We start from the raw sequence: 56,675 nt of genomic DNA, 5'->3' as shown, positions 1-56,675 counted from the left end.
ACATCGAAAGTAAAAATCGAGATTCCAAATTAAATGGATGAGAAGTGACTAACCTGGGATTCTTAATCATTCTAAAAAACTTTAAACTTCAATGAAGAAAAAACATAAAATAAACTAAAATTCTAAAAATTTAGTAAACAATGAAAGTCAAATACTTAAAAGTTCAAGGACTCAAAAAACTTTAAAGTTTAAAGACTCAAAATACTTCAAAGTTCAAAGACTCAAAGTCTTTCAATCCAAATCAGTAATTAAATTAAAATCTTCTTCTTCATCTGCATTCTTTTGTTGGCTTGCATCATTTGGAGCTATGCCATAATCGTCCTCAATGTTTTCATCATCACGAATATCCTCTTCACCCATCTCATCCACTTCTTCATCTGAAGAATCCTCAAGCTCAACCCTCCTACGACGCTGGGTATAGCAAAGATTGGTTCCACTGGTAGATGCTGGAGCCCTCCTTGGTCTATTGTGGCCTTGATATGATGAAGATGCCCCAATTGCGCTATCAACATCTCTCCAAGTGAGATCATTCTCAAGATGAACTAATTCATCCTCTGATTCACCAATCATCCACTCACTACTCCAATTAAGCTCATCGAGCAACAATGGATTGTAGTTTCTGCATTGTTCTTTTCTTTCTTGGAACCTTGCTTGAAGTCGACGATTATATTGAATGTAGACAAGATCATTTAACCGTTGATGCTCTAACCTATTCTTCTTCTTGGCGTGAATATGAAAAACATTAATAATATGAGGTTATCTACTTATCTTCAATAAAACCATATTAAGTGAAGTACAAGTACTCAGAACTTAATAGTCAATACTCACAAATTCAAATGTGATCCAATTGCGCTCACAACCAGAAGATGAACAACAAAGACCAAGTATGCGTAATGCAAGCTTTGAAAGGTCAGGAGCAGTACTTCCATGTCGAGACCACCAAGAGACTATAAATATATAATATAAAAAAAATAGGTTAAGTAAAAAATCAACATACAAAGTTCTAAACTAATTAGAACTTTAAAAAGAAATATACTTACTAGGATTCAACTTGTCCCTTTGTCTAATTGCCGTGTCCTTTGCAAAAATTCCTTGAACAGTGGTATACTTGTCAACCTGGACAATGATCTTATCTTGCAAGGTCTCATCAGGCACTAACCTTGCAAGAACATCATTGAAGGCATCACTTGCTTTTTGAGCTAAGTCCAACTCATTATCTGGATTATCTGCTATTGCCTTAAAGAACTTGTTTGGATTGAGGAAAAAGACAGCTAAATATATTGATCCATTCATCATAGTCTCACAATGGTGATCAACAATCGCTATGATTTTCTTCCATTTCCTTTCATCATCTCCAAAATTTTTTTTGATGTTCTTCTTTGCCACTTGTATTGCCATATGTACTTCAGGCATAGCAGGAAACTCATCACCATCTACAATCCTCAAGAGTTGAAGAAGAGGCTGTGATGCTCTTATACAATCCATCACACCATTCCAGAATGTTGTAGCAAACACAGTCTCAGAAGCTTTCTTCCCTGCCTCTGTAGATGCAAGCTTAGAACGGGACCATTCATCATCAACAAATAATTTTTTCAAAGATTCTTTGTGCTTGTATAAGCTCTGGAGTGTTAAAATGGAAGAGGCAAATCTAATCACTCCAGCCCTCATTAAGTCTCCCCCTGTTTTTTGCCTTATAGCTTCAATAAGGCGAGTGTGCATGTAGATGAATGCAGTTAATTTCCTGCCCTTCGATATAACAGACATATAAGAGCGTAATTTGCCTATTTCCTCCATCTATGCAATGAGCTACACATGGACTCCAAAATAACCTCTTCCTTTTCTCCATTAGTAGTCGACCCGCTGCAATATATAGTTGGCAGCATTATCAGAGACTACTTGAACCACATAATCTTCACCAATCTCTTAAATCTTACTATCAAGTAGCTTAAATAACCATTCAGCTGTTTGTGATTGGTTAGACGCATCCACAGACTCCAAAAAAAAAAGTCCCCTCCGGACAGTTGACATGAAAATTAATTAGGTGCCTTCCTCTCGTCTGTCCACCCATCAAACATAAGTGTGCACCCATATTTCCTCCAATATCCTTGATACCTCACCTTTAACTCATCAATTTTATCCTTTTTAGACTTCAATTGAGGCCCCCTATAGTCATGAATTGAAGGGGGCTTGAAACCTGGTCCATATTGACCAATAGGCTCTACCAATTCCTTAAAACTCCTTAACTTCAAAGCATTAAATGGAACACCACTCTCATAAGCCCACCTTGCAATGTAAGAACGAAGTTTATCTCTTTCTTCTCCTCTTACACGGTTCTCCATTGTTGTCTGATATGGACCTTTATCTCGTCTATCTGCAACCACTTCTTCAGGAGTCCTCCTCACATGCTTATCCATGGGACCCTTTACTTGCTGTTTGGATTGTGCTTGAATGATAACTTTATTTCTTCTTGAAGTTGTCCCATAGCTAAGGATAGGAAATGAGACCCCCAAATCGGATACTATATTCTGTTGTGGTCCCGTTACTTCTATAGGTCCATCACTAACATCCAAATCATTCAAACAATCAAGGTTCCTCTTCCTCTGGTTCTTCAAGATTGTATCTCTCATCTCTTTAGCAATTGCTTCTGTTGTTTTCGCACACTTGGCTACATCTCCATAGCCACCAATAAGATGTTGCTTCAATCGTTTTATTCCTCCCTTGACATCCTTCCCACAAAGGGTACACTTAAGCCAATTTCTGTCTGATACTTCAGGCCAATACCCATATTTCCATCCAGGATCATTTGATTTAGCTCTCCGTTTTGGATCCTTGCTTGGATCAATCGTTGATTGTGCAGTAGCAACAGTTCTTGTATTTTCACCCCCATTGCTATCACCAATTGTTTCCATAGATGAGTAGATTCAACTTGTCTCTTTGTCTAACATTGTAATGTAAAAAGGTAATCAAAATAAGAAAAAGGTAATAAAAGGGAATATTACTACTATAAGGGAATATTAGCCTATTAGGTAATAAGGTAATAAAAGCAAATGCCTCCATTAAAGAGATATGGGAAAATCAGAATAAGAAAAAGAAAAAATACTCCAGGAAAAATAATACAGATGTATACTTATGTATCCAGAGATATGAGAAATTGAGAAGATGGAATAATAAAAAAAAAAAAAAAAAAAAACATTACTCAACAATCAACATAGAAGACAAATTAGACAAGTTCCTAGTTTTCAGTTTAAAAATTAGAACATGCATTTTTCAGTTCCTAGTTTTCAGTTTAAAAACAATACAAGTTCCTAGTTTTCAGTTTAAAAATTAGAAGACAGATTAGAGAAGAATGGAAGAAAAAATTAGAAAATACTACTGTGATTATTTTAATTAACTAATTGTCAGTCTATTTGTTTGCAGAGCTGTGGGAGCTGCTGCTCAATATTCATAAATGAGCTTTCATTTACCGAACTGAAGGATAAACTTATTGCACTTGATCCACTCAATAAAGAACATGTCATAAAGGTCAATCATGCAGAAGCTGAATTCTGGAAAAAGTCCGAGGGTTACAGAGTCGGTTGGAGTGATGAAATTCTGGGTTTTGATTGTGGTGGCCAACAATGGGTCTCAGAGAACTGTTTCCCTGCTGGAACCTTGCCTAAGCCAAGCATGAAAGTGATGAGAGTTGTACGACTGTAACGAATCTCAAAGTCTCACCGTAGGAAGAAAAAAAAACTGTTATGTATGATGAAGTCTCAAGTCTCACCGAGTCACCATATGGTGTATGATGAAGATGAAAGAAGAAGGAAGAAGGGAGAAGAAAGAAGAAGAGAGAAAAAAAACCGTATGGTGTATGATGATGATGAAAGAAGAAGGAAGAAGAAGGGAGAAGAAAGAAGAGGAGAAAAAAAAGCGCACAAATCAGAAATTAGAAAAATAAACGATAACATACTTGGAGATGTGGAAGGAAACTTTGCTGGAGGTCGCCGAAGGCTGTCGGAGGAGAAGGAGAAGTCGTCGGAGAAGATTTGAAGGAGGAGGTACCTCACCGTTGGATTGGGGTTTTGCGATTTGGAGTGGAGATAGAGAGATGCGATTTGGGGTTTTGTTTTCTAAGTTGTAAGGTTTTTGATCCAATGCATCACATGTGCATCAAAACTTATACACCTGCCAATGAGAAAATGTAATTTGGAATCTTCATCAAGCAATTTTAAAATGTGTTTAAAATTTTTTTTTTTTTTTAATCCAATGCATCACATGTGCATCAAAACTTATACACTTGCTAATGAGAAAATGTAATTTGGAATCTTCATCAAGCAATTTTAAAATGTGTTTTAAAAAAAACAAAAACACATAAGGCGACCGCCTTAGTCGTAAGTCATCTTAAGGCGTCGCCTTTCACGCCTTATAGCGCCTTATAGTATAAGGTGGCCGCCATAGTCACTTCCCGTAAGGCAGAGCACTACCTTATCATCCATGGACCGCATCAGCGCCGCCTTATCAGCGCCTTAAAAACTATGAATTGTATACCTCACTAGGGCAGCCTGACTGGATATTTGTGTCTGGCTCCAACTTGGCCAACACATCCTCCACTGCATCTATCAACTTTTGATTCATTTCAAGTTTGTGCTTGTATTGTTAGTTGGGATCTTGATGGTGTTATGGAAATAACATAAAAACACTTGTAGATGCTTATGAAGTTATTAGTGGAAAGTAATTTGATTTTGGTAGTAAAAAATATGAACTATATATTTAAAACTTACCTGCCACATGCAGTGGAGGCATAAGTTGCCTCTCGCACTGATCTTGGATTATCTAGACATAGCTTCTACCACCATATGGTATATCCACCGCCATATGGTCCTTCATCATCTCCACTGTAGCATACAAGTGTGGAAGGGTAGGCTTCTTCCCGAGGTTAACCATCCTCAACACTGTTAAGTTTGTCTCGAATTCTTGTTTTGAAGATTTCCGACATATTTTTGTGGCGACCCGAATGGGAAGTTTTTTGAGATTAGTGCTGGTCTTCGGGGTTCGACCTGATTGACTACGACCCGATGGATCAACCTGCGATTTGGAGTATATAATGTACTGCGTCTTCTTGAGTAAGTCATTGTATTTTGGGGGTTTTTCGAGCTAGGGTTTCAGCGCAAGTTTTCTCACCGCTAATTGGGTGTAATCTCTCTTCTGTATAATGAAACATCTTCTTCGCCGAGGATGTAGCAGACCACATCGGTGTGTGAACCTTGTTAAATCTCTGTGTGTTGTGCGGATCTGTTTTGGTTTATTTTCGTTTTAGCGAACTCCTTCACTGCTGGATCTAGTAATGTGACAACCTTCTTTAGGTTGAACCTGATGCAGATTAATCACCAAAATATGTTTGTTTTATTAGGAATAAGCCTAGGGTTGGGTTCCATACATGTTGGGCCTTTGATCCCATGTGTTTTGAGTGTAATAAGCCACTTTTATGAGTCAAAGAGGGGCTCTAAGGATGCATATAGGATTACTAGTTAGTTTCCTTTTTTAGTTGGGCTTTGATGAGGTTAATTAGTTTCCAATTTCAGTACCTAGTTAGTTTCTAATTTCAGTATTTCTTATTTCCTAATTTCTATCTCCAGTTTTAGTAACTAAAGGACTTTCTATTTTGTAAGTTTTCTATTTCACTTTTAGTAACTACAATTTAGTTTCTAAATTGTAACCCCCATCATTATTATAAATAAAGGAGATGACTCCCATTAAGCCCCACGATTTTTATGAATGAAAAAAGCTATGTTGCTGTTTGCTCTTATGAGTGTGCTTTCTGTGTGATCAAAGTGATGGATGGTGTTTGATCCGGTGAGTCTTTGCGGCGTGAACTCCAAGAGGTTTCTTCTATCTAGTTCTCTCATCTTTTCTAAGGTATTCAAGGAGTTATATTGCTGATCTTCTGCTCCAGGTATTTAGATCTATTTTGCATCTATTCTGTCCAGCGATAGGGTCCTTGTGGAGGGATTTCTGAATTCTGTTCGGGCCTATTTCTTCATCAGCTTTGGTTGATATTTTGACCTGAGATTCCTCACACTCAAGGAGAAACTCAATCCTGGTCTGAGCCTTTTCTGATCACTGATTGTTATTCTGGTTGGGCTGTGTTTGGGACTTATTATTGTGTCTGAATTAGTCCTAGTTGCTGGTCTATTTTCTGATTTGATAAAGGATCAGTTTTGGAGATCAATTTGACTGCTGAGAAATCCTTCTTCATTATTTCTGGTTTGTGGAAATTATTGTCTTATATTGGATGTTATTGGTTGTTCTTTGATTAAAAGTTCCTGCAGTTGAGACTTGGTTAGACTCCCTATCCTAGTCTACGTTACTCGGCCAATCACCACCACCGCCGAACACCACTCTCCCTCATGTTGTCCTCCCTTGTGCTTCCCTCTCTCGTGACGCCCTCCCTCGTGACACCCTCCTTTGCGCTACCTCTCCCTTTCTCGCTACCCGCCATCACCATTGCCCTTTTCCATAGCTGCTGCCACTGCCCTTCCGCCATCACCGCTACCCTAAACCCTAGCCTCACCCATATTCCTAGCCGCTAACCCTAACCCTAAACTGCAGCCCCATACCTAAACCCTAACGCTAACCCTATCCGCCTTGCCTCCACTTTCTCTTCTAGCGCCTCTCTCTCCTTTCACACTCCTTTTGCGGGTTCCTTTTCCTTCCTTTAGGGAGGTCTACTTATTACTTCTGTTTTCCAAAGGTTCTTTCCTTGGTGGTGAGTTTCTTCCACTCCGGGGGTTTCTCTGCATCTGAACTTCTTTTTGGATCTATATGATTGGTTAGATCTGGACGGTTTCTTTATCGTGTGATTGCAATCGGGATCAGAACCTATGGCGACTGAGGATTCTGAGACATAAGTTCCTCAGGAGGGAGGGAGTGTCCCAATAATAATTACTACCCTACCTTCCCTACTAGCTCCATCAAGATGGATGGGAGCAACTATTTGATTTGGTCTCGCTCTTACTACCTGTCTATTACTGGCCGTGGTTATGCCGAACTTCTCATAGGTGCTTCAGTGCACCCCACTACTGCTAGTTCATCTCAGGACAAATGGGCCGCCGCCAATTGTATGGTAATGCCCCAACTCTATGTCCCCTTCTATTGCTAGGACATGTTTGTTGCTTGATTCTGCTGCCAAGATCTAGAAGGCTACGAAGAGCACTTATTCTTAGGTGGGCAAGAATGCCCAATGTTTTGAACTGAGAAAGAAAGTGCATAGGGCCACTCAAAAGGAGCTTGTCTAATATTACTCTGATCTGTAGTATGTGGAATGAGATTGATTATTCTGAGACCTATCAACCTGTCTATGAGACTGATGTTGTAGGTTTTATGAAGCGTGAGGAGGAGCTTTACGTGTATGATTTTCTTGCAGGTCTCAAAGTGGAATTCGATAAGATTAGGGCCAATGTGCTTAATCGTGATCCATCACCCACTCTTGAGGAGGCCTATTCCTTGATTCATACTGAGAATTAGCGTCGTTCTGAGATGTTGCGGCCTACCTCTCAGGATCGTTCTGCACTTGTCTCTACTAAGTGCTCTATTGGTCACACTACTGGTATTGGTTCCAGGATTAGTGCTTCCTCCTCTATAGAGACAGACCCGTGTTTATATGTGACTACTGTGATAAGGAGTGTCACACTAGGGTGACTTCTTCGAAACTCTATGGGGACCCAACCAATTCTCGTGGGTGTAATCAGGGTTGTGGGAAGAACACTCAGGCTTATCAATTTAAGACTACGGAAGATTTTGCATGCCCTAATACTACAAGATCCTCCTCTAACGACCAGATAACTATGCTACGTCATCTATTGACTCAGATGGGATCCTCGTCTGTTGCTGTCATGTCTTCTCTTGCAGCCATCACTGCCTCTCACTTAGTCTAGTCAGGTATTATCTTTTGTGGTCATAGTGCATCTGTTGCTTCCCAGGCTTGGATAATTGACTCTGGGGTTACTGATCACATGACTGGATTGCATATGTTTTTTTCCTACCTATTGCCCTTCCTCATGTAACACCAAACTTCGGGTAGCTGATGGTTCCCTTTCCCCGATTGTTTGATTGGGTTCCATTTGGTGGTCCCCTCCATCTGTCTCTGTCCTCTGTTTTACATGTTACCTAGTTTTCCACTAATTTATTGTCAATTGGTAGTATCATTAAAGATTTGAATTATAAAGTCACTTTCTTTCCTACTCACTGTGTGTTTCAAGACTTGGTGATGGGGGCAACGATTGGTAATGGTAGAATGAGTGGTGGTGGTCACTACTAACTGGACACTGGACCTTTAAGGGATCTTTATACATCTTCAGATTTGGTACACTTAGAGTTTCTGAGTTGGCATTGTTGTCTGGGTCATCTCCCATGGGGCACTTTATCTAGATTATTTCTTGCTTTAGTTAAACATTGTACTCATGGCCAGTTTACTTGAGATGCCTGTGTTTTTGTCAAACAAACTTAGAATGTTTATCCTATTTTTGACAATAGGGGTATTGTTACCTTTGCTTTGATTCATTCTGATGTTTGGGGCCTTGCCCACCATGACTCTGTATCTGGATATAGATGGCTTGTTGGATTTATTTATTGTATCATAATAGTGAGGTGTTCAAGTGCTTCAGGGAAGTCCATTGCATAATTAGGACTCGGGGAATATATGGATATTCATTTCAATTCTATATAGTTGATTATGAGATCATCCATTAGACTAGTTGTGTGGTTACTCCATAGCGGAATGGGGTGGTGGAATTTAAAAATCGACATCTACTTAAGGTTGCTTGTTCCTTGATGTTTGGGATGTAGGTGCCTGCCCCTTATTGGAGTGAGGCCATTCTTATTGCTGACTATCTCATTAATAGGATGCCCTCACGGATAATAGGGTTCAGGTGCCCCATTGAGTTATCTGGTTCACATACATTTTTTGTCTCGCGTAAGGTGTTTGGATCTATTTGCTTTGTTAGAAATCGCTTGACCTTGGAGGTCTCAGGTTGCATTTTGGCTACTCTCCTACTCAGAAAGGGTACAAGTATTAACATCCTCCTCTCGACGACTCTTTGTTTCCATGGATGTGATCTTTCATGAGACAGAGACCTACTACTCACCTCTTAAGGGGGAGACTTCTCGTAGTGAAGAGGTTCTACAGATCCTTACTTTTGATAATCCTTTAGTTCACCCTACGGATGAGAGGGATGAAACTTAGAGGGATACCGGAGAGATGGCTATTGGTCAAGATGTTCTCGTTCAGGGGGGAGCCGCTAATTCAGGATCAAGAGATTCCCATTCAGGGGGAGCTACAGGTTCAACAGAATCACCGGATGATCCAGTGATACATGTGTTCTCTCGCAAGAAAAGGAGAACTGACACCATTACTCACTCTACCACTGCTTCCTGATCCTGAGTCTACTCTCCCCGGTATACCTTTTCCCCTCACTTTTGATCAGTCTCTTGATGTTCCTATTGCTCATAGAAAAGGTAATAGGACTTGTACTCAACACCCTATTTCCAATATTGTGTCATATAATTCCGTCTTCAGCATATCGTGTTTTTATGTTGTCTTTGTCATTTATTTCCATTCCTGAAACCTGTAGGTGGCAAATGTAGAACCTAGATGGAAGGAGGCAATTAATGAGGAGATGAGAGATCTTCACAAAAATAGCACATGGGACTCTGTTGCTCCTCCACTATAAAAGTGACCAGTTGGCTGCAAATGGGTTTTCATGTTCAAGCACAATGTTGATGGGACTGCGGATAAGTATAAAGCAAGGCTATTTGGCAAGGGCCTTACTTAGAAATATGGGATCAACTACCTAGAGACATTTGCTCCTATTGCGAAGATGAACACAATTTGAGTTATTATCTCCTGTGTAGTGAACCGAGGTTGGGAGCTATAGCATTTGGATGTCAAAAATGCACTTCTTCATAGGGAGTTGACGGAGGAAGTGAAAATGGGTATTCCACAAGGTTACTCTAGTTCAGAAACCTAAGACTAAGTGTGTAGACTAAAGAAGTCCCTGTATGGATTGAAGCAATATCATAGGGCATGGTTTGGTCGGTTCCACATGGCCATTATAGGAGTTGGCTTTAGTCAGAGTAATGCTGATCACACATTGTTCATTAAAAGGGTGGGTGATCAAGTTGCTGAGCTAATTGTATATGTGGATGATATTATAGTTACTGGCAATGATGAATAGAAATCTCAAAGCTCAAGACCTACCTTGGTAAGGAGTATGAGATCAAGGACCTTGGAAGGTTGAAATACTTTTTTGGCATTGAGGTGGCACAATCTATCAAAGCTATTGTTCTCTTAGAGAAATATACCTTGGATCTCCTCTCAAAGACTGGTATGTTAGGGTGTAAGCCCTCATGTACTCTTATTTAGGCTAACTCTTACCTGGGAGCAAGGAAGGTGAACATGTTGATAAATGTCAATATTAAAGGCTGGTTGGAAAACTCATCTATCTATCTCACACCAGACAAGACATAGCTCATGCAGTTTGTTTGGTGAGTCAGTACATGCATGATCCCCTTTCCTCTCATATGGAAGTTGTATACCGTATTCTTTGGTACTCAAAGACTGCCTCAGGAAATGACTTTATATTTTCTCCGTCAGATCGTGAGGGTTGAGGTATTTACTGATGTTAATTGGGCATGTTCTCTGGGTGATCATCGTTCCACTATTGGCTATTGTACATTTGTTGGTGGTAACTTGGTCATATGGTGCAGTAAAAAGCAGTTAGTTGTGGTTCGATCTAGTGCAGAAGCCGAGTTCCGGTCGATGGTGTCATGACCCAAACCCAGATACAGGTAAGGGTACAGCCCTCGCGGGCAATGATCAAATGATCCAAAACATTTATAAAAAATCAGGCATATAAGAACTCATAAACATTCAAGTGTCAAACAAATAGGACTACTCAAAGATAAATATCCCAAAATCATTCTTACTGGTGGCAATCTAAGGGGTGATCCAAAAAAAAAAAAAAAACACTTTGTTAGAGTTTATATAAAACAGCAGCCTACTACAATCATCTACTAAAGAAAATAAACTAATAGAAAGGTTCAGGTCGCCCTCAAAATCTGCTCCAAGCATATCTCCATCTCAATTATCTGTGATGTTAAAATAATGGATTAAACTCAACAGCTCAGTAAGGGAAAAGAGTAAGAACACATCACAGGGCAAACAATCAACCAAAAAACAACGGTTAAAACAAACAGTTTTAGCTTTTCAAACGACACTTTTAATAAAACATGATTATTATTTAAAAAAAATATCCCTTTTTTTTTTTTTCACACTTCAGCCGGCATTGAGGGAACTAAGCTACCACCGCCCATAATACGAGAGGGAAATACAACCCCACAATCACACGATCACACTGTCGTCACCCCCTCTGTTACTAAATATACACCATTGTGCACAGTGAGAAGTCCCACGGCTCAATGGGACACCCCTCTCTGGTCTGGTACGGAGTAGTCTATTTACCCTCACACACTTTCTCTTTTCACACTTTCACAAAATCACTGTTCATAAAATCACTTTCTTTAAAAACACGAACATAGGTAAAATCTCCACGTAAGAATCAACATCAATATACATCACACTAGTAGTCACATATTAGTCACTCCCATAAACTCATGTCGCATATAAACACAATTCAAAAGGTATAAGTCAATACATATCAACGATACAAGCACACCAAACATCTCATCGTACAATTAACCCACACACTTGTGGTGTAATCCCACTATAATCCACGTACTTCCATTTGCAAAAGTTTTACTTCCCCTTTGAGTCCTAAGTGTCTAGGAGGTCCAAATCTGAAATTAGTAATAGCCTATGTTAATTACAATCTCGCCCAAGATTTGGTCCCATAAAGAATATTATAAGTGGTCCGTATGAATTGAATACTAAGCATTGATACGAAATAATATTAGATTTGGGTCACACGGTTTGGGTCCTAAGAAAAACCTTAATGGTTTCCAAGAAAATCCTAACCATAAAACAAAACCCTAAAAACAATTAGGGACACAAAAACCCTAAATATTGGGTCCAAAAAAGAATATTAGATTTGATCTAGGTAAAGGAAACAAAACCTTAAAAACAATTAGGGTCCCAAAACCCAAAAACAAATGATTTGGATCCCATATTGGGTCTCTAAAAGGATATTCATATGAAGAAACCAACATTTGCAACTTAGGAATGACCCCTATTAGGTCACAAGAGAAGAACCAGCAGAACCAGCAGAACCAACAATTTAAACAAAGGATTAGGGGAAGCTTCATTACTTGGAGTGAGCAAAGCAGAAAAATAGAGAACTAGGCACCAAAATCCCCTTCCACTCCCTTTCTTTCTTTCTTTCTTTCATTCTCGTGATTCTGCTTTCTTCCCTCATTTCTTTATTTTTCTTTCTTTTTATAGCCCACCCCCTTTCTCTATGTCTCTCTCTCTTTTCCCCCTTTCTTTGCGTCTCTTTTTTCTCCCCCTTTCACGTCTCTCTCTCTTCCTTATCTCTCCTTACGTCTCTCTCTCTCTCTCCCACACTCCTATAGTTCTCTCTCTCTCCACTCCCACAGTTCTACTCCCACGGTTCTCTCTAAATAGGGTGGGGTCCACAAAGTATGATTTAAACATACAAGGAAAGAAATCAGTTAAATAAAACCCCTCTCTTACTTATTACTAACAAGACTCAAACCTAGGACCTTTAGATAGTCAAGGTACTAACCGCTAGGCTAACTCATTAAGTTATTAAAAAAATCCTAACTTTAAATATTTAAGTAAGCTTAGAAAATAACATAAAAAGATATATGTTTTAAGGTTCCAAAATTTGGGGCATTACATCCTCCCCCACTTTATTTAAAAGAAAAATTACGTCCTCGAAATTTCACTCATTTGTCACCGCCTCAGGTGATGTCTCGGTATCCTGCTCTGTCAGTGCGTAGACTCTCGCATGTGCCTTGGTCTTCTGTCCATCTTGATACCTTGGTTCCCTTTCTTGGACCTTTCAGGACACTTTCTGATCATGTGTCCCGACTTCTTGCACTTGAAGTAGACTTTTCCCTCTTGTTGACAATCATAGGCATAATGCCCCTTCCTCCCACTCTTGTAACACATCACTAGTTCTTGTTGGCACTCCCCAGAATGGGCCTTCCCACACTTGGGGCAATCTTCGGCAGGTTTCTTACTGAGACAAAAATCCCCTTCTCCCCTCATCAGCATCAACTTGATAGTTATTTGGTTTGAATTTCTTCCTTTGTTCATTTGCCCCAGAGCGGCTGTCCACCTTGCAACACTTCTCTACAATCAAGGCTCGCTTTAGCACATCACTGTAATTGGTTGATTGGTGGGTAGCGACCACAATCTTTATCTCCGGTTTCAGTCCATCCTCAAATTGCCTAGTTTTCTTCTCCTCCGTGTTTACCAGTCATGTTGCAAATCCTCAAACTTTCTCTCATACTCAACCGTCGATCTCGTCCCTTGTTCCAGCTGTAGAAATTCCTTCTCTTTCTCCTGACGAACTAGAGCTGGGTAATATTTATTATTAAACACTTCAACAAATTCATCCCAAGTCACTAGTTGAGTATCCCCCCCAAGTACAGGCCTCGTTGTCTCCCACCAGTAATTAGGATCACCCTGCAACATGAAAGTGGCTCACTCCACCTTCAATGCATCAGTAGTCCTCATCAACCTAAAGATCTTATTCATCTCCCGCAGCCATGATTCAGCAGATAAAGGATCAGTGGTTCCCCTAAACACAGGTGGTCGGAACTTCCTAAACTACTCAATCGCCTTCGCTACATCATCATGTCTCCTCTGATAAACAACATTCCCTAATAATCCAAGTTATCACAATATTTTTAGTTTAGTTAGTTAATCACCCTATAGTGTCAATATAATATGTTTCAGCACAAATCTTTTACTAATGTCCCTATGCCACCAGGTTCTAGTCTTAAACCTATCGCTCTGATATCATTATGTCATGACCCAAATTCAGATACAGGTAAGGGTACAACCCTCGAGGGCAATGATCAAATGATCCAAAACATTCACAGAAAATCAGGCATATAAGAACTCATAAAAATTCAAGTGTCAAACAAATAGAACTACTCAAAGATAAAATATCCCAAAATTATACCTCCTGGTGGCAATCTAAGGTGTGATCCCAAAGTAAAAATAAAAAACACTTTGTCAGAGTTTAACAACAACTTACTACAATCATCTACTAAAGAAAATAAACTAATAGAAAGGTTCAGGTCGCCCTTGAAATCTGCTCCAAGCTTATCTTCATCTCAGTTATCTGTGATGTTAAAATAATGAATTAAGCTCAACAACTCAGTAAGGGAAAATAGTATGAACACATCACAAGGCAAACAATCAACCAAAAACAACGGTTAAAACAAATAGTTTTAGTTTTTCAAACCACACTTTTAATAAAACACCATTATTATTTAAAAAAAATATCCTTTTTTTTTTCACACTTTAGCCGGCACTGAGGGAAATAAGCTACCACCGCTTATAATACGAGAGGGAAACACGGCCCCCACAATCATACAATCACATTGTCGTCACCCTCTCTGTGACTAAATATACATCATTGTGCATAGTGAGTATAAGTCCCGCGGTTCAATGGGACACTCTTCTCTGGTCTGGTACAGAGTAGTTTATTTACCCTCACACACTTTTCTTTTCACACTTTCAAAAAATCACTGTTCATAAAATCACTTTCTTTAAAAACCTGAACATAGATAAAATCTCCACGTAAGAATCAACATCAATATACATCACACTAATAGTCACATATTAATCACTCCCATAAACTCATGTCGCATATAAACACAATTTTCCAAAAGGTATAAGTCAGCACACATCAACGATACAAGCACACCAAACATCTCATCATATAATCAACCTACACAGTTGTGGTGTAATCCCACTATAATCCACTTACTTCCGTTTGCAAAAGTGTTACCTCCCGTTTGAGTCCTAAGTGTCCAGGAGGTCCAAATCTGAAATTAGTAATAGCCTATGTTAATTACTATCTACTATCTCGCCCAAGATTTGGGTCCCATAAAGAATATTATAAGTGGTCCGTATGAATTGAATCCTAAGCATTGATACAAAATAATATTAGATTTGGGTCACTTGATTTGGGTACTAAGAAAAATCTTAATGGTTTCCAAGAAGACCCTAACCATAAAACAAAACCCTAAAAACAATTAGGGACACAAAAACCCTAAATATTGGGTCACAAGTAATTTGGGTCCTATATTGGGTCCAAAAAAGAATATTAGATTCGATCCAGTAAAGAAAACAAAATCCTAAGAACAATTAGGGTCCCAAAACCCTAAAAACAAATGATTTGGATCCCATATTGGGTCCCAAAAAGGATATTTATATGAGGAAAACAACATCTGCAACTTAGGAATGACCCATATTGGGTCACAAGAGAAGAACTAACAGAACCAACAGAACCAACAATTTAAACTAAACAGAACCAACAATTTAAACTAAGGATAAGAGGAAGCTTCATTACCTGGAGTGAGCAGAGCAGAAAAATAGAGAACTAGGCACCAAAATCCCCTTCCTCTCCCTTTCTTTCTTCCCACCTTTTTTTTTTTCTTTCTTTTTGTAGCCCACCCCCTTTCACCATGTCTCTCTCTCTCTTTCTTTTCCCCCTTTCTCTACGTCTCTCTCCTCTTTTCCCTATCACGTCTCTCTCTCTCCACACTCCCACAATTCTACACCCATGATTCTCTCTCTCCACACTCCCATGGTTCTAATCCCATGGTTCTCTCTCTCTCCACACTCCCACAGTTCTCTAAATATGGTGGGGTCCACAAAGTGTTATTTAAAAATAAAAGAAAAGAAATCAATTAAATAAAACCCCCCTTTACTTACTACTAGCAAGACTCGAACCTAGGACCTCTAGATAGTCAAGGTACTAACCACTAAGCTAACTCATTAAGTCACTAAATAAATCCTAACTTTAAATATTTAAGTAAGCTTAGAAAATGGCATAAAAAGATATATGTTCTAAGATTCCTAAATTTGGGGCATTACAGATGGCACATGGTATATGTGAATTACTTTGGTTGTAGGGTCTTCCTCATGATCTAGATATGTCCATTCAGGTGCCAATGTTGTTATACTTTGACAACAAGTCAGTTATCAACATTGCACACCATCCAGTTCAACATGACCGTACCAAACACGTGGAAATTGACAAACATTTAAGGGGAAGTTGGACCAAGGCCTTATTTGCATTCCTTTTTTGCGAAGTGAAGATTAGTTGGCAGATTTTCTTACGTATGCACTTGGTAGTAAATCTTTTTATTATATTTTGTTCAAGTTGGGTATATGCGATATCCTTGCACCAACTTGAGGGGGAATGTTAAATAATAAGTTACTGTAATAACAGGGTTTAGGGGTTATATCCAACAGACTCTTAAGCCCACTTAGGGTTTTATTTCATTATAAATAACAGAGGTTTTAATGAGCACAAGTCATAATTCCTAAAACCTTCACCTATATAAAATTGAGCTCCAACCACTATATATATACATTTTTTTAAATTGTTACAAGAAAAGAAAAATTTAAATCAGAAAGAAAAATTAATTCCAACTATGTGAAGTCGTAGATCGGCTAATACTGCCTAACAAAAAAAGAAGAAGCCTAATCACTAGATATTTACCCTATGTTTGCAAAAAATTGTTTTAGGGGAGAAAGGTAATCTATCAAATGTTAGCTGTAGATGACTTGTACAAGCTTCTAACGACTAATTCCACCAAGAGTAGGCAGTGGAATGGCAAAAAACATGGTAAAAATGAAATTTTTAGGCTAATAGCAGGTTTCGGTTGATACCTATAAAACCGCAAGTCAAAATGGGTCAAAACAGTGTCCATATTTTGTCAACTTTCTGTTTATATACTAAATGGTTGTACCATTTCGGCATGAAGAAAACCTACCATAATTTCCAAAACTTGGAATACCTAGTGATCTGCACTAGGTTTTGTGCCAGTTCAGGGCGAAATTGAAAAATTTCGGTAATTTTTTACTGAATTACCGACTTCTTGAACCATGCGTTAAACCTAGGTTCCAACTAATCTCATCCTAAGAACACTTCACTGTTTAATATATTAGTTATGTTTCACTAAGGGTAGTTTAGTGATTTGTTATGTTATGTTTTATATTCCTTTTCCTCCTTAGGGAGGTATGTGTAATATCTTGTAAATATATTAGTGAAGGTAATATATTGGTGTTAGTGAGATTTTACTCATAGCACATTATTCCACCGTACAATCGATTCTCTTCTTCTCCCTCATCTACTTCTCCATCTTCTTCCTCATCCCTCATCTCATTGTTCTTCCCTCATTCTCATATTCTAACTTGGTATTAGAGGACAACATCTTGGTTTGAGAGTCGGATTACAAGTTCCTCCTATTTTTCTCTTTTGGAACCCTAGGTTACAAAGGGATTCCAAGGAAGAGATCATTATGTGAAACATAACTAATATCTCTAACAATCACCCCCTATAGGAATACCAAAGCAGTCTTGTGTATGGAGAATGAAGCAGTAATAGAAGAGTAGAAGAAAGATTGAGAGACCTAGAGAAGGCCTAGCTCACAGTTGTGTGCATTAGTCTACCATGAGCCTAGGCAAGTAATATATATTATTAGTGACTCAAAAGAGTCATTGTTTAATACAAACTAAAACAAGTAAAGGATATTTAAGAACCCTTTACGGTAAACCTATTGCAACAACACATATAATAAACATCACCATGAATAGTAAACTGTTATCACAGTTACTAAAAAGCACCGTTACTGCAACTTTAACAACCCTCTCATAAACCAAGTAACCATTAAGGGAAGAATATCCCTGATGTACTTCCAATGAGCTGTAAGTGTGACTTTGGAAGGTGATTGGGAGTTCCAACTCTCAGTATAAGAACCATAATTGTCAAGGCATCACCGCTTCTAGGCGACTGTCGCCTTATTGCACTGCATGTCGCCTTATATTTTGACACCTTATTTATTTACGGTATTATTAATTAAAAACAAATACCCCCAATTTTAATCTAATAAAAATAGTTTAAAAATCAAATTCCAAGAGGAAAAATGTCAACCCCCCAGTTCAAGAATAAAGACTAGATTTTTAGTTGTAAAGGCGATTTTCAACTTTCAAATGCTAGGGTTTTTCTCAATTCTGAAAACTTTTTAAATTTTATCATGGTAAATCATTGCTAAAAACCAAAAGTCCGGTAAAATAATCTTTTATTTTGAATTCCATAAAATTATTTTCATTTAGGCAATTTTAACAGTGTTTGCGCACTTTAAAATAAGTTTGACCGGAACATAACTTTGTCATTACAACTCAAATTTAAGTAATCTTAGACTTGTTGGAAAGTTGGTTTTGTGATGTACCTAATACAAAAGTCTCATGCAAAATAAAATCATTTGACCAGTCAATCTTGTTATAGAACAAGAAATTTTCTCTAAATGTTGATTTTTTTATGACTCAATGCTGATTTTTGATGGTTTGATGTGGCTTAATGTTGATTTTGATGACTTGATGTGATTTAATGTTGATTTTTTATGATACGAGGTATATGTAACATACTAAATAAAGTTAGAAAAGTGGGAAAATAAAATATAACACTTGGTCTCCTTGTTCGCCTTAAAGCGGTCGCCTTGTCGCCTAAGCACTTAGGCAGCCATCAAACACCTTGGTTTGCCTTGGCGCCGTAACAACCTTGAGAAGGGCCATACTTGGATCTCTCAAGATGGGTTGAGGACTTTAGGAACCTATTTACATTGACTGTTTGATTTATAAAGACACTGTTCTTATCATCTTCTTGTTTGCCTAATGTTTTGGATTTCTTTTGTTTCATTGTTTGTTTATGTTTTCATGACCTGATCCTTGTAATAATAAAAGAAGAGAAAGAATATATGAGCCATGTAAACCTAATTCTGCTCGTAATGGGCCCAGTAAGGATACACTTAACCCAGAGAAAAGCTGAATCAAAATGAATGATTCACACATTTTTTTTAAATAAAAAAACCTACAAAAACCCTCTTGCCCCTTGGCGCAGCATTATCTGGTTCAATGGCCACATCTCTCGCCATAGTTTCATTGCTTGGCAGGTTATCTCCAACTACCTTCCCACGCAATCCTTCCTCCTGTACTGACACATTCAAGTCCCCTCCTCTTGTTGTCTTTGCTGGAATGGCATTGAAGATGTCAGCCATATTTTTTTCATATGTCCTTTCTCCTCTACCATTTGGAAGAGGGTCCTTAGTAGTTGCTTGCCATCTAGAAGAAGTATCCTCCCCTTGAGCAAAGAATAGATCTGGGTTGACGTGACTTTTGTTGGTTCCTCTATTTGTAATATTGCCGGGAAGCTCGCATTTTGTGCTACTATTAACCATATCTGGATGGAGCGAAATCTCCATAGCTGGACTTCCAACTCTTGTTCTTTTGAAAAGATTTGGAATGCCATTTACTTTGATGTTCTAATCTCGACTCTCCCTGCCATTGCACTGTTCGAGACACCCCAAGGAATTTGCTCACCTGCGGGCTGGGGCCTTCCTATTTACATTATTCACCCCCTTGATGGTCTTATCCTCTTTGTAGGGCTCGCTCCTCCTGTTAATTGATGGTTTTCCATCTTTTTGCTGGGCTAGTCCCTTCTGGCCTTTTTCCTCGTATATTCTTCTCTGTTTTGGTTATGAATTTACTTATTCATCAAAAAAAAAAAAAAAAAAAAAAAAGGAGGATAATATGAAAGAAGATATTCAGATCTGTACACCATGAACAGATTTAGGTTTGCCCATCAAACCTTGTGGGAAAGAACCTGTCTTTGCCGTAAACTGTAAGCATGAATCCCATTCTTTCAAAATAAGCAATTTATGATAATATATAGAGGATTTGTCATATTTCCAAACCTGACCAATAGCTTTTGACTAAAGGAAACACTTATAATTCTGAGACATCCCTTAATTAAACAACTAACTTATCTCTACTTGGTGGGCCTCACAACTAAACAAAGTTTGCCACTTCCCCTTGGACTCAATACTTGGGCTTTATAACCTCATTACAATAAGAACCCATAAATTAGAAAACTAATACTGAAGCTCATATATCTTTAATTTTAATACAATAAAACCCAATTCATGTCAATACTGTGCTCCCCTGTAAGAAATCCCAATTTAATGGACTGAAAATAAAGATTTTATCCATACAGATGATCAGCATCAATGCTTCTGGCTATTGATATGCTAAGTGTGTTAGGCTGAATAGTTTTAAGAAATGACTAGAAACCTCGCTGGCAGCTTTTGGTTATATTTGGGATTTTTTGTTTGGGCACTGTGATAACTTTCTGACTTATACCGATTTTCTTTCTAGGGTTGGATTCAACTCAGTGTACCATTTGACAGATTTGCCCTCTTTTGTGAGTGGAAAATATGTGGTGTTATTTGATCCACAGGGTGTATATCTTCCAAATATTTCAGTGGCAAATCCTGGAAAGCGTATTGAGTATGTTAGTTCTTCAGCTGTTTCAATTTATAATGACCAGTTCATTCCATATTGTGCTTTTGGATGTGACATGAAACAGCCTTTCCATGGAACTTTATTCCGTTTCCCTTTGAGGAACTCAGATCAGGGAGCCATTAGTAAGCTCTCAAGGCAAGCATACGCAGAAGATGACATTTATTCTATGTTTGCTCAGCTTTATAAGGAAGGGATTTTCACCCTGCTCTTTCTTAAGAGTGTTCTCTCTGTTGAAATGTATACATGGGATGCTGGGGCACCTGAACCACGGAAGCTCTACTCTTGTTGTGTCAGCTCAGCAAATGATGATATAATTTGGCATCGCCAGGCATTACGAAGACTATCTAATTCTGTTATGTCTGCAAATAATGAGGTGGATTCCTTCTCATTGGACTTCTTAAGTGAGGCAGTTCTTGGGACCCAGTTGGAGAAGAAGACGGCCACATTTTTCATAGCGCAGGCAATGGCATCAGGATCAAGTAAAATTGGTGCTTTTGCTGCTGCTGCTGTCGAAGAATATGATATTCACCTGTTGCCTTGGGCATCAGTTGCTGCATGCATTTCAGATGGTTCATTGGAGGTGAGTTACAATATCCACTTATCAGTTAATATTTAGTGGTATAACGGCTGTCTTCTCAGCTTGCATCACAGACCAGTATAATACATCTGGTGCTGCGTTGATATTTCCTTTATGAGATTATTTACATTTGTTTCTGTTTTTTTGGCATAGAGGTAAGTTTCATCAATGGAGATCATGAAAGGGGTGGATTTTTTACCTATAGGCTTTAACTGTTACGAAAAGTATAGGCTTAATTATATTTGCAAATGAGAGAGAGAGGATCCACTGTTTAAATGTCCCATCATGAACTAGAATTGAAAAATCCCTTAGTACTCACTTGGTGAGCGTCTTCTTTATTTTAATACCTGGGAGTTTCTTCTCTTCTGAGCACACAACATTAGCGGAAGGGAGCATCCACTATATCTTCCACTCTTTCGTGGGGACTTTTAGTGGCAGCTATGCTTAAACTCTTATGACTGCATGGGGGATCCTATCCAAACAACTTTCGTGCAACTGCCTCCACGTATCTTTTCAAGATAAATCAAATTTTTTGGGCTATGTTGCAATGTCTTGCTGGACTGAGATTTAACACGTGTAGAGTGGGTTGTTAAATATAGTGGGATAGCCCATGAAATACCACTGTGGGTCCAACCCAAAACCTTAAGGCATTAGGTGGAGATGACCCAAGGGTATATTAAGACAACACACGTCCCATACTTAACTTTTGGGACTATACCTTTATAACACCCAACATCTCAACACCCACTCATGTATGGCTTCAGCATAACTTGCTCCACAGATGGACAGATAACTTAGGGAAGACAGCAAAGGGTTGGGGGGGGGGGGACAATATCACTCTTAGTGACCAGATTGTGAGCATCTTATGTCTACGTCATCCTAGGCCCCACTTGGCCCTATGCTCTGGGGTATTTCCCCCACTTGGGGTCTGGCGGACCACCTTCCTTGGTTAAGTGTTGCCATACTTCCCACCTAGGGTTCTAACACGAGACCTCCCGCTCCGATACTATGTTACAACTGTTTATCCTAAAAGGTCGAGTTGTTAAGTAAGGGTGCAATAATATATATCGACACCACCATCATGTTAACACCGTTTATCCTAAAAGCTCGAGTTGTTAAGTAACGGCAACAACAATATATTATACTTCCGCACATGAAGGTTTGTACACAGTCGGCCTTGCACGTGACATACTCTCATGTGGAAACACCATCACATGGCACCGAGGGGAGAATGTCTTGGGAAATCTGGTGCACTTCCTAAGGATTGAACACTTGACCTCCTTGCTTTGATGCCATGTTAAATAAAGTGGGATACCCACGAAATACCACGTGGGGGTCCAATTTATAACCTAAGGCATGAGATGGAGATGACCAAGCGTATATGAAGAAGATTTAAGGGTAATTTAGGAACATGAACATATTTTAACATAAAAAAGGAGGTAAAGACACAATCAGAACCGGACACCTTAGTAGAGGAGCCATCAACGAGTATGACTCTAGAAGGTTGATTAGTTTTCTGAAAGGAGTAAAGGACATGGGACTTTTTAGTCATATCAGAGTTGGCAATGACCCATGGAGTGGAGGAAGAGGAGGTAAGAAATGCGCTAGTACCTGAGTGATCTAGGGTAGCAGTAGATGTAAACGCAGATGTCTCAATTTACTAAATCTCTTTGCGTAATTGATTTAATTCATCTTATAATGAAGAGACGGTTGGAGTTTATGTAATAGGGTTACTTTAGGAGCTGTCTTTATATTAAGTTGTCTTAAGTGTATTTTCCTTTTTTTATCTTTTACCTCCCTTTCCCTAAGTTATTAGTTTGAACTTAATATAGGTGGGAGGAGAAAAATGATCTCCCACAATTTGCACTCTTCACTCTCTTTCTCCTCTCAACTTCTCTCCTTCTTCCTCTCTTCTCTACTTCTCTCTCATCTCTAACCCCAATCTCTTTGATTTTTAACTTGGTATGCGAGCTGTAGGTTGAGAGTCGATCAAGGATCTTAAAACCTAGACTCTCTAGCTTTGGAACCCAACAATAATAGATGGTTCCGGAGCAGGGAATTCTTTGTACATGCCATAGTGATGAACCAATACACTCTATAGAAGCTAATGCTGGTGAAGATTGGAGCTACTCATGCTCCATACATGAAGAGCTCAACCTGATCTGCTGTTCCGTGAACAGTAATCAGATTTTTGAAACAGCCCTTGTTCTTCCTTATCAGGGCTTTGTTGGAGCTGGGACCTGGTCCATTGGAGTCGCTCTTGGCCCACCCCCTTTAAGCCCCTAAAAGCTTGATTGCAAAGGAGGGAAGCCCAAGGTCTGCAACTCCTTTTTTCTGCTGCTGCTACAGTGACTCCGTGAACAATACCCAGATCTGGACCTTTTTTCTTGTTCCTTCTTGGTCTGAGGTTGGTTAGAGTTGGTATCAAGTTCTTTGGAGTCGTCCAAGGGGCCCAAACCTTGGTTCGTGATTTGGTGTGGTGTTGGATCACAACCACAATCTCTCCTTGCTGCCAGATATCACCAGCTTCTCTGTTGGTTAGTTGTTTGGTTTGGAATGGCTGGTAGTGTGATTATTGGTCACCTTTGATGAATGCGTTGCATCATACGATGCTTGTATATGCTATGGGGATGAAGCTCCACAGTTAGAAGTGTCCTTTTATTGGTTTTCGTGGTTTACTAGCTTGCTGAATTTTTTTGTGGGTTCTGAGAAGAGGTTATTTGGGACTTGTTTTTCCCCTTTGTTTGAATCTCCATATGTGTTGTTTTAGGAATATCCTTACATCATGTCTGATCTCACGGAACCTACGGAAGCTACATCGGGTGGTAGAGTAGTACCAACTCTAGTTCGATTGTCTTTGATAATCCAAATACTCAGATTTCTCTTGTGAAGTTGGATAGTACCAATTATTTGGATTGGTCACACTCTGTGAAGCTATCCTTAGGTAGTAGAGGGAAGCTAGGGTATATTATTGGGGCTATCAAGGCTTCCGCTGTCGCTTGTCTAGGCTATTAGAAATGGGAAACTGCGAATTCTACTGTTATGGCTTAGCTGTTTTTCTCTACGAAACCTGAGATAGACAGGAGATTTATCCAGAAGGAAACTGCTGAGGATATTTGGGATAATGTTTCTAAGACCTATGACAGGATAGGTGACTATGAAGGTCTACCAGCTCCTTCAATAAGCCCTCTCTATGAAGTGGGGCAACAAGACTATTTCTGACTACTATATTACTATTATAGGACTCTGGAAGGAGTACGATTATTACGGAGACCTTTAGTTGTCCAACCTTGAAGATGAAGCCAAGATTTATAGATCTCTTGAAAAGGAGCGTGTTTTGATTTTACTAGGTGGGCTGAATTAAGACTATGAGCCAATCAAGATATAGATTTTGGGCCGTTCACCTCTTCCATCCCTTGATGAGGTGTGTAGCTGCCTCCTGAGTGAGAAGACTAGGAAAGGTGATATGGATTTTAGATCTTCACTTGAGCGCTCTACTCTTTCTTCCACTACCCACAGAGAATGGCGTGGACTATGGAGGCGGCCAAGGCCAAGGGTCATCCCATGGAGATGACGGAGATAGTGTCACACCCCGTTCACACCGAACCGGGTCAGTGACCGGGTTAACACCGGTTAACCCAAACTTGCCAGGATCATCTGATACTGTATTCCACCACAGCATACACACAACTAATAAAAGCTTATCAGATCAGCGGAAGACTTGGTTTACCTGTGAATATCCCCATAATACTTGATACCCAAATTGTGATACAATAGTTATATACATGTGGGCCCGAAGGCATGATATTTACACAATGAAAGTACAATTCCTATATCAAGTACATAAAAGAAATCATCAAAATCAGAGTATACTGCTCAGCTCGGTATCAGAACCTAGAGCTCACCTCGGTATTAAAGGTTGAGCCCAGCTCGGCTTCTCAAGGTAGAGCTCGGCTCGGCAGAAAAAGTGGAGCTCAGCCCGGCATCAGAAGTGGAGCTCAGCTCGGCATCAGAACTGCGGTCCTGCAGCATAACTCTCGCACGAGCAGTCAGTGCCGTGCTCTAACTCCTCAGGGGCCCACCAGTCCTCTTCAAGGAACTCAACCGTGGGACCCGCCCCGTGCTCTTCAGATGGGTGACCTGCAAAATCATCTAAAAGAGGGTGCACACGTGGGATGAGCTCACTAGCTTAGTAAGTGAAAAGGTGCTGACTCCAGCAATTTAAAAGCAGTATGATTGACCCTCTTGAATATACCACCGGGGTTGCCGACCGTCCTAATGACCTGCCGGGCGTTATGTCTAACCGCCACAGTGACCCGACAACAGCGACCACTGCTTCCCCCCAAATGGTAACCCAACACCTTAACCCCTGTTGGGAAGGGTCGTAGCACGGGAAGGTAAAAATTCTAAACCACATGCTCTTATATGACAATAGTACAATTGCATAGTGCCACCGCGTCCCATACCACGGGCCACCAATGCACTCGTTTCCAAGCCGACTACGGCATCTGGTCTATTTATGCATCATGCACAATGATGTCCACATTCATCACAGAAGCATATTATCACTTGGCGATTAGAAAATAGACACAACACTCATGCATAACAATGTGAGGATGACTAATCTATATAGCATTTTCATGATGACATGACTAGACTAGATATGATTAAATGAATGCCAAACAATGCCTTGAAACAAGGCCAAACGTCCTCTCCCCACTTGTAGTGTACAAGGATTCACGCTCGGTACGGGTGAGATCCGGTGCGAGAAACGTAGGATTTGGTGAACCTAACATAAGTGAGCGGGGTTAGTATTTCACCATTTTGGAATCAAGATTAACACGATCCAATGACACGATCATGTTTAGAATCCTAAAAGAAGGTCACACATCCGATTCGGGTCCAATCGGACGTAAAAATCACATTCGGAGCCTCTCGGGTGGGTCGGACAGCCAACCTGTCAGACCCACTAGTCAGACCCACCGGTCTGGACTGGCGGGTAGGTCGGCCAGCCGGTCTGGCCCGTCGGTTGGGCCAGGGGGTCTACTAAGACCGGCGGGCAGGGTGGCCCGCCGGTTGTGCCCGAGGGCCCTGCCCTCTCAGGCGGGTGCCCACAGGCAGGCCAGATGGCCCACCGGTCTTGGCGGGAAACCTGCTGTTTCTTCCCAACTTCCCCCAATCTTTGGGGATTCAAATGGGGCTTTTCCAAACCCATTCTTCACACTTTCAAGGTCTTATAGGATGGTTCTAACCTAGATCTAGGTTAGATTTAAGGAATGGGAAGCCATCTTACCTTCTTTGCTCAAGAACACCTTCAAATCCCAAAAATCACTTCAAATCCACAATGCTTCTCCAACCTTGTAAATACTTCTTCAAATCCTTCAAGATCAACACATAAATCATCTATTAAACCTTAGATTCATCATTTCAAGGGGGATTTACAAGATCTCACGAAACCCTACCCAAATCAAGGGTTTTACTTGGGTATGGTGAAGGTTTAAGGAACCCAAACTTTGCTCACCTCTAAATGTAGATCTAGTGTTGAAGATCACTCTTCCGGCGTCGGAATGGGAAGATCAAGCCTCGGCGCCGCTGAAATCCATCTCTTCTCCCTCTTCCTTCTCTTCTCTTCTTCTTTCCTTTCTTTTCTCTCTCCTCTTTACTCTTCTCACCAACGTACGAGTGTCATAAATGAGAAAAGAAAAGAAAGTATAAATGCTATATATACTTCTTTAAAATACTAAGTAATTCACATGGGTGGGTCATTCAGGTGGGTGGATGCGCCCACCTGTCCGCCCCCTGAGGGCCAAAACTTGGGATTTTGACAGAATTCGGCCCTCGGCACGAATCTCACTCTTGGCGTACGATGTAATATACCTATGCACCTTAATATACGGCTACATAATTGCTTCATCCGTACATGGCCTTATGATAGGTGCATGTACATGACTTGGGTATTCCCGTTTCTTCTGGCACTGGCTCGGACTTATTGGGCTAGCCGGTGTTTAAGGTCACCCTTGCCATCATAGTCCATACGGAACCCGCTCTAACTCTCTCCGATTCGGGTCTTGTATGGTTAAACCGGGTCAACCGTGTAATCAGGCCGGGTTTAAGATGTAGGGTATTACATTTAGCCCCCCTTCTGAAAAATTTCGTCCTCGAAATTGCGTACCTGGTTGATAAAAAAGATGAGGGTACTTGGCTTGCATTTCATCCTCTTTCTCCCAAGATGCTTCTTCAAGTGAATGATTAGCCCATCGCACCTTTATATAGGAAATGGAGCGGTTGCGAAGGGTTTTCACCTTTCGGTCCAAAATTTCAGCTGGCTGCTCTGTATAGGTCATGTCAGCTTCAAGGTATTCTGGCTCCACGGGTAATACATGAGAGGGATCATGAACGTATTGCTTCAGCATGGATACATGGAATACATTATGAACATCCCCAAGTGAAGGTGGCAGAGCAAGCATGTAGGCTACTGAGCCAACCCGGGCCAAGATCTCAAATGATCCAATGTATCTTGGGCTCAACTTCCCCTTTCTGTGAAACCTTTGCAACCCTTTAGTAGGAGAGATCTTGAGAAATACCTTTTCTCCTGACTGAAATTCAATATCTTTTCTGCGGGTGTCTGCATAGCTCTTTTGACGAGACTGAGCTGCTTTAATCCGTTCCCGAATAACGTCGACTTTGTCACAAGTCATCTGTATCATCTTAGGTCCTAACATTCGACGTTCACCTACCTCATCCCAATACAAGGGAGTTCTGCACTTCCTGCCATATAATGCCTCATACGGAGCCATCCCAATAGTAGCTTGGTTACTGTTGTTATAGGAAAACTCCATAAGGGGTATATATTCTTCCCAACTACCACTCATATCCATTGTACATGCCCTGAGCATGTCCTCTAATATTTGTATGGTTCGCTCCGACTGACCATCCGTCTGTGGGTGGAAAGCAGTATTCAAATTCAATTGTGATCCCAAGGCATGCTGGAAGCTTTTCCAAAATTTGGAGGTGAACCTCGGGTCCCTATCTGATACAATGCTCACTGGCACTCCATGTAAGCGCACTATGTTGTCCATGTAAAGTTGTGCTAGTTTGGCCATAGAGAACTTGGTCTTGATGAGAATGAAATGAGCCGTCTTGGTTAGCCGATCAACGATCACCCATATCGCGTCCATCTCCTTAGGTGTACATGGTAGTCCGGTGACGAAGTCCATTGTAATCCTTTCCCACTTCCATTCTGGTACTGGGAGTGGCTGAAGAGTACCATAAGGTCGATGCCTCGCAGCTTTTACTTTTTGGCATGTGAGACAAGTCGCCACATACAGAGCTATTGTGACTTTCATGCTTAACCACCAGTAATTTTGTTTGAGGTCTTTGTACATCTTTGTACTTCCTGGGTGGAGTGAGTACTCGGAGCTATGTGCCTCTCGCACTATCTTCTCTTGTATATCCAAATCATCGGGTACACACAATCTGCCTCGAAACATCAATGCCCCATCACTGGCTAAAACAAAATCTGGATCGTTCATTGTTTGATCTTGAACCTTAACTCTGATCCGCTGCAATTCAGGATCCAAAGGTTGTTTCATTATTACCTCTTGCCTAATAGCCGGATGCACCTGTAGAGCCGTCAAGGATACAGTCAACCATTTAAGGTTTTCTGGTTGACGTTCCAACTCTAAGGTTGCTCCTTCATATAAGAGAGCTTCATCCATTAGTGTCGCCTCCTGCACAAGTTATGGGCTGACTGCTAAGCATGAGAGTGACACAGTCTGTGCCTTCCGACTCAACGCATCTGCTACTACATTAGCTTTGCCGGGATGATACTGAATGTCGCAGTCATAATCCTTCATGAGTTCAAGCCATCTCCTCTGTCTCATGTTCAAATCCTTCTGGGTGAAGAAGTACTTAAGGCTTTTGTGATCACTGTATATCTCACACTTCTCCCCATACAAATAATGTCGCCAAATCTTAAGGGCAAAAATGACTGCGGCTAGCTCTAAGTCATGAGTGGGGTAGTTCTCATACTCCTTTAGTTGTCGGGATGCATATGCTATTACCTTACCGCGTTGCATGAGAACACAACCCAAACCAACTTTGGAAGCATCAGTGTAGACTGTCATTCCACCTGTGCCTTCAGGGATGGTCAACACAGGGGTTGACACCAACCTCTTCTTCAATTCCCGGAAACTCTTCTCACATTCCTCTACCCAGTCGAATTTCACACCCTTTTTGGTTAATTTAGTCATTGGTGCTGAGATTCGGGCGAAATTCTCAATGAAACGCCGGTATTATCCAGCCAAACCCAAGAAGCTTCTAATTTCAGTGACATTCTTGGGGCTTTCCCATTCTACTACTGCTTTCACCTTATCAGGATCTACCTCGATTCCAGCCTTAGACACTACGTGCCCCAGGAATCCAACTTGCTCAAGCCAAAATTCACATTTGCTGTATTTGGCAAACAATCGTTGTTCTCTCAACCTCTGTAACACCATTCTTAAATGTTGGGTGTGCTCCTCTTCTGTCTTGGAGTAGATCAAGATGTCATCAATGAAAATATTTACCCATTTGTCGAGTACATCATGAAATACTCGATTCATTAAATCCATGAATGCTGCCGATGCATTGGTTAACCCAAACGATAACACTAGGAACTCATAGTGACCATACCGAGTCCTAAATGCTGTCTTGGGTATATCGCTGCTCTTTATCTTGAGCTGATAATAGCCTGATCGAAGGTCTATCTTTGAAAATACTTTGGCACCCTGCAACTGGTCAAATAAATCATCAATGCGTGGTAACGGATACCGGTTTTTAATGGTTAGCTTATTTAATTCCCGGTAATCGATGCACATACGCAAGCTGCCATCTTTCTTCTTGACAAACAACACTGGGGCACCCCAAGGTGAAACACTTGGGCGAATAAACCCCTTTTCCAATAGTTCCTGCAACTGCATCTGCAACTCCTTCAATTCAGCTGGTGCCATCCTGTATGGAGCCTTAGATACTGGAGCTGCTCTAGGTGTCAAATCTATAGCAAACTCCAACTCTCTATCAGGTGGTAAATGCATTAGATCATCTGAGAAGACGTCGGGAAACTCTTTAACCACCTTTACCTCTTCTAGAGGTGTAATCCTTGCATCAACATCAAGTACCGATGCTAAGTGGCCCTGACATCCCTTTTCCATCAATTTTACTGCTTGAAGGGCGGAGACAAGGACCTTTCTCACCCGTTTCATTTTATCTGCTCGGTATACCAATTCTTTCCCTTCGTCATCGGTCACCCTAATCAGCTTCTCAGCACACATCACATTAGCTCGATGAGCCGACAACCAATCCATGCTCAGTATAACATCAAAATTCTGCATATTGAACTTAATGAGTTGTGCATCAAAATTCTTTTCACTAATTTCCACTGGGCACGGCCCATACACCTCCTTTAACTGAGTAACTTTACCAGTAGGCATACTAACAATCATTCCGTGATCTAGGATCCTGGGTGGCATCCCTAATTTTTCAACAAATCTCTTTGATGCGAATGAATGAGTAGCTCCTGAATCGAATAAAACATAGGCTGGTATGCCTGATATGGGTAGGACACCTAGTGTAGCAATGCATGTAATTTCAGCAGGTCATCAATATTTAACATAAGGAAATTCTTAATTTAAATGTACCTGCTACTACTTCTGTACTGGCCTCAGCTTCCTCAGCTGATAGAGCATACATCCTCCCATGCGGTTCCCCGAGTTAAGGGAGGTCAGTACGCCGAGGGCTGACTGGAGGGCAAGGCTGGTCTGACCCGACAGTCTTTTGCATAGTGCCCATATGAATGGCAGTTAAAGCAACGAATCTGATATGTCGGAACTGGGGCGGGGCTCCTCTGCACTTGACCCGTTGAAGATGGAGGTCGGGGCGGCCTTGGAACTGTAGGTGCCGCACTAGTGTTCGGCCGAAAAGATGGGGAGCCCGAACCACCAGCTGGTCTAGGAGGGTTGCCAGATGGCCTATAGGGCTGCCTATACATAGGCCCAGCACTGTAAGATCCGTGGTATGCCTTGGAGGAGTTACCCATATCCGGAAATGGGTTTGTTCTCTTCCACAGTCCAGGGGTGAGGGACTGTTCTCCCTTTTGCTTATCCTCCATGGTCTTGGCCTTTTGCACAATCTGGCCATAGTCAGTCAAATCCAAGACCTCAAGTACAGACCCAATGGATGCTTTTAGGCCTTTTAGAAATCTCGCAGCCTTCTCCTCAGCTGTCTGCATATGCCTTGGGGCAAAATGGAACAAGCTTTCAAATTGCTGTTGGTACTCAAGGATAGTCTTACCTCCTTGAGTTAAAGCCATAAACTCAGTCTCCTTGCGGTCTCGGAAGCTGTGTGGATAATGATTGTCCAAGAACAACTCCTTGAACTGTTCCCAGGTGGGTTCTGGATGGGCAGCCAACAATATGGGCTTAGAAGCTTGCCACCAGGAGTTGGCCTCCTTGAGTTGCAACCCCGCACAAATGAATTTCTGTGCATCCGTGCACTCAATCACCTCAAATATTTTCTCCAGTTCTTGAATCAACTGGTCTGGTTCCAGAGGATCACTCCCCACCTTAGAGAATACAGGTGGTAAGTTCCTCTTGAATGACTCCACTACCTTTGACGTATTATTCACCGGCAGGTAATTGGGAGCATAAGCCGGGTAGTAATGGTATGGAGGGGGTACCCCATACGGAGGAATGCCAAATGGTGGATTTGGAGGTGTACCTCCCACTTGTGGCCCCGTACAAGACCTTACAGGCGGGTCCTGTGGAGTAAGTATCCGGGGAGGTTGACCTGATTGAGTAAGGTCCAATTGTTGCTGAATAGCAGTCATAAATACTTGCTGTTGCTGAAGCATTTGTTGCTGAAAAGCTTGTTGTGACTGCTGAATTATGGTAGCAACATCCCCTGGAGTAATAACCGGTGGAGGGTCCGCGAGTGTAGTCAAAGGTGGGTCCCCATGTGCCCCACCCTGACCAAGGGTCTCTGGAGGTGGTGGAGGTGAGGTTTGCCCCACAAAGCGGGACCTCCTAGGATTCGGTGGTCGACCGACCGGACGAGGACCACGCGAGGTACCTCGGGCATTGCTATCGGATCTTGTATGTGCCATCGTATCCCTGTACCTGGAGCACATCATACATCACATTGGTTAAACACCATAGAGTTCATATCAGCACATAATTATAGGCCAACACGCAGGGTATGGTAGCGTATGATAGTCTGCAACTAACCGCCACTTGATTCCAAAAATACAGGGTTAGTGCTTCAACAAGCATGTCAATGGTCCCACTTACCCATAACAGGCAATTACAAGAGTAATAACAATAACCATAATAATTATATTAATAATATTAAATAAATAAATAACACAAAAACCAAAATTTCCCATTTTTCCAAGTTTTCTTCAACCGGTGGGCTGCATCGGCGGGCAGGTTGGCCCGCCGGTCCAAAACCTCGACCGGTGGGTGACACCGGCGGGCAGGGTGGCCCTCCGGTCCTGGCCGAGTGAAAAACCTAAACAGGGCCCATTAGGCTCTGTTCAGTCGTATTTCCCTCATTTCTCCTCTCTCGCTCTCTCTCTCTCTCCCAGGCGATTTTGGAGAGCATTTCGACGCTTCCACTCGCGATTCCACTCAACGATCCGGCGCTTTTGTGAAGTTTCATCTCCTCCACTTCCATGTAAGTTTTCCTTCTCTTTTTCTCAGAATTTTCACTTGGGGGGGTAGAACTCATGTGTAGACTTCAATCTAGGTTCTTTTCCCATATTTCTTTCCATAGAATAGTGATTTCATGTGCTTGTGATGTTCTCTATGTGATTTATTTCTAGTTTTTAGGATTTACTTCTCCATTTTGAGAAAAAACCCCAACCGTGCCCTAGTTTTCTCAAAATTGGGGATTTCTTCATTTCTTGCCCTTTTTCCCCAATTAATGATTCAATTATGATGCATTATGCTTGATTTGTGCTTAACATGCTGTAGAAATCATAAGAAGTACCTTGTGTGTGAAATCCCATGTCTTCCCATGAAAATCCATCTTTTGTGTTGGGTTTTCTTTGCTTTTCATCACATTCTTTGGTATTTGTGGACCTCAATAGCATAGTAGTAGATGTCTTTGCGTATTCTAATTGGTAGATTGACGGCATTTCATCCATGAGCATGTAGGCTTCATGCTTTCTCTGTGGTGAGTCTTTAGCACTCTCTCTTAGCTTGGACTTTCACCTTGAGAAATGGGGGTTTTCCCTTCTTTAATTGTCATGCCTTATATGCCTCTTGTTACCTCGCTGTTTTGCCCTACTCTCGGTCTTGTCGCTTTTCTGTTTTGTGAAAATTGAGTTTTGGGGCTTCCTCTTATTGCTCACCCATCTTTCTATTCGTTTTGTTATTCCCCCCTTTTTTTTTTTCTTTACTCACCCTACTTTTCTCTTTTCTTGCCAGGATGTCATCTCGCAAAGGCAAGGAGCCCTCATCCTCTGGCACTCGACGTAAGACCACCGCTTCTAAGTGGAAGAGTGCGGGAATTAGCTCTCCAGCCCCCCGCACAGGGAGACCCGACCTGCCCGGTTTGACCCTTCGGACTACGATGAGGAGCTCTTCCACAGTGCAGAAGCAGCATCCAACTGGCCGGCCTTCCTAAAGAGGTCGGTGATGATGGAGAAGACCGTGGTAGTCGACGACTTCCACAAGGTTCGGCTTTAGGAGAGGTTTACAGCACTGGGCTGGCAGTCCATCCTCCAAGTAGACCGTCTGTGCTACGAGTAGCTGGTTCGTAGGTTCTACTGTAACCTGGAGGTTTCCTATCAGTACGGGGAGTACACTATAGTCAGCTTGGTGAAGGGGGTGGACATCCAGCTGACCGTGGGCACCTTGGCCAGCATCTTGGGCATCTCAGCAGCCGGGGCACCGTTACTACAGTCCTCCCAGGAGTAAGCTCCTGGGACCATTCATGAGTTTGGAAACGCCGGACTACATCTACGAGACTATCTGTGGCAGCAATGCCCGTCCGGAGTCCGAGACATCCTTCTTCCCGGAGGTTCGAGTATTTGCCCGACTGGTCCAGTTCAACTTGCTCCCCAGGGGAGGTCATCGGAACCAGGTGGGCTTCATGGCAGCCTTCATAGCTTACTGCATCTATACGGCCTCAGAGGGAGGTGCCGAGCACTTGTGCCTGCCATACATCATCCTCAAGACGATGGAGCACCATACTTGTCACCTCGAGGATGGAGGATTTCCATATGGCCGGATCCTCACTAGGATTTTTGAGTTCTTCGGAGTGGACTTGAGTGGTGAGGAGGGGAAGACTCCGGCGGACAAGTTCGACAGGGGTAACCTTTTGAGGATGGGTCTCCATACCCTTATGGATACACCTCCAAGAGCAGGAGCTCAGAGAGGTAGGGATAGGAGGGCTGCCCCTATAGAGGATGTTCTCATGGAGGAGGAGTCCAGTGAGGAGGATGAGGACTATGTTCCTCAGGATGAGGAGGATGATTGGGTGGATGAGGACATCCCTGAGGAGGTGCCTCAGGAGTCGAGAGGTACCGATCCTGGCTTCACCAGAGCTGCAACCTCATGACATAGAGCCCCACCTCCTGAGAGTGGTGCATATGATTTTGAGGGCATGCTGTCCACCATAAGGGCTTTGAAGGATGGCCAAGATCAGCTGCTAAGAAGGCTGGACGAGAGTGCTTCCAGGGAGGAACGATCCTGGAGAGGCAGGCTACTTTGGAGGATTCATTCCTCAGACTGGGCCAGGACTTGGACACCACGGCCAACGCCATCTCAGCAGATTTTGGCCGGCTTCGGAGGGAGATACGGCTGGTGAACGCGAGGTTTGACTACTACGACCATCGCCTCGATGTCAACTCTAGACCTCCGGCGAATGTAGTAATAATAGACGACGGCGACGATGATCAGTGAGGACTTAGCTCGTCCACACCAGCTTCCCATCTATTCCATGTTATCCATCTGATTGTATTTTTCCTTATTTTTCCTTTCTTTTCTCATTCTTTGTACTTGCTCTGTAACTGGACTTATTTGTGGGATAATGTACTTGATAGTGGTTTTTGTGGTGAATTCGTTGTGATGACTTGTGTAGTTTAGTTGTGGTGTTTTTGTAAATTTTTGATCATTGTTATATTATATATATCTGTTGTTTATCAGGTGTTTGTGTGAAAATTTTTGGAAATCTCATTTTACGATGTTATGCTGCCGAAATTTCGTTAAACTCTGTACTCGATGGGTTATGACACCAATTTAATTTACCTTTTATCTACTCTCACGCATGCCATGAATGCAACATCTAAGTGCAAACATTTTTAATACTTTCTTTCTTTGGCTTTTAACTCTTTAAAGCTTTTACATTAACCCAATCCCATTTTCCTATTATAGATTCTACGGGATTCTAATGGTATGATGTGAGTGGAGCAGAGCATCATGCTCTGATACCACCGTTGTCACACCCCGTTCACACTGAACCGGGTCAGTGACCGGGTTAATACCGGTTAACCCAAACTTGCCAGGATCATTTGATACTGTATTCCACCACAACATACACACAACTAATAAAAACTTATCAGATCAGCAGAAGACTTGGTTTACCTGTGAATATCCCCATAATACTTGATACCCGAATTGTGATACAATCGTTATATACATGTAGGCCCGAAGGCATGATATTTACACAATGAAAGTACAATTCCCATATCAAGTACATAAAAGAAATCATCAAAATCAGAGTATACTGCTCGGCTCGGTATCAGAACCTAGAACTCTGCTCGGTATTAAAGGTTGAGCCCAGCTCGGCTTCTCAAGGTGGAGCTCGGCTCGGCAGCAAAAGTGGAGCTCAACCCAGCATCAGAAGTGGAGCTCAGCTCGGCATCAGAACTGCGGTCCTGCAGCATAACTCTCGCACGAGCAGTCAGTGCCGTGCTCTAACTCCTCAGGGGCCCACCAGTCCTCTTCAAGGAACTCAACCATGGGACCCGCCCCGTGCTCTTCAGATGGGTGACCTGCAAAATCATCTAAAAGAGGGTGCACACGTGGGATGAGCTCACTAGCTTAGTAAGTGAAAAGGTGCTGACTCCAGCAATTTAAAAGCAGTATGATTGACCCTCTTGAATATACCACCGGGGTTACCGACCGTCCTAATGACCTGCCGGGCGTTATGTCTAACCGCCACAGTGACCCGACAACAGCGTCCACTGCTTCCCCCCAAATGGTAACCCAACACCTTAACCCCTGTTGGGAAGGGTCGTAGCACGGGAAGGTAAAAATCCTAAACCGCATGCTCTTATATGACAATAGTACGATTGCATAGTGCCACCGCGTCCCATACCACGGGCCACCAATGCACTCGTTTCCAAGCCGACTACGGCATCTAGTCTATTTATGCATCATGCACAATGATGTCCACATTCATCACAGAAGCATATTATCACTTGACAATTAGAAAATAAACAACACTCATGCATAACAATGTGAGGATGACTAATCTACATAGCATTTTCATGATGACATGACTAGACTAGATATGATTAAATGAATGCCAAACAATGCCTTGAAACAATGCCAAACGTCCTCTCCCCACTTACCTGTAGTGTACAAGGATTCACGCTCGGTACGGGTGAGATCCGGTGCGAGAAACGTAGGATTTGGTGAACCTAACATGAGTGAGCGGGGTTAGTATTTCACCATTTTGGAATCAAAATTAACACGATCCAATGACACGATCATGTTTAGAATCCTAAAAGAAGGTCACACGTCCGATTCGGGTCCAATCGGACGTAAAAATCACATTCGGAGCCTCTCGGGTGGGTTGGATAGCCCACTTGTCTGACCCACCAGTCAGACCCACCGGTCTGGCCCGTCGGTTGGGCCAGGGGGTCTGCTAAGAACGGTGGGCAGGGAGGCCCGTCGGTTGGCCCACCGGTCTGGCCCGCCGGTTGTGCCCGAGGGCCCTGCCCTCTTAGGCGGGTGCCCACAGGCGGGCCAGATGGCCCATCGGTTTGGCCCACTGGTCTTGGCGGGAAACCTGCTGTTTCTTCCCAACTTCCCCCAATCTTGGGGGATTCAAATGGGGCTTTTCCAAACCCATTCTTCACACTTTCAAGGTCTTATAGGATGGTTCTAACCTAGATCTAGGTTAGATTTAAGGAATGGGAAGCCATCTTACCTTCTTTGCTCAAGAACACCTTCAAACTCCAAAAATCACTTCAAATCCACAATGCTTCTCCAACCTTGTAAATACTTCTTCAAATCCTTCAAGATCAATATATAAATCATCTATTAAACCTTAGATTCATCATTTCAAGGGGGATTTACAAGATCTCAAAAACCCTACCCAAATCAAGGGTTTTACTTGGGTATGGTGAAGGTTTAAGGAACCCAAACTTTGCTCACCTCTAAATGTAGATCTAGTGTTGAAGATCACTCTTCCGGCGTCGGAATGGGAAGATCAAGCCTCGGCGCCTCTGAAATCCATCTCTTCTTCCTCTTCTCTTCTCTTCTTCTTTCCTTTCTTTTCTCTCTCCTCTTTACTCTTCTCACCAACGTACGAGTGTCATAAATGAGAAAAGAAAAGAAAGTATAAATGCTATATATACTTCTTTAAAATACTAAGTAATTCACATGGGTGGGTCATTCAGGTGGGTGGATGCGCCCACCTGTCCACCCCCCTGAGGGCCAAAACTTGGGATTTTGACAGAATTCGGCCCTCGACACGAATCTCACTCTTGGCGTACGATGTAATATACCTATGCACCTTAATATACGGCTACATAACTGCTTCATCCGTACATGGCCTTATGATAGGTGCATGTACATGGCTTGGGTATTCCCGTTTCTTCTGGCACTGGCTCGGACTTGTCGGGCCAGCCGGTGTTTAAAGTCACCCTTGCCATCATAGTCCATTCGGAACCCACTCTAACTCTCTCCGGTTCGGTTACTGCATGGTTAAACTGGGTCAACCGTGTAATCAGGCCGGGTTTAAGATGTAGGGTATTACAGATAGGCCCTGGTAGTTTGATCATTATGGGAAAACTGGGCACACTTGAGAGAGGTGTTGGGTTCTTTATGGCCGACCTGTTAGTACTGGCGGATCTGCTAGCACTCGTGGTTGCCGTGGAGTAGGGGCTACAACCCATGCTGCTATGACAGAGACTGGTCTTAGAGGACACTCACAGGTAGATACCAGCTCATTCTCTAGAAATGATATTACAGTGCTTTGCTGGCTTATGTCTCAGCTTGACAACACATATACCTCATAGGATACCTCACCTTCAGCTATGCATATCTCCACATCTACACCTTCCACTGCTCTGTTATGGGTCATTGACTCTGGTGCCATTGACCACATGACTGGTATGTCCTATTATTATGATTTTTACTCCATTTATTCTTGTAAGGATAAAGTTGGGGTGGCTGATGGTACTCTCTCCTCTTCTTCTGGTAAAGGCAGTATCCTCACTACTTCTTCCATTTCACTTAATTCCGTTTTTCATGTTCTTAACCTTACCTTGAATCTTTTGTCTGTGAGCACTTTAACTAATACCTTGAACTGTGGTATCAATTTTTTTCCCTTCTCATTGCCTTTTTTAAGATTTGGTGACAAAGAGGATTATTGATAGTGGACATGAGGAGAGTGGCCTCTACCGTCTTGAGCCACAGTTATATTTTTTTTACTACACTGCAGTCCTATGCATGTGGCCGTAGTGATACTAGTTCTATAGACTTTGTGATGCTTTGGCATCAACGTTTGGGACATCCTTTTTTTTTTGTTACGATGAAACAATTATGTCATTTAATTACATCTTTTCCTTCTTCTCATGTATTTTATTGTGAACCATATACTTTTGCTAAACATTGTCGTTCATCTTATCTCTATCATGGTAGTAGATCTATGGTTCTTATCTCTATCATGGTAGTAGATCTATGGTTTCCTTTCACATTGTGCATACTGATGTTTGGGGACCTTGTCCTACTACCTCCTTGTTTGGCCATCATTATATTTTTTTCACTTGTTGATGATATTTCTCGTTGTACTTGGACCATTCTTATGAATCAGAAGGGTGATGTTTATGATGCCTTGAAAAACTTTTATTAAATGGTCTAGACCCAGTTTGAAACCAAGATCGAAATAGTCTGGTCTAATAAGGAGGGAGTACATGTGTAGTGGTCTCCAAGACCCTTTTTTTTTTTTTTCTGACAATGGTTTTATCCATCAGCTTGCTTGTGTTGATACACGCCAACAGAGCGGGGTAGCTGAGAGGAAAAATCGCCATATGTTAGAAGTCGGTAGGAGCCTTCTCTTTGGCATGCATGTTCTTAAAATGTTTTGGTCTGAGGCCATTCTTGTTGCTGCTTTTCTCATCAACTGCATGCTTAGAAAAATCCTAGGGTCCCAAACTCCCTGTGCACTCTTGTCTTCTCAGTCTTAAGCTTTTTCTCTTCCTCCCAAGGTGTTTGGTTGTGCTTGTTATATGCATGTTATCAAATCCTTCTGTGCTAAACTTGATCCCAAGGCTCTTAAATGCCTCTTCCTTGGGTATTCTTCCGCTACAAGTGTGACCACCCTTCTTCTTGTAGGCACCTTCTTTCCAAATATGTCACCTTTCTTGAGTCTGTTCCTTTTTTTGCTTCTCCTCAGCATCCTCTTCAGGAGGAGAATGGAAGTGAAAGTGAAAAGGTTGCTGATGCCATCCCATTTCTTACTCCCTTGCTTCTTACTCCTTTTTCCCTTGATAGTGGAAAACATAAAGAGGTGGATGATGTATACACTTTGTATATTGTTGATATTGGTGGACCTTGTATAGAGAAGGCACCTGATATTGTGTGCACAAAAAGGACAAAGAAGACCTGCTAAGAGTCCTCTTGGGATCCACATCCTGAGCTCCCCCTTAGTCAGGTAATATATTCTCTTCTCATTCTGAGTTAGACCTCCCGATTGCTATTCGTAAGGGTAAGAGAGCTTGTACTAATCCTATAGCCCAATTTGTTTCCTATGATGCTCTCTCTCCTACAGATGTTGCTTTTACAGTTGCTCTTTCTTATGCTTCCATCCTCAGAATTGTTACTGAGACTATATCTGACCCCAAGTGGAAATAAGCCATGCCTGAGGAAATGATGGCACTTGAGAAGAACTTTACTCGGAAACTGGTTGACGTTCCCAGGGGGAGAATTCCAGTTGGATGCGGGTGAGTCTATATAGTCAAGTACCGATCAGATGGTACTATTGAGTGGTACAAGGCAAGATTCATGGCTAAAGGATACAATCAGGTGTATGGAATTGATTATCAGGAGACCTTTGCTCCTTTGGCAAACATAACTCAAAAAAAGTTCTTTTATCTGTGGTGGCAAACAAATTTTGGCCTTTATATCAGTTGTATGTGAAGAATGCCTTCCTTTATGGAGACTTAGAGGAGGAAGTGTATATGTAGCCCACTCTTGGCTTCAGGTTTCCGGCAGCTGATGGTAAGGTATGTCTCTTAAAGAAAGAACTTTATGGTCTCAAGCAATCACCAAAGGTTTGGTTTGAGAGGTTCAGGCAAGCCATTCTGAAGAATGTATATTCTCAGAGTCCAGCAATCCACATATTATTTACCCGGCGAGGTAATGTACCATCACAACATTGATTGTTTATGTTGATGATATTGTGGTGAATGGGGATGACCATGATAAAATGGCTACGCTGAAAGCCTATTTGGCCAAACAATTTGAGATCAATGATATAGGATACTTGCAGTATTTTTTGGGAATTGAAGTGTCAAGGTCTAAGAAGGGAATCGACATATGCCAAAGTAAATTTGTGCTAGACCTGTTAAAAGAAATATGGATGCTGGGTTATAAACCGGTAAGTTCTCCTATTGAGCAGAATCATAAGCTTGGAGAAGACCGTGGTCCTTCCCTTGTTGATGCAAAGAAACATATGAGGCTAGTGCAAGGTTCGAAATCTCGTTTCGTTTCGGTGGGTGCCAAAACACCAGTTTTGTTTCGGCGAAATTTCGGTTAACTGTTTCGGTGGTCAAACGGCCATATTTTGACCTGAAACTTGGTGGGTAATTTATTTTAAGGTTAATAAACATGCTTAGAACATAAAAATGAAAAAAAATATTAGGACATGATATTGTTTTAGAGTTACACCTTTGTTTGTCAGCAACTGTCGAACTGTTCTAAAAATTTTACCTGGTTTTGGAGAAAAAACTTTACCTTTTCTAAACTTTGAATGTGTAGATCTTGTAGGAATCCAATGGAAGTTAAAATGTGATGATGTGGCTAATTAGAGGATTGTTGGAGACTTGGAGTGTTTTTCCTTCAAAATATACAAATGGAACCAAAACCACCGAGGTAGGCGAGACAGAGTCGAAATTTCGACCGAAATACCGAAATTTCAACCGAGATATGGTATTTATAACACAGAAGGTACCGAGATGACCGAGATACCGAAACGAGACCAAAATTTCGGCTGAAATACCGAAATTTCGACCGAAATTTTGTACAAATGTTATATCGGGCCTTGCTTCGTTTTGGAAAAAAAAAAATTGAAATTCTGAAATTTCGAACCATAGTGGGGAAGATGATCTATTTGTCCCTGACTCGCCTAGACATTATTTATGCAGTGGGTGTAGTGATCTAGTTTATGTATGCGCCCAAGAGTGGGCACTTGGATGCTACGAACCGCATCGTTAGATACTTGAAGTCCTCTCTGAAAAAAGGACTTTATGCTAGGAACAATCTCTTGCAGATAGAATATTACTCCGATCCTGATTGGGTTGTGATGAGGGTATTTCTTCTCAACATCATCACGGGTAAGGACTGGTCCTGACTAATGCTGCACCTTGGCCCGCCATCGGTCGTGCTGCCACCTCGGCCCTCCATTAGGCCGTGCTGCCACCTCGGTACTCCATCAGGCCGTGCTACCACCTCGGCCCTCCATCAGGCTGTGCTACCACCTCAGCCTTCCATCAGGCTGTGCTTCCACCTCAGCATCTCATCAGGCCGTGCTACCACCTCGGCATCTCATCAGGCCGTGTTACCACATCGGCATCTCATTAGGCCGTGTTGCCACCTCGGGGCCTTCTCACGCCGACCAGTCACCTCGGCTAGGCACTATCAAGTAAGGCTCCCAAAAACGTGCACACATCCACTCCTACATTTAAGGGACGTGATCCCTGATCACGGGGGCAGGACTATCCACTACACGTCATCAGAGGCGTCCACCCCTCTCACGGCTTGCACCTCCGATATCAATGAGGAATATTCCTAGAATCACAGAGCCACTCCCCTCAAGAACTACGCCTCAACCGGACTCTCCACAAACGCCCTCCTCTCTCCATTAGCAGCCTATAAATACCCAGGTAAGCCTCCATTATGAGGGGATCGATCACTCACTTCTTTTACTGGAAAAGCTCTCTTGAGCATCTGCTGTGGGAAGATCTAACTTAGGCATCGGAGAGTCCCTCGTCCGGTCAGCCCGGCTCTCCTCTGTCATCCTTTCTGTGCAGGTTGGCTGGAGCACCAGGAACTGCAGGGAAGGTCATCCAGTTAATTTTTACCGCATCAGATTGGCACTGTCTGTGGGAAACAGTTACAAAAAGTCACCTTGGACCAATGCAATTAAGGAGTGAGAAGGTCGTTTCTTCAATAACGCGAGCAAGATCCACCCGCGAATTACCACTTGGACGTCCCCCTTCACCACCAATGGCAGAGCAGGAAAACGTCCCAGCAGAGACCCCTCCACGAGGACCCCAGCAAACCAGGCCTGATGTGCAAGTTGCCCAGGGAGAGGGGGATCAGTGCGAGTTAAACCCTCAGCTATCTCGCCATGTCCCATCATCCCGGGTAACTCACCTGAACATGGAAGAGCAGATGCAGAGCTTGCAGCTGCAGGTGTTAGCTACAAACACACTGGTGTGGGACTTCATACGCCAGTTCGGCTTGGCACTTCTAGTGCCACTTACTTGTTCAACTCAGCCGCCTAGGCCGGTTCTGGGCAGACAACTCAATGATGAATCTCTTGACCACAGTGTCACCCTTCAATCAACAGCAAGGAGGGGGTCGGCCAGAACGTCACGTACTATTCACTCGGTACCACCCTTCTCCTATCGAGGGGCGCAGGAAAGGTTTCGTTCCAGCCTAGAATGGGAGAGCTCGTCGTTCCACGCGTCACCGGAGCAGACATGATGTTCGTAGATCCCCCCCCGGGTAGGAAGACGCCAGCCGTCGCCTCAAAGAATCACTAGAGGCGTGCGTCCGCACAAAGAAGAACGAGAAATTCTTAGAGGACAGCTCGGCGAGATTGACCCCATGGGGGTCAGGACTCGCCCACCAGGCCGACCAGAGGCGCACCATGGCAAGGTCAGGAACGGCCCGGTGGTCACTAAGGCCAAGGAAGAAGCCCCAGAAGTGGTGAAAGGGAGGGTCGATATCCGGATCATCGAGCCGAGGAGAGAAGGGACGACCTGGAGAGCTGCATCCAGCGACTCACTGAGCGAGTAGAAGGAATGTAGAGGCAAGGGCACCCGACCGACATAACTGTAACTCTGGCCTATAATGGACTATCCGACGAAATGATAGACGCCGAGTTGCCCTCAAATTTCGTGATACCCGTCTTCAATGGATATGACGGCACCACAGATCCCTATGATCATCTGCTGTACTACAACTCGGCCGTGACGGTTCATGGTAGGTCAGAGGCCGTTCTCTATCGAGCTTTCGCAGCCTCATTAAAAGGAGCAGCACTGGTATGGATGTTGAACTTGTGGCCACGGTCCATCCGCAACTATGAAGAGTTGACAAGAGCGTTCCTCACACGTTTCCAAGCAAGTATGAAGTAGAAGCAAACTATGCAAAACGTGATGAACATGAGGCAGGGAGCGAGAGAGACTATAAGAGAGTTCCTTGCCCGATTCACCAAGGCGACACTGGAGGTAAAAAACCTACCGGAAGGAGTGGCATATAGCACGTTGTGCAATGGGGTAATGCACCCTGGTCTGGTCCAGTCTCTGGCCCTCGACTTACCAGAAACAATGCCCGAACTGTTAAGACGGTGCAATCAATACGCCAACATGGAGGAAGTTTTAGCCGCCAGAGGAATAGTTTACAAGGGTGATCAGTCGGAGGAGAAGAAAAGGACTGAGACCTAGGGACGACTCTCGCGAGCCGAAGAAGAACAGAATAGATCGGCCGCTTGACACAGCTAAACCTGAGCGATATGAACTTGATCGTTCCTGAACAAACCTGCTCTTAGAGATCCAAAATCAGAAGTATTTTGCTGGTCCAGGCCAATGACAGCTAAACCAGAGGAGAGGAACCCCAACCGGTATTGCCGATACCACGGAGACCATGGACATGATACTAAAGATTGCAAGTCTCTGAAAAGGGAAATTGATGAGCTCATCAAGGTTGGATACCTTAACCAGTGTTTGAAGCAGAAATATGGTGGGAACTGGCCCTAGCCGAGGAGAGAGGATGCCAGGCCAAGCCGAGATCGGACCGGGCCGTCTAAGGACCCAGCCTAGGACCGAGCTGACGCTTACGATAACCAGCCCGTGGGTCTAGCCATCCTAACAATCATGGGCGGACCCACTTCAGAATCACTCAGAAAAGCTAAAGCACGCACGGTTCGTATACATCACGGAACAACCTGTCAAAGCCCTCAGAACGGATCCATTCATTACATTCTCTGACAAAGATCTGGAAGAGCTGAACTGGCCTCACAATGACGCTGTCATAGTTCAATTAGTGGTGGCAAACCACCCCTTCCACAGGGTCCTAGTGGACACAGGAGCCTCCGTTGACCTTATGTCCTACGAAGCCTTTACAAAACTAGGGCTTAGCACTGGGACCCTAAAGCCAGCTCCAGGACCCTTGTACGGATTTTTAGGCACACTGGTAGAGCTGGAAGGAGTTGTAGACTTGCCCGTAACCATTGGACAGGGAGCTCATACAGCCACTACCATGGTTTCTTTTATGGTTGCTAAGATCGTCTCACCCTACAATGCAATCCTTGGCCGACCCGATCTTAATGGCCTTGGGGCGATTGTGTCCACTAAGCACATGAAAGTCAAATTCTCCGCCAGCAATGGCGTTGTGGAATGCAAGTCCAGCCAGAAGGAATCCCGGGAATGCTATGCAAACTTCATAAAATCTGTCAAGAAACCATGCTTGGGCCTAGCATGTACGGAAGAAATTGTTGATTGCCGAGATGAAAGCCTCCTGACCCGGGTCGAGCCAGTGGAATAGCTGCTTACTGTCCTAACCACTGAGGCCAGTAGACACTCTTATCAGTAGACAGTTTTATCTGTACATTGCAATGAAATCCCATCGATTGGGTGTGAGTCTTATAGATTTTATATTGTCAGCACCTTAGCTTCCATATCTTAGTTATTCAATTTTATTCACGGAGCGGATTAGATTTTATTTCGAAGCAATGCATTTGTCCCAAGTGCATACGACACATCAATATACTATGAAGCTTCTCCCAAATATCTGGCTTTTCTAAAACTGAGTACAGCTCGTCGGCATCAAAGACCGAGCTCCAGCTCGGCACACATCTAAGACCGAGCTCCAGCTCGACACCAACAAGACCAGGCCCTAGCTTGGCAACTCAAAGACCTTATGCACTAAGGCATGCAAGCCCGAGAACAGCTTGGCATCTCAAGCCCTTAAGAACTAAGGCACAAAGACCGAGCTCCAGCTTGGCACCACAAGCCCAAGAATAGCTCGGCATCTCAAGCCCTTACGAACTTAGGCATGCAAGCCCGAGCACAGCTCGGCACCTCAAGACCTCACGCATTAAGGCATGCAAGTCCGAGCTCCAACTTAGCACCACCAACAAGGCCAGACCTTAGTTTGGCGACTCAAAGACTTTAACAGCTAAGGTATAAAGACCGAGCTCAAGCTTGGCACCACAAGACAAAGACCCGAGTTTTGCGACTCAAAGACCTTAACAACTAAGGTACAAAGACCGAGCTCAAGCTCGGCACCACAAGACAAAGACCTGAGTTTGGCGACTCAAAGACCTTAACAACTAAGGCACAAAGACCGAGCTCCAGCTTGGTAGCAACTAAGACCGAGCTCCAGCTTGGCACCATAAGACCAGACACTAGTTTGGTGACTCAAAGACCTTAACAACTAAGGCACAAAGACCGAGCTCCATCTCGGCAGCAACAAAGACCGAGCCCCAGCTTGGCACCACAAGACTAGACCCGATTTTGGCAACTCAAAGACTAACAACTAAGGCACAAAGATCGAGCTCTAGCTCGGCAGCAACAAAGACCGAGCTCCAGCTTGGGACCATATGCTTGAGAACAGCTCGGCATCTCAAGCCCTTACGAACTAAGGCATGCAAGCCCGAGCACAGCTTGGCACCTCAAGACCTTATGCATTAAGGCATGCAAGCTCTAGCTCTAGCTCGGCACCACCAAGACCAGGCCCTAGTTTGGCAACTCAAAGACTGAGCTCCAGCTCTACAGCATCTAAAACCGAGCTCCAGGTCGGCACCTTCAACGATACCTTACCCTAGTTTCGTAACTCAAGACCTTACTCTAAGGCATGAAGAACTAGCTTCGGTTTGACACCTTTAATCCCAAATCCGGGTTAGGCATACTTGTACAGCAGTCCAGGTCCAGACATGATGCTTCGCCATACAAAGACACACAGGACCGAATCAAGTTCAATTGAAAAATGGAATTACCTTATAGAAACTGAAGATACACAATGAGGGAAGAAAAAAAAATTTCCATTAATGGAGGGAAGAAACCTCAAAAGTTACATCAACTCCCAAATGGGATTTTTACCAAAAAAAAAAAAAAAAGAAAGAAAGAAACAAGACAAAAAGGAGAAGCAGAACATCAGTATTGCAGAAGTTGGGGGGCTGGATCAGGAAGGAGCGAGTTGGATCACTGGGTAGCTTTAAGGTCGGCTTGGGTCACCTCCTCACCGACCTCAGCCTGACCAACGAGCTGTATAGAGGGAGCTGGGGCAGGAGCGCGTTGTTCATACTCAGAGAAATCGTAATCAGGCGTCTTGCCAAGGATGAACTGAATGGCGTCTTCTGAGCCAGCCTGAAATAAGGAGACGTTGACGTCAACTAGCCATTTCTGACCAACTTCAGAGTTCAGCCACCTCTCAGCGGTGACCTCATCATTCGAAGCCAGCTCGGATTGATGTTTCTTCTCCAGCTCAGAAATCCGAGCTGAGTGTTCAAATTCTTTCTTTTTGTTGGCCTCCTGAGCTTCCGCCAGCTCGCTCTGGAGTGTCTTTCTCTTTGACAAGGCCGCTGTTGATCTTGAGCTGCTTAGCCACTTCGCGCTCCAGCTCGCCAGCCCTCTCCTCATGGTCTTTCGCCCTCTGTTCCTCAGATCGAGCCTTTCTCTTCTCATTCTCCAACTGGCCCGTGGCCATATGAAGATCCCCCCGCAGGCGCTTTACCTCATCATCCAACTTCTTGTGGGCAACGGCCATGTTCTCGAACCGATTGGCGGCCTCCACTGCATAAGCGAAAGCCTGCATTTATCCAACGAAGCCATGAATACTAGGAACTCGAATAAATACAAAGGGTAAGAGGCGGGAAATATTTACATCCCCCATCCGGGGGTAGACCTGCTTTGCGAAGTCAATGTCAGGCAGCTTCCTCAAGCGGATAACATCCTTCTTAGGACGGCTATGGCGGCATCAAGTCTGAGTTGCCGAGGGATCCAGAATGGTGCCGTTCTCCAACAGGTCCACCCAGGGGTCTGCGGGCTGCTTCCCTGTTCGAGCCACCTTTGGAGGGTTTCCTTGCTGCCCCTCGTCAACTGGCGAGCGCCTCCTTTTTTGGACGTTGGACCCTGCCCCAGCTTGGTCAGGTGTGCCGGTTTGCCCAGGCGCCTTCTTTATCGCGCCAGCTGGTTCCTTCGCCTTCACAGAGCCCGGAGCCCTGTGCCGAGCTGAATATTGTATTGGAGGGGGCATCTCCTTCCCTTGCTTGCCCCCAATAATAAGGGGCGAAGACTTGTTGCCCGCACCAGTTGGAGGGGCGACCTTCACATTCGGGTTGGGGCTAGCCGCGGCCTTGCCCTTGTCAACGGCCTTCTTGGCAGCCTGGTCGGCCGTATCTTTTTTCCTCGCTTCCGCTGCCGCCGCGGCCAGGGCCTTATTGTCTACCTTCACATTAACCACTGCAAGACGAGAAAGAAGCGAGCTTTATCAGTACTTGGAACATGCTAAAACATCGAAAAACTGAGCTAAACCACAATGACCGGACTCGATCGGACCCTCACCAGGGACTTCACTCAGCCCAAATTCCTGGAGGAAGTCTTCATTCTGTAGCATGCAGACATCCACAGCCTCCCCACCCAAACACATTTGATATGTTTGGAGGTCAGTTGGGGAGAGCTTGGGTGCTCGGTTCAGCACGGATTGGGTGGGCTTGACCCACCTGCTCTTGAAGGGGTTTCCCTCCATCGCCACGTAGAAGTACCTCTCCTTCCACTTCTTCACCGAGGAGGGCATGTTGAGGAACATCTTCAGGTCGCTGTAAGGACTGTCCCTCTCCCTCTTGTTGAAGTAGTACCACCCTGAGGTGTGGCTCTTACCAAGAACATCTTCCTGAACATATCCAGCGTTGCGCTCTGACCCAGCTTCAAGACAAACACCTCAAAGCCAGAACAGTCCGCCATGAGTTAGGAGTCAGCTGGCTGGGAGCGAGGCACCAGTGTTCCAGGACCGAGCTGACTAGCTCAGGCACAGGAATCCTCAGGCCGCTCTTGAAGGCCACATCGTAAAGGGCAACCTCGTCCCTAATGGCGTCCACTCATTCGTTCTCGTCTGGGACGTGCATCGCCACGTAATCTAGGATGCCGTATCGGCTCCGGATCAGGTTGAGCACCTTGGGCGTCAGGATGCTTGGGGTATTCACTGCGGTCATCTTCTCTCCAGAGGAGGCAGAGCCTTCCCCCTCGGATTCTGCCTGGCCGGCCTCAGGGACTTTGGCACCCGAGGGGCCCGCACCTAGAGTACCTGCTGCCGCGGCACTAGGGGGTTGAGCTAAGGCAGTCGAGCCAGACCTAGCTCTGCTCGGGACGGTCTCTGGCGAGACCACCTCCACAGACTCAGAGCCCAAGCTGCTGCCCGAGCCCGAGCTGTCGTTAGAGCCTGAGCTGTCGTCAGAGCCCTGACTACTGGAAGTGTCGTCACTAGAGGACGAAGGATCGGAAATGGGGCACTCAGGGTGATTTTCCCCAGGCCTCATAGTAGTCATGGGGTTTGTTGGGCTAGTCCGGATCACGCGCGGACACCATGTTGGGATCTCTGGGGCTAGTGCTAGGGTGTGCAGAAGGTTGAGTAGTGGATCGACGAGTCACAACCATAATCGTACTTACTTGTTGCAGGACGAACTTGGAAGGATGAGCGAGAAGGAGCACTGTTCACGACACCGTGTTGCTCTGAAACCCTTTGATAGTCCGCGTTGAGGATGTGAGCGAGCTGAGCTGACTTTACCACAGGATCGAATGACAAGACTTCTGGGAAATATGTACACTATTTATAGGAGAAGGCGATGGAGAATGAACGGCTAGATCTTGTCGAAATCAACGACGGACAGGAGTGGTCTCTTCGCCTGCCCGAGGTGAGGTTACGGCTCCGAGACACGTGGCATAACGAGCGCATTTCGCGCCGAGTAGACGGCGCATGATAAGAAATGTCAGCGGAATTTAATGCTCTAGCTGTCCGAGCCGAACCGCTAGAGCGGGGGGCTGGTGATGGGGGTATTTCTTCGCAACATCAGTGCGGGCAAGGACCGGTCCTGACCAATGCTGCACCTCGGCCTGCCATCGGCCGTGTTGCCACCTCGGCCCTCTATTAGGCTATGTTGTCACCTCGGTACTCCATCAGGCCGTGCTACCACCTTGGCCCTCCATCAGGCCGTGCTACCACCTCAGCATCTCATCAGGTCTTGCTACCACCTCAGCATCTCATCAGGGCGTGCTGCCACCTTGGCATCTCATCAGGCCATGCTACCACCTCGGCTCTCCATTAGGCCGTGTTGCCACCTCGGCCCTCCATCAGGTTGAGTAGCCACCTTGGGGCGTTCTCACGCCGACCAGTCACCTCGGCTCGGCTGACCTAGGCATCTGTTGTGGATAGATCTGACTTAGGCATTCGAGAGTCCCCTGTCGGGTCAGCCCGGCTCTCCCCTGTCATCCCTTCTGTGCAGGTCGGCTGGAGCACCAGGAACTGCAAGGAAGGTCATCCAGTTAATTTTTACCTTATCAGATTGGCACCGTATGTGGGAAACAGTTACAAAAAGTCGCCTTGGACCAATGCAATTAAGGAGTGAGAAGGTCGGTTCTTCAATAACAACGCGAGCAAGATCCACCCTTGAATTACCACTTGGACGTCCCCCTTCACCACCAATGGTAGAGCAAGAAAACGTCCCAGCAGAGACCCCTCTGCGAGGACCCCAGCAAACCATGCCTAATGAGCAAGTTGCCCAGGGAGAGGGGGATCAACGCAGTAAAACCCTCAGCTATCTCGCCATGTCCCATCATCCTGGGTAACTCACCTGAACATGGAAGAGCAGATGCAGAGCTTGTAGCTGCAGGTGTTAGATACAAACACACTGGTGCGGGACTTTATACGCTAGTTCGGCTTGGCGCTTCCAGTGCCACTTGCTAGTTCAGCTCAGTTCGCCTCGGCATCTCATCAGGCCGTGCTGCCACCTCGGCATCTCATCAGGCCGTGCTACCACCACCTCGGCATCTCATTAGGCTGTGCTGCCACCTCGGCCCTCCATTAGGCCGTGTTGCCACCTCGGCCCTCCATCAGGCTGAGCAGCCACCTCAGGGCCTTCTCACGCCGACCAGTCAATTAAGGCACCCAGAAACGTGCACACATCCACTCCTATATTCAAGGGACGTGATCCCTGATCACGGGGGCAGGACTCTATCCACTACACGTCATCAGAGGCGTCCACCCCTCTCACGACTTGCACCTCCTATATCAATGGGGAATATTCCCAGAATATGCCCTGGAACCAGAATATTCCCAGAATAATAGAGCCACTTCCCTCAGGGACTCTACGCCTGAATCGAACTCTCCACAAACGCCCTCCTCTCTCCATCAGCAGCCTATAAATACCAAGGTAAGCCTCCATCATGAGGGGATTGATCACTCATTTCTTCTTTTACTGGAAAAGCTCTCTTGAGCATCTGCTGTGGAAAGATCTGACTTAGGCATCGGAGAGTCCCCTGTCGGATCAGCCCGGCTTTCCCCTATCATCCCTTCTGTGCAGGTCGGCTGGAGCACCAAGAACTGCAGGGAAGGTCATCCGGTCAATTTTTCCCGCATCAGGTTGGATCCATCTCTGATAGACGGTCTACATCTGGTTATTGTTCTTTTGTGGGTTGTGACTTGGTTATATGGAGGATCCAAAAAACAGCCTATTGTAACTAAATCTAGCGTAGAGGCTGAATATAGGGTAATGGCTCATGGAGTTTGTGAATGCATTTGGTCGCATCAGTTGGTTTTTGGGTTAGGAAATGAGACCAAAGGATGAATGCGACTCCACTGTGACAACTTAGCGGCTATAAGCATTGCCCATAACCCAGTGTAGTATGATAGAACAAAGCACATTGAAGTGGACCGACATTTCATCAAAGAGAAGATTGAATCTGGTAACATTTGCACACCTTTTGTGAAGGCAGGTGGTCAATTGGCAGGCATTTTCACCAATGGAGTCATCCCTCACCAGTTCAATACCCTCTTATGCAAGCTGGAATGTATGACATTTATTCTCCAGCTTGAGGGGGAATATAGGGGTTTATATAACAGGGGTACTTTAGGAATTGTGTTTATATTAAGTTGTCCTAAGTTGTATTTTCTTTCTTCTTTTTTTTTCCCCTCTTTTACCTCCCTAGGGAGGAGTATGTAATTCCCTAAGTTATTAGTTTGAACTTAATATAGGTGGGAAGAACAAAATGCTCTCCCACGATTTGCCTTCTTCACTCTCTTTCTCCTCTCAACTTCTCTCCTTCCTTTCTCTATTCCCTACTCCTCTCTCATCTCTAATCCCAATCTCTTTGATTTCCAACTGAGACATGCTGACTACCCCTAGATATAGAACTATAGAAGTGAGATTGGCATCAAAAGGTGACACCGCTGTAGAACTCTGATTAGAAGTGACAGTGTTAGCAAATAGTTGTTAAGCCCACTTTGGATTACTATGCTTTTCCCAAAATGTATTGGCAATATGATTTATCTTGTCACAGTGTGCACATTGACGCATGGCATGATCCGGTGGCTGTCCTCTGCCTCAACCACCACAATGACCTTGTCCTCCCCATGTATTGTGACCTTTGCGGCTCTGCCTGGAAATGCAATACCACGATCATGACATCCACTGTTTGAAATAAGAGTGGAATTAGCCTTAAAGTTGATTCAGCTTTGGTGAAGGAGAGAGGGACACAATCCGTTGAATCCGGCATAAAGTATAATCTTGCTTGCAAGTATTTTGTTTTTGACGGGTTGAAGATCAGTATCTAAACCAGACAAACATTTAGCAACTAAGAATTCAGTACGTTGAGACTTCAGAGCTTCAATATCAGTAGACTGAAGTTAATAGAAGTTGAGTTCCTCCAACATGCCCTTTAAAGAACTGTACTCATCGCCAACATATTTCCCATTTTCTTGAATTAGAAAAACTTCTCATATAAATCAAATGCCTTGGACATGTTTTTGTCTGGTGAGAAACTTTCTTTGAGATTGTTCAAACATCCTTGGCTGTGGTATGAAACATGACATTGGCAGCCACAAAAGGCTCCTTTCTATTCCACAACCAGAAAAGTACTGTAGCACTGTCCATTGCCCATTCAGGATACTCAGTAGCAGTCGTAGCATGTGGTGGCTTAGTAAAAAAAAATCCATTTTTCACTTGGTGGTATATGCTCTAACTGTGTGCGCTCAGAGAGGATAGTTGGATGCATCAGTAATTTTGATATATGTAATTTGGAAAGTAATGGTGTCCACTGGGGGTTTTGAGTCACCCATGATGCGCATGAGACGTTAACCAGCAGCAGTATATTACCAGAAAAAAAGTACAGATAAATAACCCAAAGTCTGGGTTTGAAGCGGTATATCTCGAACTGAATTAGTAGAAAGCAGATCATAGAAAAACCAAATCTCAGAACTGCCTGCTATTGAGGTCGAAGGACCTATAATGAGGGCCAGTAAGTCCCCAAAATATCCCTTGAATCAAAGGGTTATATCAAAAGTACTTGCAGAGTTACAATCTGCCAGAAAATTTTCCTACTGAAGTAAGGAGATTTAATACCGTGGATTAATCAGAGATTTAATACCGTGGATTAATCAGATCTCAGAACAGCCTGATATTGGGGTCAAAGGTCCCTATGAAGAAGACCAATAATTCCCTAAAATACTACTATAATCCGAGGACCAGATTAAATGTAATTTCAGAAACACTTGCTCACGAAATAATCTCAAAACTCAAAACAGGGTACCGGCGTACCACCGAAGAGAAAAAAGACTTCAGTAAACTTTAGATCAAACAGAGGCTTGGATCAGCCTCAAGGTATTGTAGAGGACCTTACTAGAAGGGATAACGATGGCCCTAAAAACTCAGATCCAATTGATGGCTATAAGAGGAGTAATTGTAGATGTCGATTCAGACAGGGAATAAACCAAAAAAACAGATTACCACAGGGAATAAACCAGCAGCCAATCTTCATAAAACTTAATGAAATAACTCCAGATAACAACTGTAGCATGTAATCTTTTTCATGTAGATAGCATATACCAGGGAAACCCTAGTTTATTTTCATGTAATTAATTGTAAACTAGGGTTTCATAGAATAGATAGAGCAGCATAGGCTGCTGCAAACCAAGAATGGAGATCCTTAGAATACTATCAAAGCAAGGATTGAATAATATACTGATTAGCCTTGCTCTGTTACCATGTAATGATATCAAAGGTTAGAAAACCAGAAAGGAAGGAGAGAGGAGAAAGAGGAAATGAAGAGATAAGAGAAGAAGAGAAAACGAGAGAGAGAGAGAGAGAGAATGGTGCCTCGGTTAGACTGTATGTCTAACAGAGACCTCCTATATTGCCTATGGGACAGTTTTCTGTCTGGGAGCAGCTCCTGCGCTACAGAGTACAGACACAGGGGGGGCAAGCAATGACTACTGTGCCCCTCGTGTCTGGGCGCAGGGGCTGCTCCCGGATAGAGATACTTGCCCATTGCTTATATTAAAAAAAAAAAAAAAAAAAAAAAAAAAGTAATAGGGCAATTTCTATAGGGGACACAAGTCACACAACTTATATAAACTAATTGCAACTTTACCCATAAACCTTTACATACTATAAAATATACCCTTAGAATAGTGGTAATACCTAATAACACTAAAAAGAACACTTAACATAGCTGATCTTGAAAAGTTCTTTCCATTTATGTTCAGTTTGAGCTTTTTATAATCATTAAGCCTGGGAAGGTTGATTGTGGGCTCTCTAGTATTGGAAGCTTTCTTCTAGGAAGTGCATGTGTCAGCCATATCTATTTTTCTTCTTAATTTATAGTTTCGGTTGTAGATTGTGCACACATTCTTTTCATTATTACTGTGAATTTGTAGATTTTGCACACATGTTATTATTACTGTGCCTGTAAAGTGTAAAGCTTTTTCTTAATGATATATATATTTTTTTGTGCTTTACCTATCTGTACTGCTATTTCCGGGTCAGGTTAATGCAGTACTGATGCCAAATTTATGAAATCCAGTAGAAGATTAGCTTGCGACAGGATCACAGGGAATAGGGACAAACCAGTATTTAGAACATTCAAATATCAGAATATCAAAGATCTGATCTGGGCAATACACTGTTATGCATAGGGAACAAACAATCAAAAGTATAAAGCAATCTAAACGGTCAGATTTTAAAATATGTTAGAATCCTTCTTAAGATATGAAACTGAAATTTCTGACAGGGAGCCAGAATTCAACAGCAGGAAATTAGGGATTTTGAACTTAATCAGTTAATGTATATGGTGATTAAACAGTAAACAAAGTCGTTAACTGAAATTGGAAATCAGAATTGAAAGATCGATCTCCCCCCCCCCCCCCCCCCCACACAAAAAAAAAGGAAGAAAAAAAAAAAAAGGAGATTTTGAAGTAGCAGAACCAAACTAGGACTCTTGAAAGCAATTGGATTTTTTTGGGATTTTCGAAACTGAAACTGAAACTGAGACTAAATAGATATGATATATACTCAGGAACTACCTCCTGATCTGCCGTGTTGGCATCATCACTAGCATACCCCAACCTTGGTATCACAACCAGGAAGCCTACTGAATCACCGCAACAGAGAGGTCTGAATCACCACATGACCAAAGGAAAAAAGCCAACTTCATACATCGAAGTCGTGTACAAGGCTGTAGCCCTTTACAAACTTATATAGAAGACTCAAAAACAGACTCAAACTCCAAAAGGAAAGGCCTAAACTAATCTTAAACTGATAAGGTAACTTAAAACTGACTAGGAAACTGAAATAACAACAACAAAGTCTTATCCCAACTTAATGGGGTTGGATACATGGATTCAAGCAAGGATAAAGGAGAGAAAAGGTAGAAGTGCGGAGATGCAAAAGGAAAAAACAGTAACAAAGTAGAACATGACTAGATGGGGTCTGCTACATGGATCCTAGCCCTCCAATCCATTCTATTCGAGGCATAGTTTTTAAGGCGCTGGTGCGGTCCAGTAGGGGTAAGGCAATCAGCCGACTCAGGAGCGTGTAAGGCGTCGCCTTACAGCGCCTTGGTGTGCAAGGCGGTCGCCTTATGTGCTGGATATTTAAAAAATAAAAATTAAAATTGTTTTTCTAAAGATTCCAAATTACATATTATTATTGGGACGTGTATAAAATCTGATGCACATGTGATGCATTGGATCAAAAATCATATAAAAACTAAAAACCCTTACCATAAACAAAAAAAAAAAAAAAAAAACCCAATCAAAAGTTCAAAACCGTGTGCCTCTCTCATTCTCTCTGAGTCATTTGCCTCCAAAACTCAAAACCCCAAGCCCCAACGTCCGACGAGGCGACGATCATCCTCCGGCGACTTCTCTTCTCCTCTGACAGACTTCGGCGACATCCGGCGACAACCGGCGACATCCGGCGGCATCTCCATCTTCTTCAACAGCCTTCGAATCCTTCGGTGAGCCTTCGACAGCCATCGGCGGCATCTCCTTCGACGGCCTTCGACAACCTTCGGCGAGCCTTCGACAGCCTTCGGTGACATCCGGCGACACCTTCGACAGACTTCGGCGTCATCTCCTTCGCCGGCAGCATCTCCTTCGACAAACTTCACTTCGACAGCACTTTGTAAGTTAATTTTTTTTTTCTCTCTTTTCTTCTTTCTTCTCCCTGCTTGTTCCTTCTGCGTATGATTTTTTTTTTCTTTCTGTGACTGTGTTGGCTGCTGTTGTAACTTTGTAAGTGAAGTGTTTTTTTTTTTTTTTTTTTTTT

The 56,675-nt window shown here is 43.3% G+C and overlaps 2 protein-coding genes across 2 annotated transcripts; one reads left to right on the top strand and one right to left on the bottom strand.

Moving 5' to 3' along the window:
• Window positions 1-18,472: 18,472 nt before the first annotated feature.
• LOC122082687 (sacsin-like) lies at window positions 18,473-34,035 on the top strand. Its single transcript, XM_042650410.1, has 2 exons — window positions 18,473-21,143; window positions 33,605-34,035. Exons 1-2 carry the CDS (start codon window positions 20,619-20,621, stop codon window positions 33,653-33,655), a joined length of 576 nt encoding a protein of 191 aa, XP_042506344.1. The 5' UTR covers window positions 18,473-20,618; the 3' UTR covers window positions 33,656-34,035.
• A 13,801-nt stretch (window positions 34,036-47,836) lies between these two features.
• Window positions 47,837-49,394, bottom strand: LOC122082233. Its single transcript, XM_042649701.1, has 3 exons — window positions 49,163-49,394; window positions 48,424-48,783; window positions 47,837-48,321 (listed from the first exon to the last, which is right to left on the bottom strand). The coding sequence occupies exons 1-3, from the start codon at window positions 49,392-49,394 to the stop codon at window positions 47,837-47,839; spliced, it is 1,077 nt and encodes a 358-aa protein (XP_042505635.1).
• Window positions 49,395-56,675: the final 7,281 nt, after the last annotated feature.

Source organism: Macadamia integrifolia, chromosome 6, assembly GCF_013358625.1.
Source record: "Macadamia integrifolia cultivar HAES 741 chromosome 6, SCU_Mint_v3, whole genome shotgun sequence".
Taxonomy (NCBI): domain Eukaryota; kingdom Viridiplantae; phylum Streptophyta; class Magnoliopsida; order Proteales; family Proteaceae; genus Macadamia; species Macadamia integrifolia.
This window is presented reverse-complemented; position numbering and strand designations above follow the sequence as displayed.

Coding starts and splice junctions, on each gene's coding strand:
- LOC122082687 (XM_042650410.1), top strand. CDS start 20,619: ATGAAACAGCCTTTCCATGGAACTTTATTCCGTTTCCCTTTGAGGAAC. Junction 21,144..33,604: donor TTTCAGATGGTTCATTGGAG/GTGAGTTACAAT, acceptor TTTTCTTGCCAG/GATGTCATCTCGCAAAGGCA.
- LOC122082233 (XM_042649701.1), bottom strand. CDS start 49,394: ATGAGGCCTGGGGAAAATCACCCTGAGTGCCCCATTTCCGATCCTTCG. Junction 48,784..49,162: donor CCCTAGTGCCGCGGCAGCAG/GTACTCTAGGTG, acceptor TTTGTCTTGAAG/CTGGGTCAGAGCGCAACGCT. Junction 48,322..48,423: donor TGGGCTGAGTGAAGTCCCTG/GTGAGGGTCCGA, acceptor CTCGTCTTGCAG/TGGTTAATGTGAAGGTAGAC.